Genomic DNA, 71,923 nt, shown 5'->3' on the forward strand with positions numbered 1-71,923 from the left:
AGATTTTAGGAAAACATTGTTTAATGAATAGTATGATCTCAATTTTATCTCTTCACTGATATTTCATGAAACTTCAAATGTGAGTCGAATAGTCAACTAAGTTTGAGGTGTCAATACTGCACGAAACTTCACAAGTGAGTCGAATGACCAACTAAGTTGGATACCATTTTTTTTCAAACTAGTATTTTTTTTTCAATTTACTATTCACATGGATGCGTGTGGAATCATGTTCACCTTTTTATCTTCGCTCAAACCATGTACTTACATCTAGTATACATTCATGTTGTGTTTGTTAAGTACTCCAATGTTTTATAATGTAGTGCGTATAATGTATCTTTTTTGCTCAAAAAATAATAATAATGTAATGTAGTGCATATATTTTTTTAAATAAAACCTTTAAACTTTTTTTTGAAAAACTTTTCCAAATTTGTAGAGAAAAATATTTATATATAAAATACTAACCACATATCATTAGATACACGGCGACATATATATTCATACTGTACATATATTCAATATTATAAATAATTTTTTCTGTAAATTTGGTTATAGTTTGCAAAAAAATCATATGCATTTTTACTTTACGGAATCGAGGGATAAAAACAGGTTCAAGGAGCGTCGTTTTTTTGTACGAATGGAGGAGCGAGTTGTTGGTGAGCTCATGAAGCTGCTCTAAATGCAGGGGGTATATTACGTACAGTATACTGTATAGCAGTTAGTATACAACGATGAAGCTGTATACTGCAAAGAAAATATAGAGAATAGGACAAGGAAGTACTGTACCGGAGGCATTGATCGGCCGCCATTGACTCCGACGACTCCTTGGGTCAGAGTTGCCGGTGAGTTTTCCCATCCGATTTGTTAAATTCGTGCTGAATATGGATGAAATCTGAATCGACGTACGACATACGGCATTTCAAGGATCCAAAGATACACATGTAATTGTGGCCGTTAATGTTGTAGTGTTAACCTCCCTCCACCAAAATGTTCACCGTGGGATTTTTCTTACACACGAATCTACTATATTTGCTAGAGATCGCAAATGCTGAAGGCGTTGTTGGTGTGAACCCACAAAATCTACTTTAATCCTATCCGATTTATCAAATTCTCCTTGAATACGGCCAGCCAGCAGAAATCCAAATTGATGTACGACATACAGCATTCCAAGAATCCAAAGACACATGTAGTTGTGGCCATTAATGTTGTACTAGAAGGGTTGAGCATGTTTTGCCGCGCCGTTAGTGTTCTTGGGATTTCATAATTTTGTTTTGTTATTTGGTTTGACATGTGGGGAAGATGGTGTGTGTATGCTCTTTTTTTATAATGCAGTGTTTTGATGGGCTTTCTTGGCAGTGTGATTATCTTAATTGAGTAAGAGAGCTCCTTAAGAAATTGAATAAGAGAGTTTCTTGAGAAATTGTTGACCCGGTGTTACACTGCCAAGAAAGCCCAATAGAAATTATGCTTTTTTTACATTATCTAAAATTGATTATCTTAATTGAATAAGAGAGCTTCTTGAGAAATTATTGACCCGGACAAAATCATAAATCAAATTCAAATGTAACACCTCAATTTAACGGGAGGGCTCTAAAATTAAGAAGCATCATACTCCCTCCATCCGGTAAAGAGTGTACGTTTGACTTCAAATTTGTTCACAAAAAAGTGCACTTCTGTCTTTCCAATGCACTTTAAAGTAGAAAAAATACTTCTCTCTCATCACACGGTAATCAAGACCAATAACAATCTACACATGGTTTTCTTAATTTCTACATGCACTTAACTCATTGGGGGTTGGCTAATTAAAGAGGAGAGAGATTGTGTCTTGCACTTTTTCCAATGCATTTTTACTTGACTTTATAATTTGTCCTAAAATTTCTAGATGTACACTCTTCACCGGATAGAAGGAGTATATTAAATATTGTTGACCTGGTCAAAATTGAGTGACTTAATTTCAAATAGAAGACCTCAATTGATTTTAATGCCTTAAAAATTGGTAAATGATTGTAGCTGGTCAGTTGGCCGAACTTTCGGCCAGCTCGCTCGCCACGATTCCACCTCCCCCCGGCCCGCAGGCGACGCGAGTACGTTGGTGGGTTCCGCGGGACCGCCCTGTTCTTCCTTCTCCTTTTCCTCGCCTCTCTTTTCCCCTTTCTTTATACCTCCATTTGCGACGGGCTCTACTCCTCCACGAGCTTTTTTTGTTGCAAGTATCGGCGCCGGCCGTCAGTAGTGAGGCAAATGGCGGGGGATGTATGCATGGTGCGTGAAACAGGGGGTGGGGGTGGGGGCGGCCGCCATGGCCTCCAACTTGGGTGGTGGCGAAACCACCAACAAGCTCTCACCGACGATGACGTCCTCGTGCACGAGAAGCCTCCCCGCCATGCTACAAGCTTCAAAGTCGATTAGATGTTGCAACCACCAACATGTCTTGCTGGAACCGGCCTGGCGCGGTGTTGCATCTGCCACAAGAGATGCTAGAACCACCTTCGTGGTGTGCTGGAACCGGCAAACCAGGTGCTACACTGGGGCGAAGGCATGGACCTGTCGACAGGCGATGTGCTGCAACATGTGATCCACGATGCTACGGCTGGCATGCCGTGGTTCTACAATAGCATGAGGTGAGGTGCTAGCGACCCGCTGATTTTGGTGGTGTTACAACCAACACCAGAATATGTTACCACGAATGATCCAAAGTGCAACAACCTGCATGATTTTGCTACGACGATGACCGCGGTGACCGCGTGATGGATGCTACAATTGTTCGGCTAGAATGTTGGAACCACCGTGACCACGTATCGCCGAAGATAGATCGTGGGACGATGGTGACAACGGCAAGCCTCGACGGCGAGGTGGCGCGGCGAGGCATGCAGGAGACCCATGCGAGGGGCGGCGAGCGTCTACCCTGGAAACGGGGGTGAAGCGCATGTTGTAACGGTGCGCCCCGTGCTGGAAGACGACAAAGACACTCGAGCCACGAGGATCTCATCAGAGATACGCGGCGCTGCTCTGTGCGTGGCTGATGAGGATGGAAGGAGATCTTTTCGAAGACGAAGAAGACGCGTGCAACGTCCTACCTAACAGATCGGGCAGCCTACGATGCACGGACCGGACCGCGGCGCGGCGACCAGCCGAAACTTTGGGCCAACACGCGGGCACCTAATACTGCCATTATAAATTAGGAAGAATAGTGTGGGAGTGTAGTGAATTAAAAGAATTAAGTAAAAACTCCTTGAGAAATGGTTGATCCGGTCAAAATCGGGGTAATCAAATTTCAATTGAAGATCTCAATTGTTTGTGAGGTCTTAGAAACTAGGGAGCTTAGTGTATAGTAGTATTGTAAACCTCCTTCCAACCAAAATGTTCATCAGATGATTTTCCACATGCATAAATCTACTATATTGGTTAGAGTTGTAAATGATGAAGACGTTGTTGGGTAAATACATAAATCTATTATATTTTCATCTGATTTATTAAGTTTGAAGAAGGTCAACCAGTTCAAATAACGAAGCAAGGTACGACATTCCAGGAATCCAATGATACGTGCACGTAGTTGTGGCCATTAATGTTGTAATGTTAACCTTCTCCCAACCAAAATGTTCATCAGTTGTTTTTTCTCGTGCAGAAATCTATTGTATTTGTTAGAGTTTGCAAATAATGGAGCCATTGTTGGTGTGAAAGCACAAATCTACTGTACTCCCATCTGATTTATTTGATTCACCTTGAATATGGCAGCCAACCGAAATCCAATTTGACGTATGACATACGACACTTCAATAATTCATGGATACGTGCACATAGGTGTGGCCATTAATGTTGTAGTGTTAACCTCCCACACCGGGGTGATTTCACTTGTCCACAAATTAACTGTATTTTCTAGAGTTTGCAAATAATGAAGGTGTTGTTGTTGCGGACGCACATTTCGGCCAAGGCTAGAACAAGGATTTGTCTAGGCCCATGGGGGCCGCGCGGCCATGGGGGGCGCACGGCCAGCCCTTGGCAGCCCCTCTCTCTCTTCCCTAGTCCCAATAAGGCCCATTACTTCCCCGGTGGTTCCGATAACCCTTCCGACACTCCGATATATATTCGGTGACCCTTGGAACTCATTCGATGTCCGAATATAGTCATCCAATATATCAATCTTTATGTCTCAACCATTTTGAGACTCCTCATCATGTCCGTGATCACATCCGGGACTCTGAACAACCTTAGGTACATCAAAACACATAAACTCATAATACCGATTGTCATCGAACATTAAGCGTGCGGACCCTACGGGTTCGAACTATGTAGACATGACCGAGGCTCATCTCTGGTCAATAAGCAATAGCGGAACCTGGATGCTCATATTGGTTCCTACATATTCTACGAAGATATTTATCGGTCAAACCGCATAACAACATACATTGTTCCCTTTGTCATCGGTATGTTACTTGCCCGAGATTCGATCATCAGTATCTCCATACCTAGTTCAATCTCGTTACCATCAAGTCTCTTTACTTGTTTCGTAATGCATCATCCCGTAACTAACTCATTAGTCACATTGCTTGCAAGGCTTATAGTGATGTGCATTACCGAGAGGGCCCAGAGATACCTCTCCGACAATCGGAGTGACAAATCCTAATCTTGATCTATGCCAACTCAACAAACACCATCGGAGACACCTGTAGAGCATCTCTATAATCACCCAGTTACGTTGTGACGTTTGATAGCACACTAAGTGTTCCTCTGGTATTCGGGAGTTGCATAATCTCATAGTCATAGGAACATGTATAAGTTATGAAGAAAATAATAGCAATAAAAAAACGATCATAGTGCTAAGCTAATGGATGGGTCAAGTCAATCACATCATTCTCTAATGATGTGATCCCGTTCATCAAATGACAACTCTTGTCTATGGCTAGGAAACTTAACCATCTTTGATTAACGAGCTAGTCAAGTAGAGGCATACTAGTGACACTCTGTTTGTCTATGTATTCACACATGTACTAAGTTTCCGGTTAATACAATTCTAGCATGAATAATAAACATTTATCATGATATAAGGAAATATAAATAACAACTTTATTATTGCCTCTAGGGCATATTTCCTTCAGTCTCCCACTTACACTAAAGTCAATAATCTAGATTACATTGTAATAATTTTAACACCCATGGAGTCTTGGTGCTGATCATGTTTTGGTCGTGAGAGAGGCTTAGTCAATGGATCTGCAACATTCAGATCCGCATGTATCTTGCCAATCTCTATGTCTCCCTCCTTGACTTGACCGCGGATGGATTTGAAGTGTCTATTGATGTGCTTGGTTCTCTTGTGAAATCTGGATTTCTTTGCCAAGGCAATTCCACTAGTATTGTCACAAAAGATTTTCATTGGACCCGATGCACTAGGTATGACACCTAGATCGGATATGAACTCCTTCATCCAGACTCCTTCATTTGCTGCTTCCGAAGCAGCTATGTACTCTGCTTCACATGTAGATCCCGCCACGACGCTCTACTTGGAACTGCACCAACTGACAGCTCCACCATTCAATAAAAATACGTATCCGGTTTGTGACTTAGAGTCATCCGTATCAGTGTCAAAGCTTGCATCAACGTAACCGTTTACGACGAGCTCTTTGTCACCTCATAAACGAGAAACATATCCTTAGTCCTTTTTAGGTATTTCAGGATGTTTTTGATTGCTGTCGAGTGATCCACTCCTGCATTACTTTGGTACCTCCCTGCTAATCTAATAGCAAGGCACACATCAGGTCTGGTACACAACATTGCATAAATGATAGAACCTATGGCTGAAGCATAGGGAATGACCTTAATTTTCTATCTATCTTCTGCAGCGGTCGGGCATTGAGTCTGACTCAACTTCAAACCTTATAACATAGGCAAGAACCCTTTCTTTGCTTGATCCATTTTAAAATTCTTCAAAACTTTATCAAGGTATGTACTTTTTGAAAGTCCAATTAAGCGTATTGATCTATCTCTATAGATCTTGACACCTAATATATAAGCAGCTTCACCGAGGTCTTTCATTGAAAAATTCTATTCAAGTATCCTTTTATGTTATTCAGAAATTCAGTATCATTTCCGATCAACAATATGTCATCCACATATAATATCAGAAATGCTACAGAGCTCCCACTCACTTTCTTGTAAATACAGACTTCTCCAAAAGTCTGTATAAAACTATATGCTTTGAACACACTATCAAAGCGTATATTCCAACTCCGAGAGGCTTGCACCAGTCCATAAATGGATCGCTGGAGCTTGCACACTTTGTTAGCACATTTTGGATTGACAAAACCTTCTGGTTGCATCATATACAATTCTTCTTTAAGATATCCATTAAGGAATGCAGTTTTGACATTCATTTGCCAAATTTTATAATCATAAAATGTGGCAATTGCTAACATGATTCGGACGGACTTAAGCATCGCTACCGGTGAGAAGGTCTCATCGTAGTCAACTCCTTGAACTTGTCGAAAACCTTTCGCAACAAGTCGAGCATTGTAGACAGTAATATTACCGTCAATGTCAGTCTTATTCTTGAAGATCCATTTATTCTCTATGGCTTGCCGATCATCGGGTAAGTCAACCAAAGTCCACACTTTGTTCTCATATATGGATCCCATCTCAGATTTCATGGCCTCAAGCCATTTCGCGGAATCTGGGCTACATCTTCGCTTCCTCATAGTTCGTAGGTTCATCATGGTCAAGTAACATGACCTTCAGAATAGGATTACCGTACCACTCTGGTGCGGATCTTACTCTGGTTGACGTACGAGGTTCGGTAGTAACTTGATCAGAAGTTTCATGATCATCATCATTAGCTTCCTCACTTACTGGTGTAGGAATCACTGGAACTGATTTCTGTGATGAACTACTTTCCAATAGGGGAGCAAGTACATTTACCTCATGAAGTTCTACTTTCCTCCCACTCACTTCTTTCAAGAGAAACTCCTTTCTCTAGAAAGGATCCATTCTTAGCAACGAATATCTTGCCCTCGGATGTGTGATGGAAGGTGTACCCAACAGTCTATTTTGGGTATCCTATGAAGACACATTTCTCCGATTTGGGTTCGAACTTCTCAGGTTGAAGCTTTTTCACATAAGCATCGTAGCCCCAAACTTTAGAAAAAGACAACTTGGGTTTCTTGCCAAACCACAGTTCATATGGCGTCGTCTCAACGGATTTAGATGGTGCCCTATTTAACGTGAATGCAGCCGTCTCTAAAGCATAACCCCAAAACGATACCGCTAAATCAGTAAGAGACATCATAGATCGCACCATATCTAAGAAAGTACAATTACGGCGTTCGGACACACCATTATGCTGTGATGTTCCGGGTGGCGTGAGTTGTGAAACTATTCTGCGTTGTTTCAAATGAAGACCAAACTTGTAACTCAAATATTCTCCTCCACGATCAGATCGCAGAAACTTTATTTTCTTGTTACGATGATTTTCCACTTCACTATGAAATTCTTTAAACTTTTTAAATGTTTCAGACTTATGTTTCATCAAGTAGATATACCCATATCTACTCAAATCATCTGTGAATGTAAGAAAATAACGATACCCGCGGCGAGCATCAACACTCATCGGACCGCATACATCAGTATGTATTATTTCCAACAAGTCTGTTGCTCGCTCCATTATTCCAGAGAACGGAGTCTTAGTCATCTTGCCCATGAAGCATAGTTCGCAAGCATCAAGTGATGCATAATCAAGTGATTCCAAAAGCCCATCAGAATGAAGTTTCTTCATGTGCTTTACACCAATATAACCTAAACGGCAGTGCCACAAATAAGTTGCACTATCATTATTAAACTTATATCTTTTTGCTTCAATACTATGAACATGTGTATCACTACTACCAAGATTTAGTAAAAATAGACCACTCATCAAGGGTGCATGACCATAAAAGATATTATTCATATAAATAGAACAACCATTATTCTCTGATTTAAATGAATAACCGTCTCGCATCAAACAAGATCCAGATATAAGGTTCATGCTCAACGCTGGCACCAAATAACAATTATTCAGGTCTAAAACTAATCCGGAAGGTAGATGTAGAGGCAGCGTGCCGACGTCGATCACATCGACTTTGGAACCATTTCCCACGCGCATTGTTACCTTGTTCTTAGCCAATCTTCGCTTAATCTGTAGCCCGTGTTTCGAGTTACAAATATTAGCAACAGAACCAATATCAAATACCCAGGCGCTACTACGAGCATTAGTAAGATACACATCAATAACATGTATATCAAATATACCTTTCACTTTGCCATCCTTCTTCTCCGCCAAATACTTAGGGCAATTCCGCTTCCAGTAACCAGTCCCTTTCCAGTAGAAGCACTCAGTCTCGGGCTTAGGTCCAGACTTGGGCTTCCTCACTTGAGCAACAATTTGTTTGCCGTTCTTCTTGAAGTTCCCCTTTTTCTGTTTACCCTTTTTTTTGAAACTAGTGGTCTTGTTGACCATCAACGCTTGATGCTCCTTCTTGATTTCTACCTCCATAGCCTTTAGCATTGCGAAGAGCTCAGAAATCGTCTTATCCATCCCTTGCATATTATAGTTCATCATGAAGCTCTTGTAGCCTGGTGGCAGTGATTGAAGAACTCTGTCAATGACACAATCAACTGGAAGATTAACTCCCAGCTGAGTCAAGTGATTGTGGTACCCATACATTCTGAGTATATGCTCACTGACAGAACTATTCTCCTCCATTTTGCAGTTGTAGAACTTATTGGAGACTTCATATCTCTCAATCCGGGCATTTGCTTGAAATATTAACTTCAACTCCTAGAACATCTCATATGCTCCATGACGTTCAAAACATCGTTGAAGTCCATGTTCTAAGCCGTAAAGCATGGCACACTGAACTATCGAGTAGTCATCAGCTTTGCTCTGCCAGGTGTTCATAACATCTGGCGTTGCTCCTGCAGCGGGTTTGGCACCTAGCGGTGCTTCTAAGATGTAATTCTTCTGTGTAACAATGAGGATAATCCTCAAGTTATGGACCCAGTCCATGTAATTGCTACCATCATCTTTCAACTTAACTTTCTCTAGGAACGCATTAAAATTCACCGGAACAACGGCACGGGTCATTTATCTACAACAACATAGACATGCAAAATACTATCAGGTACTAAGTTCATGATAAATTAAATTTCAATTAATCATATTACTTAAGAACTCCCACTTAGATAGACATCCCTCTAATCATCTAAGTGATCCATATCAACTAAACTATGTCCGATCATCACGTGACATGGAGTAGTTTTCAATGGTGAACATCACTATGTTGATCATATCTACTATATGATTCACGCCCGACCTTCGGTCTCAGTGTTCCGAGGCCATATCTGCATATGCTAGGCTCATCAAGTTTAACCCGAGTAGTCTGCTTGTGCAAAACTGGCTTGCACCCGTTGTATGTGAATGTAGAGCTTATTGAAGGAAATATGCCCTAGAGGCAATAATAAAGTTGTTATTTATATTTCCTTATATCATGATAAATGTTTATTATTCATGCTAGAATTGTATTAACCGTAAACTTAGTGCATGTGTGAATACATAGACAAATGGAGTGTCACTAGAATGCCTCTACTTGACTAGCTCGTTAATCAAAGATGGTTAAGTTTCCTAGCCATGGACAAAGAGTTGTCATTTGATAAACGGGATCACATCAATAGAGAATGATGTGATTGACTTGATCCATCCGTTAGCTTAGCACTATGATCGTTTAGTTTCTTGCTATTTCTTTCTCCATAACTTATACATGTTCCTATGACTATGAGATTATGCAACTCCCGAATACCGGAGGAACACTTAGTGTGCTATCAAACATCACAACCTAACTGGGTGACTATAAAGATGCTCTACAGGTGTCTCCGATGGTGTTTGTTGAGTTGGCATAGATCGAGATTAGGATTTGTCACTCCGTGTATCGGAGAGGTGTCTCTGGGCCCTCTCGGTAATGCACATCACTATAAGCCTTGCAAGCAATGTGACTAATGAGTTAGTTACAGGATGTAGCATTACAGAACGAGTAAAGAGACTTGCCGGTAACGAGATTGAACTAGGTATTGAGATACCGACGATCGAATCTCGAGCAAGTAACATACCGATGACAAAGGGAACAACGTATGTTGTTATGCGGTTTGACCGATAAAGATCTGTGTAGAATACATAGGAGCCAATATGAACATCCAGGTTCCGCTATTGGTTATTGACCGGAGACGTGTCTCGTTCATGTCTACATAGTTCTCGAACCCGTAGGGTCCGCACGCTTAACTTTCGGTGACGATCGGTATTATGAGTTTATGTATTTTGATATATCAAAGGTAGTTCAAAGTCCCGGATGTGATCATGGACATGACGAGGAGTCTCAAAATGGTCAACACATAAAGATTGATATATTGGACGGCTATATTCAAACACCGAAAGTGTTCCGGGTGGTTTCGGGTAAAACCGGAGTGTCGGAGGTTTACGGAACCCCCGGGGAACTAATGGGCCTATATGGGCCTTAGTGAAGAGAGGGAGGGGCGGCCAGGGCAGGCCGCGCGCCCCCTCCCCCTTGAGTCCGAAAAATCAGGGTGATCAAATTCCAATTGAAGATCTCAATTGTTTGTGAGGCCTTAGAAACTAGGGAGCTAGTATAGTAGTATTGTAAACCTCCTTCCAACCAAAATGTTCACCAGATGATTTTCCACGTGCATAAATCTACTGTATTGGTTAGAGTTTGTAAATGATGAAGACGTTGTTGGGGCAAATACATAAATCTACTATATTTTCATCTGATTTATTAAGTTTGAAGAAGGCCAACCAATTGAAATACAAAGCAAGGTACGACATTCTAGGAATCCAATGATACGTGCACGTAGTTGTGGCCATTAATGTTGTAATGTTAACCTTCTCCCAACCAAAATGTTCATCAGTTGATTTTTCTCGTGCACAAATCTACTGTATTTATTAGAGTTTGCAAATAATGGAGCCGTTGTTGGTGTGAAAGCACAAATCTACTGTACTCCCATCTGATTTATTAGATTCACCTTGAATATGGCAGCCAACCGAAATTCAATTTGACGTATGACATACGACACTTCAATAATTTATGGATACGTGCACGTAGGTGTGGCCATTAATGTTGTAGTGTTAACCTCCCACACTGAGGTGATTTCGCTTGTGCACAAATTAACTGTATTTTCTAGAGTTTGCAAATGATGAAGGTGTTGTTGGTGTGGATGCAAATTTCGGCCAAGGCTACAACAAGGATTTGTTCAGGAGGTACTCAACTTGTCGCCCTGGCCCCAACGGGATGGGCCAGGGAAGATTTCAGGGGTGCGCATCGTGCTATGTCAGTATGGGTGGTATTTTATAATCATTGTTGCTACTTAAAAACACAAGTTTCATGTCTTACTGGATGAAGTTTGATTTTAGGAAAGCAAATAATCTGGATCAAAACTTTCCAATATTTTTTAATCTACAAACATCCAAAATGGCGAATTGGGAAAAGGCTCCATTGCGGCCGCGCGTCCCGCGATTAGCCTCATGCGGTACATGCTTTCGAACATGGACAAAAGGGCCCAACACATGTGTCTTCAACATCAAAAAATCACCCCCACGATTTCAACTGGTGGGGCCGAGTGTGCCCTTCCATATTTAAAATGGAAAGTTTACATCGTAGGCTCTTGTCGGAAATCGTTGGTCGCAACAAGCGTGTGCAGGATAACATCCCTTGATAAAATGTTAGTATATCAATTACTTAACACTGTTACATTCAATTACTTAACAACTGTTACGGTCTAAATTTGATACCCAACTACAATACAAGAGGCTTTTCGTCTATTAAACTGTTGGAAAGATGCATATTTGCCCTTTGCCCTATTGAGAGATGCCTAATGATAAATGATAATATGCGGCGGAGGTGGTGGCTCGATGAGCATGTTTATAAAAAAACAGGGAAAATACGTGATTTTTTTTGTAAATCAAGTAATAAGAAGAATGAATGAGGGAAACCATATATAAAATTAACGACTTTCACAAGAATACATAAATTGTGCCTATGAAATCCGAATCGCCGTACGACATACCGCATTTCAAGGATCTAAGGATACACATGTAGTTGTGGCCGTTAATGCCGCAGTGCTAACCCACCCCAACCAAAATGTTCACCGCAGGATTTTTCTTATGCATGAATCTACTATATTTGCTAGAGTTTGCGAGTGATAGAGGTGTTGTTGGTGCGAACGCACAAGTCTACTTTGTTCCTATACGGTTTAACAATTTCCCCTTGAATACGGCCAACCAGCAGAAATCCAAATCGACGTATGACATACGGCATTCCAAGAATCCAAGGACACATGTAGTTGTGGCCATCAGTGCTGTATTGTAAACCTCCTCCCAACCAAAATGTTTACCAGATGATTTTCCTCGTGCATAAATCTACTGTGTTGGTTAGAGTTTGTAAACGATGAAGACGTTGTTGGGGTGAATACATAAATCTACTTTATTGGTTAGAGTTTGTAAATGATGGAGACGTTGTTGGGGCGAATACATAAATCTACTGTATTGGTTAGAGTTTGTAAACGATGAAAACGTTGTTGGGGCGAATACATAAATCTACTCTATTCCCATATGATTTATTAAGTTTGAAGAAGGCCAACCAGCTGAAATACGAAGCAACGTACGATATTCCAAGAATCCAATGATACGTGCACGTAGTTGTGGCCATCAATGCTGTAAAGTTAACCTCCTCCCAACCAAAATGTTCACCGGTTGATTTTTCTCGTGCACTAATCTACTATATTTGCTAAAGTTTGCAAATAATAGAGGCGTTGTTGGTGTGAACGCACAAATCTACTATATTGCCATCTGATTGGTTAGATTCACCTTGAATATGGCAGCCAACCGAAATCTGATTTGACGTATGACATACGACAGTCCAATAACTCATGGATACGTGCACGTAGTTTTGGCCGTTAATGCTGTAGTTTTAACCTCTCCCAATCAAAATGTTCACTAGGTGATTTCATTCATGCACAAATTAACTGTATTTTTTAGAGTTTGCAATGATGAAGGCGTTGTTGGTGAACGCACATTTCAGCCAAGGCTACAACAAGGATTTCTTCAGGAGGTGCTCAACTTGTCACCTTGGCCCCAACGGGATGGGCTGGGGAAGATTTTGAGGGTGCGCATCGTGGAACGTCAGTTTGGATCATTGTCGTCACTTCAAAAACACAAGTGTCATGCCTTACTGGATGAAGGTTGATTTTAGGAAAGCATATAGCCTGGCTGAAAATTTTCCAATGTTTTTAATCTACAAAACATCCAAAATGGCAAATTGTTGGCATTTCAATTACTTAACAACTGTTATGGTCTAAATTTGGTACCCAACTGCAATGCAAAGAGGCTTTTCGTCCATTAAACTGTTGGAAAGATGCAGATTTGCTTCTTTCCCCTATCGGGAGTTGCGTAATTATAATGTGTGGCGGTTCTCTCGCAGGTGGTGGCTCAACGAGCATGTTTATCAAAAACAGGAAGATAGGTGAAATCTTTTTAGAAATCAAGTAATAAGAAGAGGAATGAGGGAAATCATACATAAAATTAAAATTTAACGACGTTCACAAGAATACATAAATTGTGCCTCAGAAATTATTATTATTTTTAAATAGTCTCAAAAAAAATTACAAGAATTTTAAGAATAGGACTTGATGGATCGGTTTGAAACCCTAAAACTATATACTAGTAGTTTTTGTGAAAAGTTTTGGGAAACTATTGTAACGTTGGGAACAAAATGAGATGTTTACTCTCCTCAGAGGTTCTCGCTGGTTTTTTTCTTTTTTTTTTGAGAATCTCACAAAGCTTTATTCTGTAAATCGAGTCGACACGTTGGGCTCAAAATTCTTACCGGGCTTGCCGCGTTTCAAATACCATCGGAAATGACAGCTCTCGTGTACCACCACCACCACCATTGTCTCAAAAAAAAAAAACCCACCACCACCACCACCACCACCACGGGAGCGCGCACCGCTAGAGACGAATCCTCCAACCAAATCAGCACAGGAAATGAGTATAGATTGTTCTCTACGAGGAAATCACAGCATTATTATAATAAGAAACAGATTGAAAACAAAAGCATTGGTTGGGTCAAAGTGGCCGTGTCTCTGAGCCGCTGCGCCCGAGACCACGTTATAAAACCCGCCCAACCCAATCCCCCAAAATCAGAAGCCCCACACACCACGCCAAACCAAACCCAAAAAAAATCACATTTTTCTACGAGCCCCCTGCGCCCTCGTGTCCAAAGAGCCAGGCGCGACGAGACCACACCCTCCCGTCTCACACTCCCCCTCGCCTTTGTCTCCACTCTCCGGGCCTCGCCGGGAGCGTGAGCCCCCTCCCCCACCTCCCCCGAGAGAGAACGAGGCAAACCAAAACCCCAATGCATCTCCGCCGCCTCCCCCCGCTCCTCCTCCTCGTCCTGCTCGCCGCCGGCGCCGCGGCGGACGGCGACGCGGACGCGCTGCTCGCGGCCAAGGCGGCGCTGTCGGACCCCACGGCCGCGCTCGCCTCCTGGGCCGCCCCGGCGGGCAACGGGACGGGCGGCGGGTACGCGCACTGCGCGTGGGCGGGCGTGTCGTGCGGCGCGCGCGGGGCCGTCGTGGGGCTGGCCCTCGGCGGGCTCAACCTCTCCGGCGCGCTGCCGCCGGCGCTGTCCCGCCTGCGCGGCCTCCTCCGCCTCGACGTCGGCGCCAACGCGCTCTCGGGCCCCGTCCCGGCCGCGCTCGGCCACCTCCGCTTCCTCACCCACCTCAACCTCTCCAACAACGCCTTCAACGGCTCCCTCCCGCCGGCCCTCGCGCGCCTGCGCGGCCTCCGCGTGCTCGACCTCTACAACAACAACCTCACCAGCCCGCTCCCGCTCGAGGTCGCGCAGATGCCGCTGCTCCGCCACCTCCACCTCGGCGGCAACTTCTTCTCCGGCGAGATTCCGCCCGACTACGGCCGCTGGACGCGGCTGCAGTACCTCGCCCTCTCCGGCAACGAGCTCTCCGGCAGGATACCGCCGGAGCTCGGGAACCTCAACAGCCTCAGGGAGCTCTACATTGGCTACTACAACGCCTACTCCGGTGGGGTCCCGCCGGAGCTCGGCAACCTCACCGACCTCGTGCGCCTCGACGCCGCCAACTGCGGCCTCTCCGGGAAGATCCCGCCGGAGCTCGGAAGGCTGCAGAAACTCGACACCCTGTTCCTGCAGGTGAACGGCCTCACCGGCGCCATACCGTACGAGCTGGGCAGCCTTAAGAGCCTCAGCTCCTTGGACCTCTCCAACAATGCGCTCGCCGGCGAGATACCGCCGAGCTTCTCCCACCTCAAGAACATGACGCTGCTCAACCTGTTCCGGAACAAGCTGCGCGGCGACATCCCCGACTTCGTCGGCGACCTGCCAAGCCTCGAGGTGCTGCAGCTCTGGGAGAACAACTTCACCGGCAGCGTGCCCCGCCGCCTCGGCGCCAACAACCGCCTCCAGCTGGTCGACCTCTCCTCCAACAGGCTCACCGGCACGCTGCCGCCGGACCTCTGCGCCGGGGGCAAGCTGCACACGCTCATCGCCCTCGGCAACTCCTTGTTCGGCTCCATCCCCGACTCCCTCGGCCAGTGCAAATCCTTGAGCCGTATCCGTCTGGGAGAGAACTACTTGAACGGCTCCATTCCCAAGGGGCTCTTCGAGTTGCAGAAGCTCACTCAGGTCGAGCTGCAAGACAACCTCCTCACCGGCGACTTCCCTGCCGTGGTCGGCCCCGCGGCGCCTAATCTGGGGGAGATCAACCTGTCCAACAATCAGCTCACCGGTGCATTGCCGGCATCCATTGGAAACTTCTCTGGTGTTCAGAAGCTGCTGCTTGATCGCAACTCGTTCTCCGGCCCGTTGCCTGCCGAGGTTGGGCGGCTGCAGGAGCTCTCGAAGGCTGACCTAAGCGGCAATGCGATCGAGGGGGGTGTGCCGCCGGAGATTGGGAAATGCCGGCTGCTCACTTACTTGGACTTGAGCAGGAACAACCTCTCTGGGAGGATACCTCCGGCCATCTCTGGAATGAGGATACTGAACTACCTCAACTTGTCCAAGAACCACCTTGATGGAGAGATACCTCCATCCATCTCCACAATGCAGAGCTTGACGGCGGTCGACTTCTCATACAACAACTTGTCCGGGCTCGTCCCAGGGACCGGCCAGTTCAGCTACTTCAATGCCACATCTTTCGTTGGCAATCCAAACCTGTGTGGACCATACCTTGGTCCATGCCGCCCTGGCATTGCTGATGCTGGTCACACCAACCATGGCCATGGAGGGCTGTCTAGCACCATCAAGCTGCTCATTGTGTTAGGCTTGCTTCTTTGCTCCATTATATTTGCTACCGCCGCAATTCTGAAGGCGCGGTCGTTGAAGAAAGCCAGTGATGCACGGATGTGGAAACTCACTGCATTCCAGCGCCTTGATTTCACCTGTGATGATGTGCTGGATTCCCTGAAAGAGGAGAACATTATCGGCAAAGGCGGGGCTGGAACTGTGTACAAGGGATCAATGCCCAATGGTGATCATGTGGCCGTGAAGAGGCTCTCTGCAATGGTCCGTGGCTCATCGCATGACCATGGATTCTCCGCTGAGATACAAACACTTGGGAGGATTCGGCATCGCCATATTGTGCGCCTGCTAGGCTTCTGCTCAAACAATGAGACTAACCTACTGGTGTATGAGTATATGCCCAATGGCAGTCTCGGGGAGCTTCTCCATGGCAAGAAGGGCGAACACCTGCACTGGGACACTCGGTACAAGATTGCAATTGAAGCTGCCAAGGGGCTGTGCTACCTGCACCATGATTGTTCACCGCTGATACTTCACCGTGATGTCAAGTCAAACAATATACTTCTTGACTCTGACTTTGAAGCTCATGTGGCCGACTTCGGGCTGGCGAAATTCTTGCAGGACACCGGCGCATCAGAATGCATGTCCGCCATTGCTGGTTCATATGGCTACATTGCTCCAGGTATTAAAACACGTCTTCTTTTAATTAGGTTCAGTCTGACTATTCTCGAAATGCATATATAATGCTGATTTGATGAGTACTTTAATGCTTCTTGCATAGTAAGCTTGTTAGAAAACTGTACTATGCCCTAAGCAACTGTTTACTGTACTACTGTGACTTTCACTTCAGACTTGGTAGTTGTTTCGATGAGGACTTTAATGCTTCTTGCATAGGCTTGTTAGAAAACTGTACCATGCCGTAAACAACTGTTTACTGTACTGTTATGACTTTCACTTCAGACTTGGTAGCTGTTTTGATGAGTATTTCAATGCTTACTGACACTGGTCAAGTTATGAGAGTTTACTCCCAAGCCCAACCATGCAAATTGCTATCAAGATGTAGTTATTAAAACTTGAAACATCGAGGCTTTCTTTGATTTGTTCTGAATGAAATCTGTAAACCTAACGTCCCTTTTTAGAACCACCTCATTACAGTCAGTCCATAAGAGGCTTTTGATTCATGAAAGCTGGCATTCCTTGTGTATGTATATTTAGGTTCAGTTACTTCAATTCTATGTTTGCACTCTTCACTTGATGTTCCTCTAGCTGCCAAAAAACATAAATGTATTACTTTCTAACTAATCAATCTCGCATTGCTCTGTTATCTGTGGCTTTCCAGAATATGCATACACCCTCAAGGTCGACGAGAAGAGCGATGTCTACAGCTTCGGTGTGGTGCTCCTGGAGCTCGTCACCGGGCGGAAACCCGTGGGGGAGTTTGGCGACGGCGTCGACATTGTCCAGTGGGTCAAGATGATGATGGGCCCAAACAAGGAGCAGGTGATGAAGATCCTGGACCCGAGGCTGTCGACCGTGCCGGTGCACGAGGTGATGCACGTCTTCTACGTCGCTTTGCTGTGCACCGAGGAGCACAGCGTGCAGCGCCCGACGATGCGTGAGGTCGTGCAGATCCTGAGCGAGCTCCCAAAGCCAGCTGCCAACCAAGGTGATGGAGAGGAAGAGCTTCCTCTCTCCGGCGAAGGACCTGAATCCAACACTCCTGCTCCAACCAGTTCCACTGACGCTCCGACTGGCGACGCGAAAGATCATCATCATCAGCAGCAGCAGCACACAAGCTCGGAGTCGTCGCCGCCTCCTGATCTCATCAGCATCTGATCATCCAAGTCCATCCGTTGCGAAAACATGCGGACTTCTTCGATCGTGCAAGCCTAGGCCTGAATCTAGGGTTCGTTGAGTGAAAGACTTGTTGGTGTGCTGTACATATCCAAGCTGCTTTGGTGGTGGGGCGTCCAAGAGCTTCCAGTTTGGTGTGTGTGTGTGTGTGTGTTTGGTACTTTGCTTTGCTGCTTGTAGCCGTAGGGATTATGTGGTAGTGGAGCCTTTGATGATCTTTCCTTGTGCAATGTAGTAGCAGTAGTAGTATCAGTAGTAGCCATCTATCAATGTCAAGCTCCTTTCCAGTGTCCATCCGGTCCGGTCCAGCATGAGAATCTAAATCTTTGTTGTGGAACCATGATCCTCTTTAAAGTGCCTCGTGTTGATCTTCAAATATTTGCATTGTTGTAGTGGGCTCGTCTCATGTCCAGTTCTCATAGCAAGAGTAGTACCACCATTGCTGCTAACAGAGAAAGATGATAATTGCGAAGCGCTTTTGTGCTGCCAAAGCGTTCGATTGATTGATGCTGCTCCCTTTTTGACTTTGCCTGACGTTCAGAGACAACCAAAGAAAGAATTCTTGTTGATCGAAGCCGGTTCGCGAATGTCAAACGATGCTTTGCCCTTGGCGTGAAGCCAAGCGGCAGCGTCTGATCTGATCTGTGACTAATGTCAGATAATGCGCTGCTTTGAGGCCCCATCTAATCCAATGATGATCGATGATGCGCCTCGGCGACCCCCTGGCCCTGTGGGGAATGGGTGTTAATCATGCCGCACCGGCGCACGGCCGCTGCGACGTCGTCAGGCCGGATGATGGTTGATGGGGGCACGCACCGGCACCGCGAACGGCCGGCGTGCCTTTCCACGGCCCCTCTCCCTCGTTTCCTCGTTCCCCTGATCTGATCTGATCTGATCTACACTGGTTTTGCTCCGGCGCTTTTCGAACGGAAAATCAATCCAGGGGTGTCGATCGAGTTTCTTCACGTAGCGTGAACTGCCCTCGTCCTCGGCCTCCGTCGCTACGCCGGCGAGATCTCTACGCGACTACGCCGCCGTTCTCCAGATTGGACTGTTACCGATCGATGGTGCGTTTGTACCGTGCCACTGTTGCCGTTTTCTTCGGTCCCGTCCCGTCCCGTCCCGTTGTATGCATGCATGCATGCGTCCAAAGAGAATGGTCACATCCACAACCAGACGAGACGCCACGACCGCACTCCAATCTGGATCGCACCCTGTGTTTGCTTTCTTGCCCATTCGTCCAATTATTGGCGTGGCCTCAGCCTCACATAAGGACATCTCCAACAGTTGTAAGATAGGTGTTGATAAATTTGCTATCTAGGACATAGTGATGATATGGCATGTAATAAATGTAGAAAGAGAGCAAAGTTGTATGTAGTTTAGGGCCTGTTTGGTTCCAAATAAGTCACCAACTTATAAGTCGAAAAGTGAAAAAAGTGACTTATTTTGCCAAACAGATCCGACTTATAAGTCACCCCAACTTATAAGTCATAAGTTGCTCCACCCCAACTTAAAACTTACTAGTAGACTGCCCGTGCGTTGCCACGGGCTCTTGAAATAGTTTGTAAGAGTTACATGTTAACTTTCTAAGGTCTCGCCCCGCCGTAGATCTGGACCCCCATCACTGATTCCACCCCGCCTAGGTCGCCGCCTGCCGCCGTGCTGCCCCATCGCGTTCGCCTTCACTCCGGCCAACCCGACCCCGCCCGCCTCCTCTCCGGCCGCCTCCGCCTCCGGTCCATCCTCCGCCCGGCCCCGCTCCGTCCGCCTCCTCTCCGGCTCTGCTTCGTCCGCCTCCTCTCCGGTCCGTCCGCCGTCCCTCTACGTCCGCTTCCGCCCTGCGCCGCACGCCACCGCCCCGCTCCGTCCGCCTCCGCCCCGCGCAGCACGTCGCCGCCCTGCTCCCCGCTCGGCCGCCGCCCGCTCCCCAATGGCGCCGAAGAAGACGCCGAAGGGAAAGTCCGTTTTCTTCGGCATGAGGGCGAAGCCCTCCGGGAACTTTGGACTGGAGTTCTTCGATGCCGGGCAGCGTTGGTGGCTCAGCACGTATCCCACCGCCGATGAGGCCGCTCGTGCCTACGACGTGGCGGTGTGGCGTGCCGGACGGCCGAAGACGGACCTAAACTTCCTGGAGGTCGAGTCCCAGGCGGTGGTGAAGTGGCTCGTGCCGCAGGGCATCCGGATGGAGGAGATGCCGGCTAAGAAGGCGAAGAAGAAACCGGCAGTTGTTGTCGCTCCCGGCGAGAGCGACGAGGCGATGATGGCTTGGTTTGCGTGATTTGCAATTTGCTGGAAAGCCATCTCTAATGAAATGCTATTTGCTACATTTTTAAATAGGAAAATTATTCCGATCAGCCAGCCATAACTCAACGGACAATCTCTAATGAAATGCTATTTGCTACATTTTTTAAATAGAAAAATTATTCCGATCAACCAGCCATAACTCAACAGACCAATCCGAACCCACATTTTCTAAAGTAAAAAATATATTTTCCTTGATAGATCAAGATGCCAAAGTGTCGTTTGCCCGACTGCTATGTACAGCTTCACACGAGCAAATTATTTTTCAAATCAAGGAATTAAGGAAAGGAAGAATATCATGATGTTCGTGGCACTTGCCGGGTCTGCCATGCTACCATGGCATCGTCTTTTTAATCTCTACCCACATGCCGAGTTGAGAAATAATCTTCAGATATACCCACTGCTAACACACTCTTTCTCATATGTTTGAACGTGTCCGGACATCAAATGGACTCCCAGCAGGCTCCCAAAATTCAACCATCTAGACATTTTGGGCTCCCCTGAATCTAGACCATATGTGCGAGAGAAACGTGGTTGTCCAGCTTATGTGTCATGTTATCTTCAACACGCATGCCAACACAAAAAACCACCCCGCGATGCACCCTTCCCATTTCCTGTCGAAATCTGCCCTTCACGCTCGGTTTCCCTCTGTAGCAAGGCATTTCTAGCTGGAGTCCTCTTCTTTAAAACCAGATAATGCCCACCTCACCTTCGCTATGGTGCCCTCTCTCCTTCACACCGTACTTCCCCACGGACCGCCGAGAAGTCCCCTACAAACCACTCAACTCTCTGCCTTGATCCCCTCCCGTAGTAGTGCTAACGTGTTACACCTCATCGGCTCGCCCTACCATAGCCGCCTCCTTTGTTGGCTCAGTGCCCCCTCCCCCCTCGTCTTCTCCGACACCGTCGTTCTTTGACAAATCACCAAATCATGTGAAGTTACAACTTACAAGTGGCATCGAAATTGTGCCATATAAGTTGCATGTATTTAGAGAACATTTGAACAAAGAGAAATGTGAAGCTGTGGATTCTAGTTGATAGCTATACCCAAAAAATGGCTAACTGTTGGTATTCCGGCAAAGTGGTGGCCATGCATCCCTCTATCCACAGTCTGGCAACTGAGCTAGGTCACATTTTAATCAAAACACACAGAACAAATTATGAATTTCTTGAAGTCTTGAACCGACCATTGAGCATTCATTCAACTTCATAACCATATACTACGTATATTTGTTTTACTAAAGCAATGACCAGAACACTACTTTGTCGCTTTTATATAATATATAATGCAATGAAAATGTTAACAAAAGATGCATGTTCCATGCATGACAAGTCACAAACTTTTAATCAAAACTCCCTCGAAGTGAATGTCGTTCAAGCGACCAACCCTGGGTTGATGACAGGTTGGCCGGCGACAAATACCTCAGGAAATAGTCCTTTTGGAATTTTAGGCTAGCCCTTGGCTTACCCTTTTTACTTACTCTCTTTCTCAGCTGTAATAGGAAATACGTTTTACAACCAGACACCAGCACAATTTTGTCAGAAGAAAGCTCTAACCATAGAAATGTCTGAATGGAGAACTGCAGAGGAACATAGTTCCAATCTCTTGGAGAAATCCTCTTGGCATCAAGCAACAAGGATGTTTGGAAAGGTGTAGTTCCAAGCATTAAGCAAGGTCCAAGACTTTTCCATCATTTTCTAACCATGGAGTTCAAAAGTCAAGCAACAGAAAAAGAACCGGTAGGCAGCCAAAGAAAATCCCTTGTTAGAAGGTTCACCTTTTCATTTCAGGCATGCACATCCAAAACGAATATATGTCCACCAACTCGTTAAAATTGCCAGTGAAGAGTTCGGGTGCCATAAACTCTGATTTGCCTGCATTTTTGTAGAATGGTTGTTAGTACATAAATTCCTAAAAAGGCGATTTCTTGAAGCAAAGTTATTGCGTGTGTGTGTGTCTTATCCTTACGAGTATATCCACAGTAAACACAATAGGTATATTTTGGCTCAACACAACAAAGATCATCACCATCAACTATAAGCATAACCGTCCATTGCAATGGGAGTCAAAAAAATTGCCACAACAGTACAAGGTCCAATCCAACCATGAAGTCCCAAAAAAAGAGGAAATAAAACAAGGAATCTGGAATGTTATGGCCAATGACAGATTGAAATAACTCAAAAGAAAGTCCCGATCTTTCCAAATCAAACAGAGACTGGACCACTTAAAAAACAGTAAATTATTGTATTGTCACAACAAACCGGATAGAACAATCAAGCGATTGGAGCAAGATTCACGTGAGGAAACATAGGAGAGTTCATCACCTGTCTCGATGCATCTGCTTGAGGTTATCGTTGGTGCTCCATGCGAACTCCGGCTTTATTTAGTAACCTACTGACTGAATGATAATGCTGACTCGTTTGAGAAATTGTCGGTATTATCTGCGTAGTAAAATGCCACTACTATTTAAGGAACGAATTTCCCTTTCTTAGTTCGCCCATTGGCTCAGAAAAAGGAAGCTTAAAATATTTGATGTCTAGATCAACCGGGGAACAATATAAGCTTCAGTATAGACCAAAGTTTTAAATAGCGCGCTAAGCATCTTAGCGGCGGACCTCTTTCAAATGCTATAGCGTGCTATAGCGGAGCTATAGCGTGCTATTTAAATTGTTTTTGTTCATTTGTTTGAACCATAGTCTCTTAGCGCAAGACCTTTTGTAAACGCTATAGCGTGCTATAGCGGAGCTACAGCGGGCTATTTAAAACAGTGGTATAGACTGAAACAATAAAGCTTCTTTAAACATGGACGTACGTTTTCATTATAAGCAATGCTCAACATGTAGTTCTCATTTTCATTATTTAAACCTTGATGTACCAAGAACTACAATAATTCGCAAAGAACTTACAGGTAAGCACATAGCTAATCAATATAGGTACTACCGAGAGTTTATCAGTTCTGTTTTCTAAACGGTGTAGCAAATAGCCCTATCTCACAATTGCTCGTGTTCTACCCAAGGCTTTGAGATGATAGGTTCAGATAAAAAATCCAAGTGCTGAGTACCAAATTCTTTGAGAACACATATAAGAGAAACTTAGATACCTGTGAACTCCAAATGCACGAAATGCCCGAACAACAAATCAATTCTTTAGAATCTGCAGAAGCAAGAGCACAAAAAATTGTATTATTAGGTTTAATTATGAGAGGAAGATGCAAGGAACCATCTAAATCAAATTTTATTTGTCATCAGTCCTAAGTCGAGCTAGATCTTGTTGTCTTGGCTGCTGCATTCCACGATCATTATCTCGAATTGGTGCAAACAGAACAGACTCTAATTAGAACAGAGAAGAAGAAATCAGAGATATATCATGGCAAGTGAAGACCTGAAGAACACAAACCACAAGCGAAGACATTGAGTATTCCAGGCGCGATCACCATGATGTCTTTGCGAAACGAAGACTATTTCAAAAAACCACCAGAGCAAATCATGGTTAAATCAAGATTATTTTGAAAAACCACCAAAGGAAATCAAACAACCCAGAAAGTACAACAAGACTCGGCACGCAATTGATAATCTCTCCTACTTAAATTCAGTCAAGTAGAAGCATGCTACCTAGCCCTTGAATCCCTCATATTTAAATTTGCATGCAAGGCATATGCAACAACAATATATCCACTGAATCACACTTCTGGGCTTCCTTCGCATTGTCTAGTAAGCTGGCATTGATAAGTCACAAGATTTAAAAAAGCTGAGACTAAAAAAGTACTTGACATAACTATCATATGTATATGTACTCCCTCCATTCCTAAATATAAGTCTTTTTTAGAGATTCCAATATAGACTACATTCATAGCAAAATAAGTGAATCTACACTCTAAACTATGTCTACATACATTCGTATGTAGTTCATATTGAAATATCTAAAAAGACATACATTTAGGAATGGACGGGGTAGTATATAGAGATTCAGGAGGGCCAAATTAGGTACAGTACAATAAATGCACAATTGGCTTTTCAGGATCAAAAGAACCTTCTATACAATATAATGCACCGTCAGTTCCTCGCTAACTGCTTGCAAATAGTATTCCTTAACACCTGGCATAAAACAGTACAATCACAGTACCATTGCTCTCTTTCCGACAGTTGGTATTCAAGGAGGAGCTAGTAATGTCGGTGGATGCAGATCTAGTTGATAATAATTCAACATTCAATCGAAAATCGAACATACAGACTATTGACGCCATCCATATCTCAATTCAGATTAGATGTGTCTTACCTACACCCAATACTTATCAAAAAGGTAGATACTGCATCTGCAACTCACTTTACATACTACACAAGCCTTGGTTCAGATAGTCGTCTGCACCTTCTACCAATTTATTTGCTCGTGTTCACTGCACTGTCCCTGCTCAAACAAAAATTATAGGTCAGTGCAAAGAGGGATAACGTAGAGAGTTCAGAAAAAATATCTAATAGATGATACAAGCAAAAGCTTCAAGACCCATAGAAGCCTTTGTAATATGAATGCTCAAGAAGCAATCGGGACGTACGATGTCGGCCTGGCACGTGCCGGCGATGCGCAGGAGGCTGGAGGACGACCGCGGGCGCCCGACCCGGCAGCGGCGTTCCCGCCAAGAGACAGCAGGACGAGGTCGCAGGTGCCGGCGGTGAAGGGGAACTCGTGCTTGTTGTGGAGCACGTGGGTGACGACCATGGCCGTGGGGTTGGCCACGCCGGCGCCGGTCCTGCCAGCCGCCGCGGCGGCGCGCAGCCTGGTGTGCCCGTCGAGGGACGCCACCTCGGCCGGCCCCACCCCGCACGCGGTCACGCAGACCTGCCAGAGCGGGAAGTCGAACGCCTCGGCCTCGACGACATCGGCGCGGGAGAAGACGAACGCCCCGCACGCGGCCGCGCAGACCTGCCAGAGCGGGAAGTGGAACGACTCGGCCTCGACGGCGCCGGCGCGGGAGAAGACGAACGACGGCGCCGGCGCGGGAGAAGACGAACGGAGGCGATGGTGACGTCTTGAGGAGGAGGATGGAGAGGGCATGAGGGGGGGGGGGGTCAGATCGGGGATTGGGGTCCGGCGGCGGGTGCGGCTGGAGGCAGGGAGACGAGGGGAAGCTAGGGTTCGAGGGAGGGAGGGAGACCGGTGGGGTGGGGAGGGGGTGGGAGGGGACGAAAAAACCGGCGAAAAAAAACCAACGAAAAAAATCAGACGAAAATGGTGAGACGAAAATAAAACCCGGAACGCGACCTACCAACTGAGACATTAGGAGTAGAGATAAGTCACCCCCTTTTGCATGGGTCCCACCACCTGCATGATGTTGATTGGTATGGAAAGGTGTGTCAGGTGACTTATAAGTCAGGTGACAACCAAACAGGCGTAACTTATAAGTCACTAGTTTTAAGTCACCTGACTTATAAGTCGGGTGACTTATTAAAACCAAACAGGCTCTTAACCAACAACCTTTGCACAAGCTCCTAGGTGAAATAGAGAGCAATCACATTTATTTTCTTACCATCTATTGGATAGCTTACATACAATCCATTGGAGTAGTTGTATGATAACTTGTTGGTTGATGACATGGACATTCTACCAACAAGACTAACATACAACCTGTTGAAGATGCCCTAAGGGCATCTCCAACAGTTGTGAGATAGGCGTTGATAAATTTGCCACCTAGGACATAGTGTTGATGTGGCATGTATTAAATGTGGAGATAGAGCAAAGTTGTATGTAGATTAACCAACAACCTTTGCACAAGCTCCAAGGTGAAATAGAGAGCAATCACATTTATTGTCTCACCATCTATTGGATAGTTTACATACAACCCATTGGAGTAGTTGTATGATAGCTTGTTGGTTGATGACATGGACAATTTACCAACAAGGCTAACATACAACCTGTTTGAAGATGCCCTAAACTAAGGTCACGTAACCCCATTTCCGCCCCGTGTCTAGTGTAAAACCCGAGAGATCGGGCGGTGATCAAGGTTTGTCCATTAGAGCAATTCCAATGGGACGACACGGCGCATTTATCCGCTTTTTATCCGTTTGGGTCGGCCGTCCGCCCGGCATCCGCCCAGTTTTACATTTGGGTCGACAATGCGTTCAACGCGCCGACCCATTTCATGTCCTCATTCAACTTAAATAAAAAAGGCCCGCGGCCGATCATGCCAGCGGCCATGTCTCATGCTGGCACCATGCCAGCGCCGGCATACAATGCCGGCTTCAGAAAATATCACAGTTCATGCTGACGCACTCACTAGTCGGACGGCACATATGCCAACACACAAAAATGGTGGGACTTGAGTTCGACCACGCCATCGCGGCTCCCGTGGTCATGCCGGCACACCTGCGGGCATACAAAAAAGATGGCCCTCGACGCCATAGATCACTCATCGTCGAACTTGAACATGTCGGCCTGCATGTTCTCGAATCACAGCCTCTTCCTTGACGACAAGGCGTTGAGATCCACCTTCATGATCTCCACCCCGGTCATCATGCTTACAAGAGCCACTTCTTTCGTCTTTGTCTTGGCGTTGGCGGCCTCAATCTCTAGCATCTTGGCTTACTTCTCCGCCTCGAGCTCGAACATCTTGGCTTGCTTCTTGGCGTCAAGATCAAGCCTCCTCCTTTGGATCTCCATGAAAGCATTCATTTGCTCCGCCTTGAAACACCGGTGCTCCTCCTCCCTTGAGTCCTTCTTATTCATCATACCGTCCACGTTTGCGATCAAGGCATTGGTGGCCGCATCTCGCTTGTCCTCCTTCTTGGAGTTGGTCTTCCCCCACGGCCGTGCCGGCTCGCCCTCCCCAACATCCTCCACGGCGCCCTTCCCCCCACGTGCCTTGAGTGCGGCGTATTGTGCCTTGAACTTCTCTTTGTCCTTGATGACCCGATAGCAATAGGAGAGGTTGAAGCACTTGCCATTGTGTTGAACCTTGAATGCCTCCAAAGCTTGAAATGCCTACAAAATGTTTCCATGCAAGCATATGGGCAAGTGATAGCAAATGAAGACGTAAAAGGATGATCTTGATGGCACAAAAGAGGGCGGCTTGCTTGCTATCATACCATGTCTTGCACGCCGATGTCGCTCACGGGGCGGGCCTTGACGCTCTCAAGGGTGGCGCAAAACTTGTTGCACTCTTGTTGGATCACCCTCCACCGCTTGGAAATGGAGACCCACCCGCGCGTGCTCACAAATTGGTAAGGTGGAAACTTCTTGCGTCATGAAATTCGCGGTGCACACGAGTCCAAAAGGTCGAATGCTTTTGCTCGGCGCCCGTCTTTGGGTCTTGTCCAATGTCTCGTCAACACTCGCAAAGAAGCTTGTCCTCGGCAGCTGTGTACGCCTTCGTGCGCTTGCTCTTGCGCTTTGGCTTAGGACCGGCGGCTTGGTTGACGAGCTCGTCCTCGAACAAAGGCTTCACTTCGATGTCGCACTCGTCCTCTTCCTCTAGCCCATAGTCGTCCGGGAACTCGTGGTTGAAGGGAAGCCGTCCAGGTCGATGCCGACCTGATCACACATGAAGGCCGCCTGATCGGGATCATAGCCAGCGGCCGGCGTAAACGCCCCGCGACCGTCCTGGCTTTGTGTCTTCTCGGGATCGTAGCCAGCGCCCGGTGCACCACCCTCGAAGATGAGGTTTTGCATGTAGTCCTCGTCGACGGCGGACGACATTTCCTCGAACAGGTTACGGGCGTCCGGGAGCCCGCCGGCTGGCGTCTGTCGCGCGCGTTTCCTCGTGCCGCCGGAGGACGAGCCACCGACCACTGGGGTGGCATTTGAGGTCGATGGGCGCGGGCATGGAAGGCGCGACCACGCTCACGTCGGGTGAGCACTCCACGGAGAGGCGGGAGGCCTGCAGGTAGACGTGGAAGCCGGGGACCGGGTTGCAAGCCGACGCGCGGGGTGAGTCGGGCATCACCATCCGAGGAAACGTTGACGAGCCGGTGCTGGCCGTGGCGACGGCGGCTTGGAAGACGCTGTGCTGGCTAGGGTTTACCCCTAGCATGTAGAGCGCCTTCCTCATTGCCGCGGCGACGGCGGCGGCCTGCGCGGCGGCCTCATCCCTCGCGTGCACGGCGTGCCTCCGGCCCTTCCTCTTGGCCGACTCCCTTGCCCGCTGATCGGGCGTTAGCGCCTTCTTTGGCTTGGTCGTGGCGGCGTTCTTGCGCGGGGCACGAGTCTTGCCTTTCCCAGAGGGGGCGACGGCGTCGGACGAGGCGAGAGAGGCGAGGCCGGCGGCGGCGTCGAGGTCGAGGTCGATGGCGTCCTCCATGGCTGGTTGGAGGGCCGGGGCGCGCGGGCGGGAGCGTTTTTGGGGAAAATGGGAGGAAATGGTGGTGGCTGCCATCGACCGGCGGGCCCGGGGAGAGGAGTAGGCGCGCGCGCGTTCGTCTCGTGTCCGCGCCGACGCAAATCCGGCTCAAAATTGGGCATGGAATGGGTCGCCCGTGGACGAAAGACGGACGCGGGCGGACGAAATGGGTCGCCCCATTGGAGTTGTTCTTAGCATCTACAGCCGGACTTTACAAATCCGGCCCCCCGAATAACCGCGGACGTGATCAGACGTGTCCGTGGATAGTGACCGGTCACTTCTCAAATTAACTGCTTTGCATCCATCACTCTCATGTTTCATCGAGGATGGCCTGTTGCTCCGCCCGGATCTGCTCAAGGAGCTCGAGCCGGTGCTCCAGCGTCAGAAATGGCTCGCTCCTCACCCGACGGCATGGGGGCATGGCTACTAGGCTGACGGATGGAGTGGAAAATGATGGCGGCGGCGGACAGGAGGAGGAAAATGTGGATGGATGGTAGGGTTTCGGCGTTGCCGGTTGACTTAAATAGCCGCGTAAGACACTACGCGGTCCAACGGAGCTGCGCCACGCGGCGCCATCTGTCCGACGACGAAGAAGACGAGCTTCGGACCGTCGGGTTTGAGGGCGTTTTCGGCTAAGATCCCTTCATTGGTCCGACATGACAAGCGTGGCCGACGCTTTCGGACGTCTCAATATCGGCCCTGTATTTAAGCTGAATATAAGGAGTGCCGGTTAGTCCAGACATTCGAGACCCGTTTAAGACGTCTGTCTGAATCGGAAAAATATGACCGGTCAGTGACCGGATGGTCCGTTCAGGCATGTGAGAAGGGTTTCGTGTCAAGCGAGCGAGCAAGCAAGCAGGGCACCGCCATTATTGAGGCGCAACAATACCCCGACCACAGCTTTTATCTCTATCTCTCTTGTTGGTGGCTGGCCAGAGATGATGACGCGGGCTCTGCCTTTCCCACTGTTCACCCCAAGCCTCTTTACTCAACTTCCACGGTTTACACTCGCCTGCGGCTGTGCCTAGCTAGAATAGGAAAAAAATAACGCTCACCAGAGTCACGGTTTCTTCCTCTGTTGCTCACTCTGGTTCATGGCCGGAGACAGCGGCCAGTGCACAGCCAAGCTGTGCGCGCACGAGATGAGACCTACCGTAGCTATAGGCAGGCAGACAGTGGAGTCCATGTGCCAACGATCTACTCTTGCAGACAGACAGACAGACGACAAAGTACACGGGTTAGATTCTGAATTAACAGGTTGAGTCCAAAACAGCGTGATGCGGTCGGCGCTAATGTGCCAACTTGTGCGCACGACGCCGGAGTTGGTGAATCACAAGAAGATAAAGCGACGAATTGATGTGGAAATCAGCGTGCACCCGCCAGCGTCTGGGCGTCTCGGGTGCGTAGTATGGTCCGGCGACCAGCGGAGACGGGGCCCAGGACGTGTTTGTCTTTACAAGTCGGTCAGCGTTTGCCAAAAAGGAGAAAAAGAAAACAGTCAGCGGGTACGTGGTAGCTGGCGTATGGTACATGGTGTGGTGGTGGTGCAGGTAAACCTGGGAATCGTTTGTGATCCAAGCTAAACCCAGGCCAACCCATACATGTATAGGTCCAGTCATCAAACCAAACCAGACCAAATTGCAAATGCTACAATCCAAACCAATCCAAACTGAATGTATTCTCAAGCCAAATCCATCCAGACCTTTTTCGACGTACAGTTTGAACCCAAAGTTTCAAACCATAGGTCAGTCAGCAGCAACTTGGAACGATCCAAACTTAACCTGTACATACAGAACTACCAAAGGTACCAGGCACGTACCAATGGCGGCTAGCTTAGTGTGTGCTTGGTGTGAGGAGCTTCAGTGTACACAGTCCATGTGTGCACCGGAAGAGCAGACGGCGGCGCCCGCACGGTGGCCCGTGGCCGGCTACAGAACCTTGCCGGACGTGTGCAGAACCCTTTGGCAGACCGTTGGGCCGATGATCCTGACCGGGGTCTTACAGTTCCTGATCGGCTTCGTTCGCCAGCCACATCGGCAAGGTCGAGCTCATAGCCATCTTCATCGTCAGAGCAAGTATAATAGAGATGAGTCAGCATGCTATATGGAATAAACTAGTATATTTTTGCTTAGTTGGAGGAAAGAGAAGAGGAGAGAAGGTAAGCGGGCTCTTCGTGAAGAGCCAGCTCTAGCACGTGCTCCTAGGCACTTTGTGAGAATGAAAGGTGGGCCACATAATGAAAAAGTAGTACACTCTTTTGATCTACTATTATACATGTTGGCTATAAGATGGGTTGTAGATGACATGGCACTGGCTTATAGCCAGCAGCTGGCTATACTATTAACCATGCTCTCAACAACGTCCTCGAAGGCATCGTCTTTGGGTTCCTCGTGTTCCACATGGAGTTGACTATTGTCACTGGAGATCTCGGTGGTGGCAGGGCGATACGTGTGTCACTCATCTCCGACGGCGGCTGCACCTAAACCAAGCGTTGGTCTCACATAACACTGACGGTGGTTAAACTGGTTTTTATCGATGGGCTAAACCCCTTAAAAGTGGTCAAACCCTTATAGGTTTTGGGTTTTAAGGTTTTGGGTGAAAAAATTGTCTAGAACAGAAATCGTAAGAGTGATCCAACCTGTATTTTTTTTAAAGGCGCCGAAAATCCACACCCAAGACCCTTATATTTGAAGGTTGGAAGGCCAAACCGAGGGTGCCCCGTATACCGGTCAAACCTCCTCCGAGCAAACACGTCGTCGTATAATTAGTTGGACGCCGAAATCGTTCGCCGGTTCAAATTGGACGAGCTCGACCTCGTCGTGGCCTCCCGTGACCTCATCCTGGCCGCTGGAATCCCTCCCTTCACGGCCGGCAAAGGGGCACGGCTCGGTCGGCGTGACCGGCAACAGAGCAGGGCGCGGCCAGCGGGCGAGGGGGTGTGGTCGGCGGGGACGAGGCGTGGCCGACGGGGCTAGGCGCGACCGGTGTGGCCGGCGCGGCCGGCTAGGGGAAGGGGCGGCGCCGGCTGGGTTGGAGGAAGGAGCTCTTATCCCAGTTTTACAATTTGCTTTTACGGTATTTGTTCGGCCGTAGTTGAAATGGACCCTTAAAATGTTTTTTTCTACCCTTATTCCAGTTTTACAGTTTATAGTTTTAAGGGTCTGCTAGAGATGCTCTAAAACGGTCCGAGACCAATTTGTCTGTGTCCAGACCAAACCAATCCAATCTATTAATTACAAAAGTCCACACCAAACCAAATTACGATATAGGCTGGACCCATTTCAACCGAACCAAAGCAGGCCAACAGGAAAATCAAATTGAAACTATGGTTTCAGACCAATATATTCTCAGGTTTGGGTGCAGGCTTGTTTCCTCTTTTCTCTGAAGAGGACGTCCGTCCACAATTACTCTGATCCGGGGTGTACCAACAGCGGTGTAGCACAGTTCAACAACAGGGGAAGGAGAACCACTGCGAGGCACCGCCGCTCTCGCTCGCATCACGCCACGCTCTCGACTGAATTCTGATAAAATGGTGTACATTTCAATGTTTCACGTGCACAAAAACTCGTTTTGCGAAAAACGACAACTTTTATAAAAGACAAAAAAGGAAACAAACTGTAAAACTGGGATAATTTCAACGTAGAACATGCACAGATAATTTTGCAAAACGAGTTTCTGTGCACGTACAACGTTGAAATGTAGCCGGGAGTTATTTTATCAGAATTTTGTGCCATGTACATATCGGAAACTGCACAGAAACTCGTTTTGCGAAAAACAACAACTTTTGTGCCACATGTATAAAAGACAAAAAATAGTGTTAAAAAGCCTTTTCATGAGACATTATTTTAGTCTTTTTTACACAAGGCGTATAAAATATCGGTTTTTCACGGAACTGGGCGTGCGCACATACAATGTTCAGATGTACGTGTTGAATTTGTGGTTGGAATTTTTTTTATACTAGTAATAATGTGCGTGCATTGCACGTTTATATTAGGTAGGATATTAGTTGCTCGTTATATTAGGTAAGATATATCTGTTGCATGTTGGTATTTGGTAAGATATCAATTACTTTTTTCACGGGAATGGTAGGATATTAATTACATGAAAGATTTTATGGGATAGCGTTGAATCAAAACGTGTTTATAACCAATGGTAGTGGTGGGTAATTAGAGCGTTAAACGTGTTTGGTGCTCAACATTGGAGCGATTTAAACCGCTAGATAACATGATTTGACGGTCGAAATGGTTTGGATCTACCCCTTTGGATCTTTTTATATTGGTATAGATATAAATTATGATATATATTTTTCAATGGCAGGAGCATATGCTCCCATGTGCCAAAGTGAATTTCTACTAGACTATAGGCAATACTATTTTGATGACCCTCAATTTTCTGCGGAATAAACCGTGAGATCCCAAAAGCTTCTTAATTTCCAACATTAGGCTAGCTATAGTGGGGTAACTTAGGTAGTAACTTAACACATTCGAAGACAAATTTGCTTATATGACACGTGTTTAATGAGGAAATAGGTGCTTGTGGTAACATAATACTATCCATGACACTAGCACTATGTTACTTTCCACTATGAAAGTAGTAACTTAGACTAGTGTCATATGCATGACACTAGTATAAGTTACTCCCCATTATGACTGGCCTTAGGGGTTCATAAGCCTACTTGTCCAATGAGTCACTCATCAATGCAGCTACCAGTACTGAACAGTCTGATTGAATTAAATGGGAAGGTCTGACTGTTGAGGCTAGCCATAGTGGGGTAATTTAGGTAGTAACTTAAGACATCCCAAAACAATTTTGCTTATGTGGTAAGTATTTAATAAGGAAAGAGGTGCTTGTGGTAACATAATATGTTACTGTAACATAGCGCTTCCCGAGACGAGGTAATATCACTGGTAGTCACTAAACTTGCGTTGGATGTGCAGTTTAGTGCTACAACTTTAAAAATACGGATTTCCGATTAGTTAACTTGCGTTTAGGTTCATATACGGTCACTCTCGTTGACTGTCCGCGTATTTGCCGATGACATGGCATGCCACACAAGCAGAGGCCCACTGTCAGTGACACATGCCGTTTCAAGGAGTCGCATGCGTGGTGTTTTTGCACAGACCTCCCTGCACTTATTTTCTTTTGCACAAAAATGTCCTTGCTGACAGTGGCCCCACCAAAACCCGATCACCAGCGTGTTTATATAGCGTGCGTCGAGGGCGGGAAATAACACTGTGGCGAGCGGGCTAATGGCGGGAAATGACTTTGGAAGAAGTACTGGATGGCGGGAATGAGCTTGCGAAAGCGGGAGTAGTCACGGGTGTCGCCGGCGCGTATCTCTTACATCTGTCAGACGTACGGGCGGCGGAGCAAAGGAAAGAGATGGTACAAATAGTTGGTACAAAAGACTTGAGTACACATAACTAAACAAATTAGTCTCACTGCCTGAGTGGCTAGATGGTGTGGGTTGTTGCTAGCACGGTCTGGGTTCGAATCCCAGGCCACTCATTTTTTTGGTTTATGACTATGAACATATCTGCAGAATGTATTTGAGCATAAAAATGTCAGTAAAACAATGAAAAAAGCAGGCCACTTTTTTGGGCATATGACAGTAAGCATATGTGCAGACTCAGTTTAGCTTATGGCTATGAACATATTTGCAGAATGTATTTGAGCATAAAAATCTCAGTAAAACAATTCAAAAAGCAGGCCACGGGCCACTTTTTTGGGCATATGACAGTAAGCATATGTGCAGACTCAGTTTAGCTTATGGCTATGAACATATCTGCAGAATGTATTTGAGCATAAAAATCTCAGTAAAACAATTCAAAAAGCAGGCCACTCTTTTTGGGCATATAACAGAAAACATATGTGCAGACTCAATTTAGCTTATGGCTGTGAACATATCTGCAGAATGTATTTGAGCATAAAAATCTCAGTAAAACAATTCAAAAAGTAGGCCACTCTTTTTGGGCATATGACAGAAAACATATGTGCAGAATGATTTTGGGCATATGACAGTAAACATATGTGCAAACTGATTTTGGGCATATGACAGTAAACATATGTCATAGCTCCAAACTAGGAGAAGTAGCGAACAAAATCCATACTAAACAGGGAAATTAGTACTGACAAAAGCATGGTTCATTTGTCATGTAAACCTAAGCAGAACAAGGTCTTTTTTCCTGATTTACCCCAACAAAAGGAGCAGTTCATGAGCAGTTCATTCATGAACTATTCTACACAAAAGTTCATTCATGAACTTCATCACTTGGTCATCCAACTACAGAGATAGGAAATCATGCATGTCCTGAGGCCAGCCATCTCCAAACAGGCCATCTTGGGGTGCATTTTGGCTCACAAGTACCTCTTCTTCTCCCTGCATAAAAAGTGGTGGTTGCTGGCTGCTTTGTCCATCATTTCCAAAAAGCAAGTTGTAGAATCCTGGAGCAGCAGCCCTTGCTCCTCTGGGAGGATTACTTCCACTTGGGTAATTGCCACCTCTAGTTGCACTTGAAGCAGTTCCTCCCCTTGTTGCATTGCTTACTATTCTGCCTCCCCTTGTTGCATTGCTTGCACTTCTTCCTCCCCTTCTTGCATTGGTACCACTTCTACCACCCCTTGTTGCATTTCTTGCACTTCTTCCTCCTCTTGTTGCATTGCTTCCACTTGTTCCTTCTCTCACCCTGCCCCTGGACATGGCTGTTGTCACCCTGCCTATAGGGATTGTGTCCCTAGCATTAGCAATAAAGCTAGACTCAGGCAGGGGACCAAAGTCCATAGGTGCAGGGTATGTAAATTTTTCCTGCCAATATAGTTAACATATAACATATCATATGAGCAATTTTTAATTCAGAAAAAAAATTCCAAAAAGAACCAACACTGCATATTTTACCCTTTCCAGCATCTTGTAAACCATAGAATCTGGAGTTTGTGTTGGATCAAACTGTGGGTAAACTCTGTGTGGCATAATGTTCTACAGAAGTACAAGTAATATATCAATGCACAGAAGTACAAGTAATATATCAATGTACAAGAAAAGATGTATGAAACTTACAGCAATTATGCTTGGATCATCATATTCTTCTTCTGATTCCCCAGGTGCTTCCTCGGTAGGTGGTTGATTCACGTGTTTGTAATGCCCTTTCTTGTTATGATCAGCGCCCCCACAAACAGAGCAATGCATGCTAACACCATGCTTGGTCAACTTCCTAACTCCTTTCTTATCCTTCTTCTCCTCTGGATCTTTTTTCCTACTTTTCTTGGGCATGCCCATTACTTTGGTGTATATGGGTGGAAAAACAGGATTGCCATGCATCTTTTCCCATTCCTCTGGATCCCTCATTGGCCTCATATTGAATCCATAACACTTCTTGTACTCCTCAACAGTGTAGCATGAATGGACCATGCTCTCAGGCTCAATTCTCTCATGCCTAAAACAAGCAATTGCATGATGACAAGGTATACCAGACAATTCCCACCTTTTGCAGTTACAGCTCAACATGTTCAGATCAACAATGTAAGTGTTGTTTAATGAGATAACCTGGAATACACCTCTTCCATACTCCCTCACCCTGCAATTTTTTGCCCACTCAACATACTTGTCCAGCTTCTTCTGTATCTTGGGGCAAAGCCTGCCTGTCCACTTTTCTGCCTCCCTTTGCTTACCAACCATCCTATTTGAAATCTTCCAGAAGATGTAATCCAGCATTGATTTAATTGGCAACTCTCTACCATCCAAAATGTAGCTGCAAATTTGCACAAATATGTGTTCACACAATCAATGAAAGCAAATGCAACAGAAATCAAGCAATACATCATACTTGCAAACAATGAAACTAACCTGTTAAACACCTCACACATGTTATTCAGCAATATATCACACTTGCAGAAAGGGTCAAAGAAAGCTTTGATCCAAGTTCTTGGGGACAAGTTCTCAACCCAATTGAATGCTGCAAAGCTGTGATCTCTCATCTTATCCATGTTTCTGGTGTAGGCAGCTTCATTAGTGGATCTTGCTATGGCCCAGAGGTCATTCTTCAGTTGTTCACCCTGGTGTACTTTGTGGAAATTTTGGTAAATGTGCCTAACACAGTTCCTATGTTCTGAATCAGGGAAAACTTTCTTCACAACATTCGTCAAACCCTACAACAACATAAACATCACTTAACATATAATGATATTCTGTCGAGCTATCGAGCTAAAATCGAGCGAGCCAACATTGGCTCAAGATCGGCTTGTTTCTTGGTCGAGCTACATAAAGTGTTCAAACTCTGCTCGTTTCTTTTCGAGTCGATCTTGAGCGGTTCATGAGCCTCGAGCTTTTCTTGCATCCTAGTTCCAGAACTTTGGAATAGAACATTTTACAAATAAAAGAACAAAAGAACTATGACTCACCTTCTGTCTGTCACTCATAATGGTGAATGTTGATGTATTGATTATATTCAGGTCATCCTTCAAAGAGGCTAGAAACCACTCCCAACTGTGTGTTGACTCCACTTCACATATGCCAAATGCTATAGGGAAGATACAATCATTTGGATCAATCCCAACTGCTGTCAATATATTCCCCTTATATCTTGTTTTGATGTGACAACCATCAAGGAAAATTATTGGTCTGCACCCTTCAAAACCCCCCTCTTACATGCATCATAAGACCAGTACAATGTTGAGAAGTGGTCCTTTGTGACCTTGGCCTTGTCATCAAACACTTCCTTTGTGCACAAGAAAAATAGGCTCCCTGGATTGCTCCTTCTCAACTCCTGCCCATAGTCCCATAAAGTGTTGTATTGATCATCATCTTCTCCCCTGATTTCTTTAACGGCTGCTCTTCTTGCCCTTCCCAACTTACTCCTGTGAGCAACTAAGTTAAATTCTTGTTCCACCTTCTCTGAAAATTTCAGTAAGGGCATTTTCTCATTGCCTCTGAACTCTTCTCTGAACTGTTTAGTAAGAAAGGGAGCAGTAAGCACTTTCAGATCCCAAGCTTTGGTGCAAGTATGTTTGTCAGTATACTTCTTGATCTGAATGCCGCTGGATCTGTTGTTCTTGCCTGCCTTCAAGTACCAAGTACAATCATCCTTGCATACTGCCTCTAATGACCTGTTAGTATTCCCGAGCTTCCTCACCTTCACTCTATTTCTGACACTGTATGCATTGAGAGCATGTCTCAGCTCTATCATGTCTGCAAATACCATACCTAGCTTAAACACTGGTGCATTCAGGTCTGTGGTAGGGTTGAAAACACTGAATTTATGCTTCAACTCCTCTTTCTCTTCTCTTGACATATTCAAATGACTGTCCTCCAGTGCATCTTCTGGGAGTTCTGCTTCATAGTCAGAAAATTCAGTCTTCTCTCTGTGGTCATCTACATTTTTGTCAACATGTGCATCAAACAGGTCATCGTCACCATCTTGCACATCAAAGTCACTCTCATAAAAATCCTCATATGTTAACTCATCCTGAACATCACCCTCTTCTTCACTGCTCTGACCATGCTCCTCTCCTTGCTCTTCCTCCACTGCAGCTGTAAACCCAGAACTAGATCCTTCGCCATATGACATCCTCCTCTTTGTTTTCCTTGATACATTCTGTCTTGGACTCTTTCCTTTCGCTGAGCATCTAACATTTTCTTTTCCATTGGGTTTTGTGGGAGTAATGACCTTAGGCAGTTCTGTCACTCCAGTAATCAAAACATCATCATCTGATGACTGCAAAGTTTCACCATGATCTACTACAAGCAGTAGGTTCTTGTGCTCTATTGTTGCAATAATCATAAGAACAATATCTGCATCACATTGCATAAGCTTAAGCCCATCAGCAACGGTCTTCCCTGGTTGGCACCAATACACATGTAATTTGGAGGCTTCCATGTCATGTCCCAGTTGTGAAAGAAAATCCTTGATCCATAACATTGACCATGTGTCACTCTCACACATGTCAAACCAGTCAGCCTCATAATCCATGTAAGTCTTGTTGCTCTCACTCCCACAGAAGAAACCCTTGTGGTGTATCTAAACACTAAACAAGCCATCAAAATCACCTGCATTGTGAAAATAAAAAAATTCAGTAAGTAGGGTACGTCGAATTTACTGAAGAAAAATTCAGTTAACAAGTAAATAAGTACAACACAAGTTCAACAACTAATTATCCATTACAGTACACATTTCGAGTACATTTTCAGTACACGCATTCAGCAGCTAATTATCCATTACAGTACCAATAGAGCACACAATCTTAAAAAACAGAGTACACGCATTCAGTGTCAAAAAAATTTAGTTAACTGCATGCAGTTTCTGAAATTCAGAGTACACACATTTAGTGTCAAAAAATTCAGTTAACTGCATGCAGTTTCTGAAATTCAGAGTAAACACATTTAGTGTCAAAAATTTTAGTAACTGCATGCACTTTCTGAAATTCAGAAGTTCAGTTAACTTCTTGCCCTTCCCAGTACAAACATCAGACATTTGTCAACTATATAATCTAACCAAACAGGGGACCTAGACCTTCCCGAACCCTAGTTTGATTTGCAAACAGCGGGCCTGGACCTTCAAAATCCAATCCGTCCTTTCAAGATCGGTTAAGAACAGCGCGTCCATACGAGAAACTATCAAAGATAATGGCCATAACACATGAACCCTAGATACGCGAAACGGGGCAGGAAGAAGACGACCAGGAGCAGATGAGAGAAACTAGACGGAGGAGAGCAGGGAGGGGTGGGGGTGGGGGGGTGGCAGACGTACCATACGATGGCGCAGCTTCGCCCGGACGTCGACGACGCGGTTCATTCATCGCCTCTGACGACGGCCGCCGTCAAGCACCGCCTCCTCCGCCTCCGCCTCTGTTTGATCGGGAAACGAAGCGGTGGGGAGTTAGAATGAATGGCCTGAGATATTGGGGTACCGCTCCGCAAATATGCACGGTTGGCTTGCCCCCGCCCTTGCAGGGACATTTTTGCGCAAAAGAAAATAAGTGCAGGGGGTCTGTACAAAAACACCACGCACGCGACTCCTTGAAACGGCATGTGTCACTGACAGTGGGCCTTTGCTTGCGTGGCATGCCATGTCATCGGCGAATACGCGGGCAGTCAACGAGAGTGACCGTATATGAACCTAAACGCAAGTTAACTGACCGAAAATCCGTATTTTTAAAGTTGTAGCACTAAACTGCACGTCCAACGCAAGTTTAGTGACTACCAGTGATATTACCTCTCCCGAGACAAAATGAGTTTATGAGCTAATAAATGAAGTAATCTATGACACTAATATATGAAGGAGTATGCTACTTTGCAGTATGAAGATAGTAACTTAGACTAGTGTTATATACATGGCATTGGTATAAGTTACTCACCACTATGACCAGTCTGAATGCTAAATGATAGTCATTCCATAATAACAATGATTTTAGCTTCAAGAGCGTCTTTGCAGTGGAAGAGATATCTGTACGCCGGGACTATTCCTTCGGAATTTCACAACACCATTCCAGTACCTGCTAATCCGTTATCCAGTGTCCTTCATATAGGAACCGTCAATGGAGAGAGCCACCCAACCATCTGGTGGTTTAGGCCATGGTCTTCGTGCCTGTAATACAGGAGTATAGACAGTTGGTGTCTCCACAATTGGCATTTTATCTCTAATAATCTCTTCCACACTATACTTCCGGGCTTGGTTAAATGAAGATAAGTAGCTGCACAGAAATGTCCTGGTTATGTCTGGAGGTGGAACTGTTTCGTCATGGAGCAAATCGGTTCTTAGAGTATCTACAGTCGGACCTCTCAAAGTTGCCTCATATGATCGAGCGGGCTTCCCGGTCACTACCCGGTCACGTTTTTTCGACCCTGATGGACGTCTCAAACGAGCTTCAAACACCTGGACTGACCGGCACCCCCTGAAGGAAATATGCCATAGGGGCAATAATAAAGTTGTTATTTATATTTCTTTATATCATGATAAATGTTTCTTATTGATGCTAGAATTGTATTAACCGGGAACTTGGTACATGTGTGAATACATAGACAAACAGAGTGTCACTAGTATGCCTCTACTTGACTAGCTCGTTGAATCAAGATGATTAAGTTTCCTAGCCATAGACATGAGTTGTCATTTGATTAACGAGATCACATCATTAGAGAATGATGTGATTGACTTGACCCATCCGTTAGCCTAGCACGATGATCTTTTAGTTTGTTGCTATTGCTTTCTTCATGACTTATACATGTTCCTATGATTATGAGATTATGCAACTCCCGAATATCGGAAGAACACTTTGTGTGCTATCAAACGTCACAACGTAACTGGGTGATTATAAAGATGCTCTACAGGTGTCTCCGATGATACTTGTTGAGTTGGCATAGATCAAGATTAGGATTTGTCACTCCGATTGTCGGAGAGGTATCTCTGGACCCTCTCGGTAATGCACATCACTTTAAAGCCTTGCAAGCAATGCAACTAATGAGTTAGTTACGGGATGATGTATTACAGAACGAGTAAAGAGACTTGTCAGTAATGAGATTGAACAAGCTATTGAGATACCGACGATCGAATCTCGGGCAAGTAACATACCGATGACAAAGGGAACAACGTATGCTGTTATGCGGTTTGACCGATAAAGATCTTCGTAGAATATAAAGGAGCCAATATGACCATCCATGTTACGCTATTGGTTATTGACCGGAGACGAGTCTCGGTCATGTCTACATAGTTCTCGAACCCGTAGGGTCCGCACGCTTAATGTTCGGTGACGATCGGTAATATGAGTTTATGTGTTTTGATGTACCGAAGGTAGTTCCGAGTCCCGGATGAGATCGGGAACATGACGAGGAGTCTCGAAATGGTCGAGATGTAAAGATCGATATATTGGACGACTATATTCGGACATCAGAAAGGTTTCGAGTGATTCGGGTATTTTTCGGAGTACCGGAGAGTTACGGGAATTCGTCGGGGAGTATATGGGCCTTATTGGGCTTTAGGGGAAAGAGAGAGGGGAGGCTGCGCGCCCCCCAAGGCTTAGTCCGAATTGGACTAGGGGGAGGGGCCGCGCCCCCTCCTTCATTCTCTTCTCTTTTCCCTTTCCTTCCCTCCTACTCCTACTACATGGAAGGAGGGGGATTCCTACTCCCGGTGGGAGTAGAACTCCCCAGGGCGCGCCATAGTAGAGGGCCGGCCCTCCCCCTCCTTCACTCCTTTATATACGGGGAGGGGGGCACCCCATGAAGACACATAAGTTGATCAGTTGATCTTTTAGCCGTGTGCGGTGCCCCTCCATCACAATCCACCTCGGTCATATCGTAGCGGTGCTTAGGCGAAGCCCTGCGTCGATAGCATCATCATCACCATCATCACGCCATCGTGCTGACGGAACTCTTCCTTGAAGCTCTGCTGGATCGGAGTTCGTGGGACGTCACCGAGTTGAACGTGTGCTGAACTCGGAGGTGCCGTACGTTTGGTACTTGGATCGGTCAGATCGTGAATACGTACGACTACATCAACCACGTTCTCATAACGCTTTCGCTTACAGTCTACAAGGGTACATGGACAACACTCTCCCCTCTCGTTGCTATGCATCACCATGATCTTGCGTGTGCGTAGGGATTTTTTTGAAATTACTACGTTCCCCAGCGCCCCCCATATCCAGCCCAAATATGGGGCTGATATAGGGTGGCCCGGGCACGCCCGGCCCACCACCGAGCCCACAGATGTCCCACAAAAAACCCCATCGGCCTCGTCGGTCTGAAACCCTAACTCACTCACTCTCCTCTCTTGCTCCGTCCTCTCCTCTTCCCTCACCGATTTGGATCGAATCTGGCGCAATGCGGAGCTCCGGCAGCCGCTCCAACGACGAGGTGGATCCGGAGTGTGAGCTTGCCCTCCGCATCGCCTTGGAGCGGTCCAAGGTGGAGACGGGGAGGGGGGAGCTCCGTATCTGCAGCATCGCCGCAATCGCAACTTCCTCGTCGGTGCATCTCAGACATCGGCGCTGGCCCGTCCCGGCCCATGGGCAGCTCTGACACGCGGCCAGCGCAATCGGCGCCTTCCCTACGCTGTCCCCTCGCCCCGTCGGCTGCTGCTTCCCCACGCCGTCCTCTCGCCCCGTCGGCTGCTGCTTCCCCATGCCGTCCTCTCGCCCCGCCGGCTGCTGCTCCCCCTCGTGGGCAGCAGTGGTTGCTTGTGCCCGTCCCACCAGCCCGGACGCGCATGCCTGAGTCGGAGGCACGCGCTGCCCGCCGTGAGAGGCGGCGAGAAAGGGAGAGGCAGGCTGTGGAGAGCTCTGTCTTCCGTCGGCGTGGGTTACCGGCCGAGCCCGACGAGGACCAGCGGCTCCTCGCGTGGGTCTACCGCCGGTCGCTTATGACGGCGGAGACGGACACTCGGCGGCTCCGCCGGAAGAACGTCAAGGCCTCTTCGGCTTGCCATCGAGCAGTCCGATCGAGCGGGAGGCGTTGGAGAAGGCGAAGGAGGCGGCTCGGTTAGCCAAACTCAGGCGCCATCAGGACCTAGTCGTCCACCGCCTCAAGGGCCTTTTCATCGTCGACTCCTCCTCCTCCTTCGATGACCACGGCTCCTCCATCGAATCGGATGATCGTCCACCAGCCGTCGATGGGTACAACTACGCCGGCGACCAGAAGGAGAAAGGGCCGGCCCGTAAGTGGTGAAGTTGATTTTAATTTCAAGTTTTAGACGTAGTATAAAGTTGTCCATTGTTTATGTGAACTTTGGTGGATCTTTTGGTGAACTATTGTGCTATTTCTATGTCCAAAGCTGATCTATGTAGTTTCATCGACGTTGCATGATATGGTATGGACATAGGGGTCCGGATATGAGAGACATGGATGTAGACGACGCGATTTAAGAAGTGCTCGATCACTGTCCGCGGACGCGTCCGGGTGCATATGGGGCCCCGGATATCAAGTCCGGCTGTAGGTGCTCTTACATTCCAAATTCTCCATAACAACATAATTATCGTTGCCCTCACGTCCGCAAAAAAAAAATCATGCTTGTCCTGACAATCGAAGGTCCTACCATGGCTTCCTGACTTTTTCAATCCTTTTCTTTCTTGTGTGTTCTTTCAAGTGCTCCAAGAATCATAATCATGTCTCGTATGTATCTTCAGCTCCAAGTCTACGACCATGAACTGCAGTTCATTAAACTACTACCGCCGTCCTGATTTATTGGTTTCCTTCGTATTTAGAATTAAATTTTGATCATAGATTTAACTAACAAAGTGTTAGTGCATTTCATCAAAATTTATACCATTGAGAAACTATGTTCGAATATGATCCAACGATATAATTTTTTGTGACATGCATTAATATTTTGTTAGTTAAATATATGGTCAAAATTTAACCAATTCCACCGAAGCACCGACCGGCGAGACGAAAGATCAGCAGCCACAGCTGCAGCACACAAGCTCGGAGTCGTCGCCTCCTCCTGATCTCATCAGCATCTGATCATCCAAATCCCTAGAAGCATCGCCGTCCATCCCGAAAACATGCGGGCTTCTTCGATCGTGCAAGCAAGCATAGGTCTGAATCTAGGGTTTGTTGGGTGAGAGACTTTGTTGCTGTTGTGCTGTACATATCCAAGCTGCTTTGGTGGTGGGGTGTCCAAGAGCTTCCAGTTTGGTGCGTGTGTGTGTTTGGTTCTTTGCTTTGCTGCTTGTAGCCGTAGGGATTATGTGGTAGTGGAGCTTTTGATGATCTTTCCTTGTGCAATGTAGTAGTAGTAGTAGTAGTATCAGTAGTAGCCATCTACCCTAAATGTCAACTCCTTTCCTGTCCATCCGGTCCGGTCCGGTCCAGCATGAGAATCTAAATCTTTGTTGTGGAACCATGGTCCTCTTTAAACTTTGAGAAGTGACATCTGTTGATCTGCATGCAAATGTTTGCAGTTGGCTGGTCTCATATCCAGATATCATAGAGTACCGCCATTGCTGCTAACAGAGAAAGAAAAGCACTTTCTTTCTGGCCTCTGAGGAAGATGATAATTGCAAAGCGCTTTTGTGCTGCCAAAGCGTTCGACTGATGCTGCTCGGTTTTTGACTTTGCTTGACGTTCAGACTTGAGAGACAACCAAAGTATTCCTGCTGATCCGAGGCCAAGCCGGTTCACGAATGTCAAACGATGCTCTGCCCTTGGCGTGAAGCCAAGCGGCAGCATCTGATCAGATCAGTGACTAATGTCAGATAATGCGCTGCTTGAGGCCCCATCTAATCCAATGATGATCGATGATGATGATGATGCGCCTCGGCGACCGCCTGACCCTGTGGCTGTGGGGATGGGGGGTTAATCATGCCGCACCGGCGCACGGCCGCTGCGACGTCGCCAGGCCGGATGATGAAGGTTGATGGGGGCACGCACCGCCGTGGAACGTATTTCGATCGGGTTTCTTCTTCTACCCGGCTTTTGGTCCGGCCCGGTGCCCTTGGAACGTATTTCTATCGGGTTTCTTCACGTAGCGTGAGCTACCCTCGTCCTCGGCCCGATCGGCCGGCCCCTGCCCGCCGCCGTTTCCAGATCCGACTATTTGCTCCTGACGAAAATACATATACTACTGCTCCTTGAAACAAAAAATGCCACGGCCAATTTCTTGCAAAAAATACCCTCAAGGCCGGCAAGTTTGTGATTGGTTAGTAGATGAAAAAAATTCTAATCAGCGTGTAACTCTTTATATGTTTAGCATTATTGCCTAACTTATGTTAAGAGAAAGAATAGTTGCGTGATGGTGATAAAAGGAGCGTGAGATTAGGTGGACAGTGCGATCGATCGATGGTGCCACTGTTGCCGTTTTCTTCGGTCCCGTCGCGTCCCGTTGGATGCATGCATGTGTCCAAAGAGAATGGTCACATCCATCCACAACAAGACAAGACGCGTCGACGGCACTCCAATGAATCTGGATCGCACGCTGTGTTTGTGTTGTGCCCATTCGTCCAATTATTGGCGTGGCCTCAGCCTCACATAAACTAAGGTCACGTAACCCCATTTCCGCCCCGTGTCCAGCGTAAAACCCGAGAGATCGGGCGGTGCCGGTGATCAAGCCAAGGTAAGGTTCCTTCTTCTAGATCCTGCCTGGTTCTTGTAGCAGGAGTAGTAGCCTGTTGATCGCTTGGTGGTTATGTTTCCTGTCGAGCGAGCAAGCAAGCAGGGGCATCGCCATTATTGAGACGCAACGCTACTCCGACCACAGCTTTTATCTCTCTACCTCTCTTGCTGGTCAGGTCAAGGATCAGATCAGATGATGACGCGGGCTCTGCCTTTCCACACTCTTCAGTGTTCACCCCAAGGCTATTTTTGCGGCTGTGCCTAGCTAAACTAGGAAAAATTAACTCTCACCAGAGTCACGGTTCCTCCCTCTGTCGCTGGCTCTGGTTCATGGCCGGAGACAGCGGCCAGTGCGAGCTTAATCTGCGTCGCCTCAACTCTGAACTGAAGCCAAGCAAGCTGTGCACGCATGAGACATTGAGACCTCAGTAGCTACGAGGAGGTATAGGCAGGCAGATAGTGGAGTCCATGTGCCAACGATCTACAGTACTCTTGCAGACAGGCAGACAGGCAGACAAAGTACACGGGTTAGATTCTGAACTAACAGGTTGAGTCCAAAACACAACACAACACAACGCCGGAGTTGGTGAATCAGATAAAGCGAAACTGAAGCGGAAGTCAGCGTGCTCCTTGGGTGGGGTGGGGTGGGGTGTGGGTGCATATGGTCTGGTCCAGCGACCAGCGGAGACGGGGCCGAGGGAGTCGTCGTCGTCGTCTTTATCTGGCTGGTACAGTACCAGCCAGTGTTTGTCAAAAAAAAAGAAAGAGTCAGGCCAACTTCACTGTGCAACCTCAAACGGACGTCCAGTTTGGCCGAATTTTGTTTTTTTGGGGCGGCGATGCGGTCGCCCATGTCCGCGTTTGTCCGGTGAATCGTAGGTGCGTCCAGCGCGCGGCCGCACCCCAAATCATGTCCGAGGTGAACGTGATTAAAAAAACAAAAAACTTAAATAAAATGTCTAAAAAAGTAAATAAACGCGCTTAAAAAAACTCAAACATATATAAAGGCCACGGCCACAAAACGGCCCAGTTTCACGCCGCACTTAAACGGCCCGGTTTCATAATTAACATAAAAACAAAATAAAAAAAAGCCGCCCGCGCGCTGCTGCCGCGCCCGTCCAATACACATCATTCGCGGAGAGGTGCCAGTTGTTGGGGAGGTGCACGTCGCTCCACGGGACCGGCGTCCTTGTCTCCCAGTATCGCCAGCACACATGGACGGGCAGGTACCGCCGGTCGCGCTCGCCGGCGGCCCTAGACGCGATAGTGAAGGGGGCAGGCGCGGGGGCTCGAATGGAGGAGCGCGGCGGTGATGCGGGCTCCTCCTTCTTGACGGAGCCGCGGCGGCGTCCCGAGGAGGAGCCGGCCTCGCGGTCGTGCTTCCCCTTGCGGTCGTGCTTCCAAAAGCCCATGGCTGCGGCCGGCCGGCGAGGTCGACGACGGGGAGCGGCTAGGGTTTCGAGGGTGTAGGATTTCGAGGAGGCAGAGAGGGGCCGGAGTGGGAACTGTGGACGACGACCGGTCCACAACTTCCCATTTAAGAAGGACGGCGACCCTTTGAAGTGCGGATGACAGGTGGGGCCACCTGCCCGTGCGCATTTATGTTGGCAGGTGGGAGGTAGGTGACCGCCTGCCACGCGCACTCGAAATGGGTCGGCCCGGACACAAAACGGACCAGATGGGTCCGAGCCATTGCGCACTGGGTCGTCTTGTTTGTCCGTTTTATCCCAAACGGACGGGACCGAACAAAATGGGGCCGCGTGGTGGAGTTGACCTTAGTGGGCTCACGTGGTATAGCTATCATAGGGGCTCCGTTGTGGTGGTGGTGCAGGCCGCTTCCTTCTTCTTTACCCTGTAGGCCGAAGCGAGGGCCTACATGAGCACAACACACGGAACACACACCTGCAGGTCTCAACTGGAGGCTGCATCAACATACAGCGGTGTAGCACAGTTCAGTCAGGGGAACCACTGCGAGGGACCGCCGCTCTAGCTGGGATGAGGCCACGCTCTCGGCCGCGCAGGCGTGCGCGCGGTAGCAGACTTGTGCATGCAGCGACCAAGGCTCGCTCTCCGTGCTCCTGTTCATGCCCCCGTGGTTGCGTCCCGTGGGCACGGGCCCGTCTACCCGACGCCGCTGTCTCGGCGGCCGCAGGCTCTGCAGCCGCGTGCGCCCCCCTGCTCGATGATTAGGCTGGCCCGTAGTAAAGACGGTCGCCGGCACAGCGCAGGGCGAGCACCACTGAAGACTGAACTGAACTGAATCGGATCATCATTGGTTGCCGCCGGAGAGCGGAGGCCGGACGGAGGCACAGAGATGGAGGCATTGCTACACCTACACGCCGCCAGGGAAACGAAAGCCGGCCTAGCTAAGCTAAGCGTACTCAGCTGGGACAGGCACGTCCAAGCACTAGTAGAAAACAGGGCTTTGGTCCAGGCCGGGTCAGCCCATTAGTCCCAGTTCAGTTCAGAACCGGGACCAATGTGGGCATTGGTCCCGGTTCGTGAGCCCAGGGGGCCGGCCGGGCCACGTGGGCCATTGGTCCCGATTCATCTGGACCTTTTGGTCCCAGTTGGTGGGATGAACCGGGACCAATGGGCCTTGCTCCTGGCACACCACCATTGGTCCCGGTTGGTGGCTTGAACCAGGACCAAAGGCTCCCCGTTAGTCCCGGCTCATGTCACCAACCGGGACCAATGAGGTGCCTATATATACCCCTCGCTCGCGAGCAGAGCACCCCAGTGCTCTGTTTTTCTCTGGCCGAGGGGGAGAGGGCTTGGTGGTGCTCTAGCTCACCTCCTATGCACACAAGGTGTTCGATGGAATGCCCGAGCCACACTACTTAAGCTTTCTCCTCTCCAAGCTCGACCTCCAAGCTCGACCTCCAAGCTCCATTTTCCATAATATTTGTCTAGGTTTAGCGGTCCGTCACGTCCCGTCCCTGTCTTCACCGCCGTCGATCACCCGCGCCGAGCTCATCGCCGGCACCACCGTGGTGAGCCTCTTGTTCTTATCTTCTTTCTGAAAGGAAAAATATTCTTACTTGTATGTTTACATAGATACTTGTATTATTTTCTTACTTTTATTATTGCATCTTATATAGTGCGATGGTTTTGGTATCCGCCCCCGTCGGCCCTCGTCCTGTCTATGATTCGGATGTGGTATATATATTATCTTTATAACTATTGGTTCATTTATTGTTTATGAAAATTATGCCGACCAACGTGACATAGATTTTATTTATGTAGGATGTATGTGAATCAGAAATGCCAACCAACCCTATCGTCGAGAGGTTAAATTTAGTTGAAGAAGAAAACAATTTGTTGAAGGAAAAAATAAAAAAAATTGAGGAGGAGAAGATGATATTGGAGTTGCATGTTGCGGATGTCGTCGATGATCACAAGATCAAGATGGATGCAATGCGCTTGAAGATTAGAAAGATTAGAAAATATGCCATTCATACCGAGGCTTGGTATCATTATGCCGTTGGATCAATTGTTACCTTGGTTGCGATTATGATCGCATTTGTTTTCGCATTGAAATGTTTTACATAGTTTCAATGTATGGTTTAATTAATTAGATGCTCTGGAGAGCTATATGTTGTTAGATGAGAACTATGTATGCACTTTAGTTTTAATGTGATGATGAACTTCTATTAATTTGGACACTTAATTATATATAATGCACGCAGATGAACCGACAATGGATGTACGGTGACAGACACACCCGCGAGTACATTAAGGGCGTGCATGAGTTTCTCGATGCGGCTGAGGCAAACAAGCAGAATGGTTTTATGTGTTGTCCATGCACTGAATGTGGGAACACGAGGTCTTACTCTAACCAGAAAATCCTTCACTCCCACCTGCTTTACAAGGGTTTCATGCCACACTATAATGTTTGGACGGGGCACGGAGAAATAGGGGTTATGATGGAAGACGGCGAAGAAGAAGAGTACGATGACAACTATGTGCCCCCTGAATACGGTGATGCTGCAACAGGGGGAGCTGGTGAAGATCAAGAGGAACCAGACGATGTGCCCAATGATGCTGCAACGGGTGAAGCTGCTGAAGATCAAGAGGAACCAGACGATGTGCCCGATGATGATGATCTCCGCCGGGTCATTATCGATGCAAGGACGCAATGCGAAAGTCAAAAGGAGAAGCTGAAGTTCGATCACATGTTAGAGGATCACAAAAAAGGGTTCGACCCCAATTGCGAAGATGGCAACACAAAGCTCGGTACCGTACTGGAATTACTGCAGTGGAAGGCAGAGAATGCTGTGGCTGACAAAGGATTTGAGAAGCTACTGAAAATATTGAAGAAGAAGCTTCCAAAGGATAACGAATTGCCCGACAGTACATACGCAGCAAAGGAGGTCGTATGCCCTCTAGGATTGGAGGTGGAGAAGATACATGCATGCCCTAATGACTGCATCCTCTACCGCGGTGCATACTGTTGGGGAACGTAGCAGAAATTCAAAATTTTCTACGCATCACCAAGATCAATCTATGGAGAAGTCTACCAACGAGGGAAGGAGAGTGCATCTACATACCCTTGTAGATTGCTACGCGGAAGCGTTCAAGTGAACGGGGTTGATGGAGTCGTACTCGTCGTGATCCAAATCACCGATGATCCTAGTGCCGAACGGACGGCACCTCCGTGTTCAACACACGTACAGCCCGGTGACGTCTCCTACGCCTTGATTCAGCAAGGGGAGAAGGAGAGGTTGGGGAAGACTCCATCCAGCAGCAGCACAACGGCGTGGTGGTGGTGGAGAAGCGCGGAACTCCGGCAGGGCTTCGCCAAGCACTACGAGAAACGAGGAGGGAGAGGGGTAGGGCTGCGCCAAGAGGAGAGGAACTCATCTGTTGGCAGCCCCAAGTCCTCAAGTATATATAGGGGAGAGGGAGGGGTGCGCCCCACCTAGGGTTCCACCCTAGGGGCGGCGGCTAGCCCCAATCCCATCTAGGGTGGCGTCCAAGTGGAGGGGGAGAGGGAGGCGCACCAGGCATGTGCCTTAAGGCCCATCTGCCCTTAGGGTTTGCCCCCTCTTCCCCTTAGGCGCATGGGCCTTGGTGGGGAGGCGCCCCAGCCCACTTAGGGGCTGGTCCCTTCCCACTATTGGCCCATGTAGGCCTCCGGGGCTGGTGGCCCCACCTGGTGGACCACCGGACCCCTCCGGTGGTCCCGGTACACTACCAGTGATGTCTGGAACACTTCCGGTGGCCAAAATCATACTTCCTATATATTAATCTTTACCTCCGGACCATTCCGGAACTCCTCGTGACGTCCGGGATCTCATCCGGGACTCCGAACAACATTCGGTAACCACGTATATCTGTTCCCTATAACCCTAGCGTCATCGAACCTTAAGTGTGTAGACCCTACGGGTTCGGGAGTCATGCAGACATGGCCGAGATAACTCTCCGGCCAATAACCAACAGCGGGATCTGGATACCCATGTTGGCTCCCACATGTTCCACGATGATCTCATCGGATGAACCACGATGTCGAGGATTCAATCAATCCCGTATACAATTTCCTTTGTCTAGCGGTACGATACTTGCCCGAGATTCGATCGTCGGTATCCCGATACCTTGTTCAATCTCATTACCGGCAAGTCTCTTTACTCGTTCCGTAACACATCATCCCGTGATCAACTCCTTGATCACATTGTGCACATTATGATGATGTCCTACCGAGTGGGCCCAGAGACACCTCTCCGTTTACACGGAGTGACAAATCCCAGTCTCGATTCGTGCCAACCCAACAGACACTTTCGGAGATACTTGTAGTGTACCTTTATAGCCACCCAGTTACGTTGTGACGTTTAGCACACCCAAAGCACTCCTACGGTATCCGGGAGTTGCACAATCTCATGGTCTAAGGAAATGATACTTGACATTAGAAAAGCTTTAGCATACGAACTACATGATCTTGTGCTAGGCTTAGGATTGGGTCTTGTCCATCACATCATTCTCCTAATGATGTGATCCCGTTATCAACGACATCCAATGTCCATGGTCAGGAAACCATAACCATCTATTGATCAACGAGCTAGTCAACTAGAGGCTTACTAGGGACATGGTGTTGTCTATGTATCCACACATGTATCTGAGTTTTCTATCAATACAATTCTAGCATGGATAATAAACGATTATCTTGAACAAGGAAATATAATAATAACCAATTTATTATTGCCTCTAGGGCATATTTCCAACACTCTCCCACTTGCACTAGAGTCAATAATCCAATTCACATCGATATGTGATTAACACTCAAGGTCACATCCCCATGTGACTAACACCCAAAGAGTTCTGGGTTTGATCATGTTATGCTTATGAGAGAGGTTTCAGTCAATGGGTCTGCAACATTCAGATCCGAATGTACTTCGCAAATTTCTATGTCATCTTGTAGATGCAACTACTACGCTACATTTGGAGCCATTTCAAATAACTGTTCTACTTGGAGCTATTCTAAATTGTTGCTCCATTATACATATCCGGTATCTCTACTCAGAGCTATCCGGATAGGTGTTAAGCTTGCATCGACGTAACTCTTTACGTCGAACTCTTATCACCTCCATAACCGAGAAACATATCCTTATTCCTCTAAGGATAATTTAGACCGCTATCTGGTGATCTACTCCTAGATTACCTTTGTACCCTCTTGCCAGATATGTGGCAAGGCACACATCAGGTGCGGTACTCAGCATGGCACACCGTATAGAGCCTATGACAAAAGCATAGGGGACGACCTTCGTCCTTCCTCTTTCTTCTGCCGTGGTCAAGCTTTAAGTCTTAACTTCATACCGTACAACTCAGGCAAGAACTCCTTCTTTGACCGATCCATCTTGAACACCTTCAAGATCATGTCAAGGTATGTGCTCATTTGAAAGTACCATTAAGCGTTTTGATCTATCCTTATAGATCTTGATGCTCAATGTTCAAGTAGCTTAATCCAGGCTTTCCATTGAAAAACACTTTCCAAATAACCCTATATGCTTTCCAGAAATTCTACGTCATTTCTGATCAACAATATGTCAACAACATATTTTCATCAGAAATTCTATAGTGCTCCCACTCACTTCTTTGGAAATACAAGTTTCTCATAAACTTTGTATACACCCAAAATCTTTGATCATCTCATCAAAGCATACATTCCAACTCCGAGATGCTTACTCCGGTCCTTAGAAGGATTGCTGGAGCTTTGCATACTTGTTAGCATCTTTCAGAATTGACAAAACCTTCCGGTTGTATCACATACAGCCTTTCCTCAAGAAAAACGTCGAGGAAACAATGTTTTGATATCCTATCTGCAAGATTTCATAAATAATGCAGTAATGGCTAATATAATTCCAACAGACTCTTAGCATCGCTACGAGTGAGAAAGTCTCATCGTAGTCAACTCCTTGAACTTGTCAGAAAACATCTTAACGACAAGTCAAGCTTTCTTAATGGTGATACTTACCATCATTGTCCGTCTTCCTTTTAAAATCCATATGTACCTAACAGCCTTACGACCATCAAGTAGTTCTTCCAAAGTCTACACTTTGTTTTCATATATGGATCCTCTCTCGGATTACATGGCCTCAAGCCATTTTGGAATCCAGGCCCACCATCGCTTCTCCATAGCTCGTAGGTTCATTGTTGTCTAGCAACATGACTTCCAAGACAGGATTACGTACCACTCTGAAGTAGTACGCATCCTTGTCATCCCACGAGGTTTGGTAGTGACTTGATCTGAAGTTTCATGATCACTATCATAAGCTTCCACTTCAATTGGTGTAGGTGCCACAGGAACAATTCCATGTGCCCTGCCACACACTAGTTGAAGAGACGGTTTAATAACCTCATCAAGTATCCACCATCCTCCCACTCAATTCTTTCGAGAGAAACTTTTTCCTCGAGAAAGGACCCGATTCTAGAAACAATCCCTTATTGCTTTCGGATCTGAGACAGGAGGTATACCCAACTGTTTTGGATGTCCTATGAAGATGCATTTATCTGCTTTGGGTTCGAGCTTATCAGCCTGAAACTTTTTCACATAAGCGTCGCAGCCCCAAACTTTTAAGAAATGACAGCTTAGGTTTCTCTAAACCATAGTTCATACGGTGTAATCTCATCGGAATTACGTGGTGCCCTATTTAAAGTGAATGTGGTTGTCTCTAATGCCTAACCCATAAACTATCGTGGTAATTTGATAAGAGACATCATGGTATGCATCATATCCAATAGGGTGCAGTTATGATGTTCGGACACACCATCACACTATGGTGTTCCAGGCTGTATTAGTTGTGAAACAATTTCCACAATGTCTTAATTCTATGCCAAACTCGTAATTCAAATATTAATCTCTATGATCATATCATAGATATTTTATCCTCTTGTCACGACGATCTTTCAACTTCACCCTGAAATTACTTGAACCTTTCGATAATTCAGACTCGTGATTCATCAAGTAAATGTACTCAACATCTACTCAAATCATCTGTGAAGTAAGAACATAACGATATCCACTACACGCCCCAGCACTCATTGGACTGCACACATCAAAATGTATTACTTCCAACAAGTTGCTTTCTAGTTCCATTTTACTGAAAACGAGGCTTTCAGTCATCTTGCCCATGTGGTATGATTTGCATGTCTCAAGTGATTCAAAATCAAGTGAGTCCAAATGGTCCACTTGCATGGAGTCTCTTCATGCATATACACCAATAGACATGGTTCACATGTCTCAAACTTTTCAAAAACGAGTGAGCCCAAAGATCCATCAACATGGAGCTTCTTCATGCGTTTTATACCGATATGACTTACGTGGCAGTGCCACAAGTAGGTGGCACTATCATACTATTTTATATCTTTTGGCATGAACATGTGTATCACTACGATCGAGATTCAATAAACCATTCATTTTAGGTGCAAGACCATTGAAGGTATTATTCAAATAAACAGAGTAACCATTATTCTCCTTAAATGAATAACCGTATTGCGATAGACATAATCCAATCATCTCTATGCTCAACGCAAACACCAATCTCGATGGTAGAGGGAGCGTGCGATGCTTGATCACATTAAGCTTGGAAAAACTTCCAACACATATTGCCAGCTCACCTTTAGCTAGTCTCCGTTTACTCCGCAGCCTTTTATTTCGAGTTTACTAACATTTAGCGACCGAACCGGTATCTAATACCATGGTGCTACTAGGAGTACTAGTAAAGTACACATTAACACAATGTATATCCAATATACTTCTATCGACCTTGCCAGCCTTCTCATCTACCAAGTATCTAGGGTAATTCTGCTCTAGTGGCTGTTCCCCTTATTACAGAAGCACTTAGTCTCGGGTTTGGGTTCAACCTTGGGTTTCTTCACTAGAGCAGCAACTGATTTGCCGTTTCATGAAGTATCCTTTTTTGCCCTTGCCCTTCTTGAAACTAGTGGTTTCACCAACCATCAACAATTGATGCTCCTTCTTGATTTCTACTTTTGTGGTGTCAAACATCGCGAATATCTCAAGGATCATCATATATGTCCCTGATATATTATAGTTCATCACGAAGCTCTAGCAGCTTGGTGGCAGTGACTTTGGAGAACCATCACTATTTCATATGGAAGATCAACTCCCACTCGATTCAAGCGATTGTTGTACTCAGACAATCTGAGCACGAGCTCGAGATTGAGCCTTTCTCCCTTATTATGCAGGCTAAGAAAATCGTCGGAGGTCTTATACCTCTTGACGTGGGCACGAGCCTAAAATCCCAATTCCAGTCCTTGGAACATCTCATATGTTCTGCGATGTTTCAAAACGTCTTTGGTGCCTCAATTCTAAACCATTTAGCATTACGCACTGAACTATCATGTAGTCATCAAAACGTGTATGTCGGATGTTCGCAACATCCACAGACGACATTCGAGGTTCAGCACACCGAGCGGTGCATTAAGGAAATAAGCCTTCTACTGTCTGTATAATTGCTACTATCAACTTTCAACAATTTTTTTCTCTAGGAACATATCTAAACAGTAGAACTGAAGCGCGAGCTACGACATAATTTGCGAAGACCTTTTGACTATGTTCAGGATAATTAAGTTCATCTTATGAACTCCCACTCAGATAGACATCCCTCTAGTCATCTAAGTGATACATGATCCGAATCAACTAGGCCGTGTCCGATCATCACGTGAGACGGACTAGTCATCATCGATGAACATCTCATGTTGATCGCATCTTCTATACGACCCATGTTCGACTTTTCGGTCCTCCGTGTTCCGAGGCCATGTCTGTACATGCTAGGCTCGTCAAGTTAACCTAAGTGTTTTGCATGTGTTCCGAGGCCATGTCTGTACATGCTAGGCTCGTCAACACCCGTTTTATTCAAACGTAAGAATCTATCACACCCGATCATCACGTGGTGCTTCGAAACGATGAACTTTCGCAACGGTGCACAGTTAGGGAGAACACTTCTCTTGAAATTTTAGTGAGGGATCATCTTATTTAACCTACTGTCGTTCTAAGCAAATAAGATGTATAAACATGATAAACATCACATGCAATCAAATAGTGACATGATATGGCCAATATCATATTGCTCCTTTTGATCTCCATCTTCGGGGCTCCATGATCATCATCGTCACCGGCATGACACCATGATCTCCATCATCGTGTCTCCATGAAGTTGCTCGCCAACTATTACTTCTACTACTACGGCTAACACATTTAGCAATAAAGTAAAGTAATTTACATGGCGTTTCTCAATGACACGCAGGTCATACAAAAAATAAAGACAACTCCACTGGCTCCTGCCGGTTGTCATACTCATCGACATGCAAGTCGTGATTCCTATTACAAGAACATGATCAATCTCATACATCACATATCATTCATCACATTCTTATTGGCCATATCACATCACATAGCATACCCTGCAAAAACAAGTTAGACGCCCTCTAATTGTTGTTTGCATCTTTTACGTGGCTGCTATGGGTTTCTAGCAAGAACGTTTCTTACCTACGCAAAAACCACAACGTGATATGCCAATTGCTATTTACCCTTCATAAGGACCCTTTTCATCGAATCCGATCCGACTAAAGTGGGAGAGACAGACACCAGCTAGCCACCTTATGCAACTAGTGCATGTCAGTCGGTGGAACCAGTCTCACGTAAGAGTACGTGTAAGGTCGGTCCGGGCCGTTTCATCCCACAATGCTGCCGAATCAAGATTGGACTAGTAACGGTAAGCATATTGAACAAAATCAACGCCCACAACTACTTTGTGTTCTACTCATGCATAGAAACTATGCATATACCTAGCTCTGATACCACTGTTGGGGAACGTAGCATAAATTCAAAATTTTCTACGCATCATCAAGATCAATCTATGGAGAAGTCTACCAACAAGGGAAGGAGAGTGCATCTACGTACCCTTGTAGATCGCTACGCGGAAGCGTTCAAGTGAACAGGGTTAATGGAGTCGTACTCATCGTGATCCAAATCACCGATGATCCTAGTGCTGAACGGACGGCACCTCCGTGTTCAACACACGTACAGCCCGGTGACGTCTCCTACGCCTTAATCCAGCAAGGGGAGAAGGAGAGGTTGGGGAAGACCCCATCCAGCAGCAGCACGATGACGTGGTGGTGGTGGAGGAGCGCGGAACTCCAGCAGGGCTTCGCCAAGCACTACGAGAGACGAGGAGAGAGAGGGGTAGGGCTGCGCCAAGAAGGAGAGGAACTCATCTGTTGGCAGCCCCAAGTCCTCAAGTATATATAGGGGAGAGGGAGGGGTGCGCCCCACCTAGGGTTCCACCCTAGGGGCGGCGGCCAGCCCCAATCCCATCTAGGGTGGCGGCCAAGTGGAGGGGGAGAGGGAGGCGCACCAGGCATGGGCCTTAAGGCCCATCTGCCCTTAGGGCTTGCCCCCTCTTCCCCTTAGGCGCATGGGCCTTGGTGGGGAGGCGCCCCAGCCCACTTAGGGGCTGGTCCCTTCCCACTATTGGCCCATGTAGGCCTCCGGGGCTGGTGGCCCCACCTGGTGGACCTCCGGACCCCTCCGGTGGTCCCGGTACACTACCGGTGATGCCCGGAACACTTCTGGTGGCCAAAACCATACTTCCTATATATTAATCTTTACCTACGGACCATTCCGGAACTCCTCGTGACGTCCGGGATCTCATCCGGGACTCCGAACAACATTCGGTAACCACGTATATCTGTTCCCTATAACCCTAGCGTCATCCAACGTTAAGTGTGTAGACCCTACGTGTTTGGGAGTCATGCAGACATGGCCGAGATAACTCTCCGGCCAATAACCAACAGCAGGATCTGGATACCCATGTTGGCTCCCACATGTTCCACGATGATCTCATCGGATGAACCACGATGTCGAGGATTCAATCAATCCCGTATACAATTCCCTTTGTCTAGTGGTACGATACTTGCCCAAGATTCGATCGTCGGTATCCCGATACCTTGTTCAATCTCGTTACCGGCAAGTCTCTTTACTCATTCCATAACACATCATCCCGTGATCAACTCCTTGATCACATTGTGCACATTATGATGATGTCCTACCGAGTGGGCCCAGAGATACCTCTCCGTTTACACAGAGTGACAAGTCCCAGTCTCGATTCGTGCCAACCCAACAGACACTTTCGGAGATACCTGTAGTGTACCTTTATAGCCACCCAGTTACGTTGTGACGTTTGGCACACCCAAAGCACTCCTACAGTATCCGGGAGTTGCACAATCTCATGGTCTAAGGAAATGATACTTGACATTAGAAAAGCTTTAGCATACGAACTACATGATCTTGTGCTAGGCTTAGGATTGGGTCTTGTCCATCACATCATTCTCCTAATGATGTGATCCCGTTATCAACGACATCCAATGTCCATGGTCAGGAAACCGTAACCATCTATTGATCAACGAGCTAGTCAACTAGAGGCTTACTAGGGACATGGTGTTGTCTATGTATCCACACATGTATCTGAGTTTCCTATCAATACAATTCTAGCATGGATAATAAATGATTATCATGAATAAGGAAATATAATAATAACCAATTTATTATTGCCTCTAGGGCATATTTCCAACACATACAAGGATCTGAACGCATGCCCGGTATGCGGTGCATTGCGGTATAAGATCAGACAAGATGGCCCTGGTGATGTTGACGGCGACCCCCTCAGGAAGAGGGTTCCTGCGAAGGTGATGTGTTATGCTCCTATAATACCACGGTTGAAACGTCTGTTCAGAAATGAAGAGCATGCCAAGTTGATGCGATGGCACAGTGAGAACCGAAAGAAAGATGGGAAGTTGAGAGCACCCGCTGACGGGTCGCAGTGGAGAAAAATTGAGAGAAAGTAATGGGATGAGTTTGCAAAGGACCCAAGGAATGTATGGTTTGCTTTAAGCGCGGATGGCATTAATCCTTTCGGGGAGCAGAGCAGCAATCACAGCACCTGGCCCGTGACTCTATGTATGTATAACCTTCCTCCTTGGATGTGCATGAAGCGGAAGTTCATTATGATGCCAGTTCTCATCCAAGGCCCTAAGCAACCCGGCAACGAAATTGATGTGTACCTAAGGCCATTAGTTGAAGAACTTTTACAGCTGTGGAATGGAAATGGTGTATGTACGTGGGATGAGCACAGACAGGAGGAATTTAACCTTAAGGCGTTGCTGTTCGTGACTATCAACGATTGGCCCGCTCTCAGTAACCTTTCAGGACAGACAAACAAAGGATACCACGCATGCACGCACTATTTAGATGACACTGAAAGTATATACCTGGACAAATGCAGGAAGAATGTGTACCTGGACCATCGTCGATTTCTTCCGACCAACCATCAATGTCGAAAGAAAGGCAAGCATTTCAAAGGCGAGGCAGATCACCGGAAGAAGCCCGCCATGCGCACCGGTGATCACGTGCTTGGTATGGTGAATGATTTACACTACGTAATCTTTGTAAAGGGTCCCGCCGGACTAGCTATTCCGAATGATGCTGAGGGACACGCACCCATGTGGAAGAAGAAATCTATATTTTAGGACCTACCCTACTGGAAAGACCTAGAGGTCCGCTCCTCAATCGACGTGATGCACGTGACGAAGAACCTTTGCGTGAACCTGCTAGGCTTATTGGGCGTGTATGGGAAGACAAAAGATACACCTGAGGCACGGGAGGACATGCAACATTTGCACAAAAAAGACGGCATGCCTCCGAAGCAGTATAAAGGTCCTGCCAGCTACGCTCTTATGAAAGAAGAGAAAGAAATTTTCTTTAAATGCCTGCTCAGTATGAAGGTCACGACTGGCTTCTCGTCGAATATAAAGGGAATAATAAATATGCCAGAGAAAAAATTTCAGAACCTGAAGTCTCATGACTGCCACGTGATTATGACACAACTGCTTCCGGTTGCATTGAGGGGGCTTCTACCGGAAAACGTCCGATTAGCCATTGTGAAGCTATGTGCATTCCTCAATGCAATCTCTCAGAAGGTGATCGATCCAGAAATCGTACCAAGGCTAAGGAGTGATGTGGCGCAATGTCTTGTCAGTTTCGAGCTGGTGTTCCCACCATCCTTCTTCAATATCATGACGCACGTCCTAGTTCATCTAATCGACGAGATTGTCATCCTGGGGCCCGTATTTCTACACAATATGTTCCCCTTTGAGAGGTTCATGGGAGTCCTAAAGAAATATGTCCGTAACCGCGCTAGGCCAGAAGGAAGCATCTCCATGGGCCATCAAACAGAGGATGTTATCGGGTTTTGTGTTGACTTCATTCCTCGCCTTAAGAAGATAGGTCTCCCTAAATCGCGGTATGAGGGGAGACTGACTAGAAAAGACACTCTTGGAAGAGACTCAATAATATGCAGGGACGGATATTCTTGGTCTCAAGCAAACTGCACAGTTCTACAGAACTCTACCTTGGTGACCCCGTATGTCGATGAACACAAGAACAATCTGTGCTCCAAACACCCGGAGCAGTGCGACGACTGGATTACATGTGAACACATCAGGACTTTCAGCAGTTGGTTGGAAACACGTCTCAGAAGTGACAATACTATTTGTGATGAGTTGTACTTGTTGTCCAGGGGACCATCTTTGACTGTATTGACTTACAAAGGATACGATATAAATGGGAATACATTTTACACGATCGCCCAAGATCAAAATAGCACCAACCAAAACAGCGGTGTCCACTTTGATGCAGCAACCGAGAGCAGAAAGGACACATATTATGGTTACATAGTGGACATATGGGAACTTGACTATGGACCTGATTTTAAGGTCCCTTTGTTTAAGTGCAAATGGGTCAATCTGTTAGGCGGCGGGGTACAGGTAGACCCACAGTACGAAATGACAACAGTGGAACTGAAAAATCTTGGGTACGCTGACGAACCGTTCGTCCTAGCCAATGATGTGGAACATGTTATCTATGTGAAGGACATGTCTACCAAACCGAGAAAAAGAAAAGATAAGGAAGAGAATACATCATACGATGAGCCAAAGTGCCACATAGTTCTTTCAGGAAAAAGGGACATCCTGGGAGTGGACGGTAAGACAGACATGTCTGAAGATTATGAAAAGTTTCATGAAATTCCTCCCTTCAATGTCAAGGCTGACCCAAGCATCCTGATAAACAATGAAGATTATCCATGGTTACGGCGCAATAAGCAAATGACACAAGCGAAGAAAAAGTGAAGACTTTCTCCCGCAACTATTATGATGATACCATGCCAACTTTGTAACACACGAACATGCTACCATTGTCCGTTTTGTACATGCACATGCTATGTGGGTGAAATTATGATACCATCCCAACTTTCAACTTTTTCAGAGTTCATTTGAAATGCTTTCATGTCTTATGGTTCGGCCCTCGTAATACCATGACCATTAGTCCCTGGCCCATGCCAACTTTCAACTTTCTAAAACTAATGGCACTAACAGAAAGTTTATAATTTTGCTCCTCGCCCCTGGCCCATGACCATTAGTCCCGGTTTGTGCCACAAACCGGGACTAAAGGGTTGGTCCTCGTTGCGGGCAGAGTTTAGTCCCACCTCGCCAACCGAAGGGGGCTCACACCGGTTTATAAGCCCTTCCCTCTCTGCCTTGTTGAGCTCCTCTCGAAGTGAAAATAGATGCCCTAATAGAGAAAAGTTTAACCTAAATTCATAGTGAATTTCTCTGAAATTCATAGAAATTTACTAGGAATTTAGGTTGAATTTTCCCTATAAGCGCATCTATTCTCATTTTTTAGTAAGTTAATCACAAACTTGTGATTCAAACAATTTTCAAAGAATTCAAATTTTAACTATTCAAATTTGAAAACTAATGGCACTAACAGAAAGTTTATAATTTTTCTAAAACTAATGGCACTAACAGAAAGTTTATAATTTTGCTAACCTAAAAGCAAACAGAATTAAAAATTAAAGCAAAAAACAAAAGAAAATAAATAATGCAAAAAACAAGTCAAAAAAACAGGAAAAAACTATTTTTATAGTAAAGTTAATCACAAAATAAAATAAATAAAGCAACAAAGAAAACAAAAAAAACTAAAAAAGTGTTTTCAAATTTGAAAACTAATGGCACTAACAGAAAGTTTATAATTTTTCTAAAACTAAAAGCAAAAATAATAAAAAAATAAAGCAAAAAACAAAAGAAAATAAATAATGCAGAAAACAAAACAAAAAATTGGAAAAAAATAGCAACAATAAGTATTTTGTTGTAAGTGGAAACAAAATAAAATAAATAAAGCAACAGAAAGTTTATAATTTTGCTGACCTAAAAGCAAAAAGAATTAAAAAATAAAGCAAAAAACAAAAGAAAATAAATAATACAGAAAACAAAACAAAAAAACTAGAAAAAAAATAAAAATAGCAACAGTAAGTATTTTGTTGTAAGTAGAAACAAAACAAAATAAATAAAGCAACAAAGAAAACAAAAAAAACAAAAAAAAACAAAAAAAGTGCCACCTACTGGGCACCCATGGCCTGAATACGACTAGAAACCCTACCATGGGCCAGGATTCAGGCCCGCGGGAGGCCCAGTAGGCCCACAGGCACACATTGCGCGGTTAGGCCCGAAAGCCTGCTTTAGAGAGGAGATCGAGAGGGAAGGCGCACCGCACCTTATAAACAGGTGCGGCTCCCTCTCAACTTGCGAGGTGGGATTAAACATTTGGGCGCGGGGCAGCACAAGGCCTTTGGTCCCGGTTGGCACCAACCGGGACCAAAGGCCGCCGCTTCCCGCCCTTTGGGCTGCTGAAAAGAGGCCTTTGGTCCCGGTTGCTGGCACCAACCGGGACTAAAGGGGGAATTAGTCCCGGTTTACGCCACCAACAGGGACTAAAGCTTGGACTATATAACAAACACTTGTGAAAATTTTCAGTTTGCATCGCCAGTTCCCCCCTCCCCCACCGACGATGCCGTCAGGCTGCTCCGCCTCGCCGTCTACGCCGCCGCCGCCAATGTCGTCGCCTCCACGAGCCCGCACCGTCCTCCTCGCCGGCATCCCCGAGCCCACCATCCTCGTCGTCCCTGTCGTTGCGTGCCTCCCCGAGCCCACCCCTCCTCGTCCCTGTTGTCGGCCGCGCGCCGCCCCGAGCCCGCCGTCCTCGTCGCCGGACTCCTGCCATCGCCGCTCCCCTCGAAGTGAGCCCCCCCTTTCCCATGGTCCCGATCGAGTGTGGCCCTTGCTCTCTGCCCCTGCTCCATGGTCGCCGTCGGCCCCGACGCATTGAAGAGCAGAAGGAGAGGAGAAGGAGAGGAGAGGAGAAGGAGTGGAGCAGCAGCAAACTTTTCTGAAATTTCTGATTTTTTTACAGATATGAACAGTGCATATAGAGGGTGTTTGATCAAATGCTAGATGGCTTTGGGCATTTTTAGGATTTATGATATTTTTTGTGGTGAGGTACTGATGCAAGACAAAGGTGATGGCAAAATTTCAGAATTTTTTGATTGGTTTAGAATAGGTTTTCAGCAAGGAATTTGAATCTTGTTCAAATTTCATTTGAATGAAATTTAAAAAATTTAAACTATGGATCAGAAGGTTTTTGGTGAAATGGAGTGTGGGTACTATCATGAAGTTGGAGTAATTTTTGTGGTTGTAAAAGAGTTAGGAAAATTTAGAATGTGCTAAATATGTCAAAAATGTTTTTTTGTTCATACAAAGTTTTTTGTTCATAGAAAGTTTTTGTTCATAGGCAGAAAGTTTTTATATATGACTATGGATATATGAGCAATGATGATCCATGGATGTATGCATTGATATATATGAGAAACGATGTTGCATAGAATATTTACCAAGTATATATGTATTTTTGTTCATAGCATTTTTTCCATTTATATATGTATGTGGCTATAGATGGATATATATGAGAGGTTTCCTAGTGTCAAAGTATTGAAGAAATCCATGGCTTCATCATTAGCCGGAAGTAACCAGGGCATGACGAAGTCCTCCAAAGTTATTTTGGAATGGTGTCCCGGATAGGATAATTTGCCTTTTTGTATGAATTTCAGCAAAGGCCTTCCAAATAATGATATTTGGAAGGTTCTTGCTAAACTTTGTATCAAAAAGCGAATTATCCTATCTAGGACTCCGTTCCAAAATAACTTTGGAGAGCTTCGTACCATCATGCACCTGTTACTTTCGCCTAATGATGAAGAAATGGTTTTGTTGAATCCTTTGACACTAGGAAACCTCCCGACCCCTCGGCGATCCTCTCGAACATGAGAGGAAGAAGAGGATCGCCGAGGGGTCGAGGGTTCCAGGGTTGTCGAGGGTTCGAGGGGTCGAGGATCGCCGAGGGGTCGAGAGAGGTTTCCTAGTGTCAAAGTATTGAATAAATCCATGGCTTCATCATTAGCCGGAAGTAACCAGGGCATGACGAAGCCCTCCAAAATTATTTTGGAATGGTGTCCCGGATAGGATAATTTTCCTTTTTGTATGAATTTCAGCAAAGGCCTTCCAAATAACGATATTTGGAAGGTTCTTGCTGAACTTTGTACCAAAAAGCGAATTATCCTATCTAGGACTCCGTTCCAAAATAACTTTGGAGAGCTTCGTACCATCATGCACCTGTTACTTTCACCTAATGATGAAGACATGGTTTTGTTGAATCCTTTGACACTAGGCAACCTCCCGACCCCTCGGCGATCCTCTCGAACATGAGAGGAAGAAGAGGATAAAAAAAGAAGAGGAAGAAGAAAAAAAGAGGAGAAGAAAGAATAGAGGAGTTCTTCTCCTCTATTCTTTCTTCTCCTCTTTTTTTCTTCTTCTTCCTCTTTTTTTTATCGGGAACGAGGGTCGTCGAGGGACATAGATGTAGTGTCGCCATTGTCGATATACCCCCTCCCGATAGCTTCAACACGTGGGGGGGGGGGTCGATATTACCCCCTCCTTGAAGCGTTGTTGAGGCCACCCCAAACCCTTGAAGCATTATCGAGGCCACCCCAAACCCTATAGAAGCAGCGTCGAGACCACTAATTAATATATATGATTCCTTACTATGATTAGGTAGCTAGTTCTATGTTTGCCACTAATATATCCATCTGTCATGTTTGAATAATAATTGCCATGTTGTAAATATTTGTAGAAACTATGGACACCGCCTGAGACGAAGCAAAAGAAGCATTGTTGAGGGACATAATCGCAGAAGGAAGTGATGCCGTCTCGTTGTTTCTCAACGACACCGATGGTCTGGAAGGAGAGGGTGAAGAAGCTGGCTACGGTGACCTAATGTCGGTGCAAGAAGAAGAACATGAGGACGGCTCTGGTGACCCAATGTCGGTGCAAGAAGGAGACCGTGATGACGGCTCCGGTGACCGAACCGAGTCTGGCCAGGTATATATATTAGTTAAGCATGTGCTGACTAGCTAATTGATGCATTCATTGTTTTGGTATGTACACATATTAATTAAGTCTTTGTTCTTTTTTCTAGCCCTCCGGATCGAGCACAACTTCGGTAAAGAGACGAGGCCCGAAGAAAAAGTTGAGCTCAGATGAAAGGTTCGAGATCATAGCAATCGCGCCCGACGGTCAACCGATTGAACCCATCTGAACAAAGAACACATTTGTTGCTTAGTGCGGGGTTCTGGTTAGGGACAAGATCCCGATCAGCATCCAGCAATGGTTTAAGCCGGCTACAAAAGACCCTGAGGTGTCTTATGTCAATGATATGCAGAAAAATGATCTTTGGACTGAGCTGAAGTCAAATTTCACCCTACCGCCAGAGGATAATCCAGAGAACCCAGTTAAAGAGCAATTAATCAAGTCTTTTGCTCTTAAGAGGATGGCAGAACTATTCAGGAGGTGGAAAAAAGAGCAGAATAAGTTTGTCGAAAATAATGAGACACCAGAATTCAAGGGCAGATATGAGAAGATCAGAGATCACTGGCCCGCATTTGTGGCCCACAAGACATCGGAAAAGAGTAAGAAGATGTCGGCGACAAACAAGCAAAATGCTGCGAAGAAGAAGCATCACCATCGCACGGGGTCACGTGGCTACCTCGTAGCCCGGCCTAAGTGAGCCAAGACTAAGAATGATCTGATTGATAAAGGGATCGAACCAGAGACAATTAACTGGCCAGACCATTGCCGGACTTGGTTCTTCGGGGCTGGCGGAACCTTGGACCCTGTAACAGGGAAGTGCATTTGGACGAACGATCAACTGACATACCAGTCAGGAAGCTTCAGCAGTATATCGAAGCAGCGCAGCAAGGGACGTTCTTTCCAGACATAGAGAACGACGAGCTCACAATGGCCCTCGGTAATCCTGAGCACCCCGGACGGACACGAGGCACGTCAGGCTCCATTCCATGGAAGGTTGGGTTTCCGAACGCTGGCGGTTACAAATCCCATGAGAGGAGGAAAAAAGTGCAGCAGACCCAAATGCAGGCGCTGCAAGCAAAGGTACAAGCGATAGAGGAACGAGAAGCAAATCGCAGCAAACGTACTGCTGAAGCTTCCCCTGAAGCTACCCCGCCATCTCAGCGGAGAAGCAGCATGGCTTCCATCGAGCTGCTTTAGCCGGACCATGCCTTGACGGCTCCTGCCAGCTATCCCGTGGATCCTATCACGGAGTCTCAAAATTGCCACCTTATGACGCAATGGATGAACTTGAAGGTCAAGGCGGCTGTTGGCTCTGTTTATCCTACTGAACCCGGTGCAACTTTTCACTGCCTGCTAGGGTGATGGTGGATGAAATAACGGAGGGATTTGAGGACCTCCAGCTTGACCACCCTACCGGTGAAGGGGAGACTAGGCTAGGGTCTGCTCTGAAGACTCCATGTCTATGGCGGAAGGAGCTCATCAACCTTCCGAACTGGACGCCTCCGCCTCCTCCTCCTCCTCCAGCAAGTCAGGGCACTCCGCCTCCTCCACCGCCTCCTCCTCCAGCGAGTCAGGGCACTCCGCCTCCTCCACTGCCTCCTCCTCCGGCGAGTGACGATCAGGGCACTCGATCGGCTCCTTCTCCAGCGCGTGGCGGCACTCCGCCTCCTTCTCCGCCTGCGCCAACGCGCCCGAGCAGCCAGCCTCCTCCTTCTCCGCCTCGTCAGCAAGGGCGGAAGAGACTTGCCGCCGCTCCGGCTGCTCCGGCGCGTCATAGTCCTTCTCCTCTGCCTCGTAAGCAAGTAAAGAAGACAACCGCTCTGTTTGCTCGGCCGGCGTCTAGCATTACAGCCAGAGGCGGGAGGACATACAGATTCGGTCCTTCTCTAAAGACTCCAGAGAAGTTACCATACAAGAGGACCCCGGAGGAGAACGCCGAGATCGCACGAACCGAAGTGGATGACTGGTTTCAAGGGTTGAAAGCAAAGAGACATCCACTTCCAGAGGAGAAGGTAGATCCGGTGAAAGCGAAGCGCACTCTAGCTACCCTGACAAAACCACCCAAGTCTCCGCCGAAAGGAAACTATGAGTGCATTATTGGAAAGGAATTTGCCGAAGCGGAGCGGTCGGGAAGTACTGTTAGTGATCAAAGGCTGAAAGAACGACGAGCTGGGAAACAAATTGCCCAGCTCGGCGAACAAGCGAAGCAATCGTGCCCCCCGCTCAAGGTGCCTAGCCACAACGTCGCTAATGATCCGAGGATGGTGCCCGGTTATAGCAATCTTGCAGATTACCTGCCCGACGATGTACATTATGAACCCATGGAGGTGCAGATACAAAGATACGAGTACGGGAAGCCTCTCGTCAAAGATGAAAGATCTCTATCAACGATGATGCGAAGATTGCATGATTGGTACTTGAAAATCTGCAGAGACTCTGGGGGGAGGAGTACTTTGTATGTGAAAGTTAAAAAGGAGCATGACCTCGTTGGAATTGAACTGTTGCCTGTTCCATTTGAGGAGTTCTATCAGTTTTTCAATCAATTATCCCTCGATAAAACAACGATCGCCTGCTACTGTCTGTAAGTAGTACTACTTCTGTCATTAAGTCTCTCTATATAGCTCAGCTCTTTCATTGCATGTATTTATAATCATCCTCACTATATTATGCAGATTGAAGATCGCCGAATTGAAGAAAAGACAAGTCGGTGATATTGGGTTCATTAACATATATCTCATAGATGCAACTCAGGTTAAATTTCATGCCGCAGCTACCGAGGCCAACTTGCTATGATCGTTGTTAATAAATGAAAACAAAGATATAATACACTTTCCTTACAACTTCAGGTGAGTGTTACTGTCTTGTGCGTATTCGGTTTCCCTTATATATTAGTCAAGGTTATAGTAATGTAATTGATGAGTTATGCATGTGTGTGCAGTTTCCACTATATTCTCCTAGAGATTAAGCTTGAGTAGGGACTAGTAACCGTCTTAGACTCAAGACGAAAAGATCCCCAGGACTATGCAGACATGACTCAAATACTCGAGAAGTAAGTTAAATAGATCATTATCCACCATATCAGCAACTTGTTCATTTCCTGATATATCAAGTAATTGTTTTCTTTGTCCGGCAGGGTTTGGAGAAAATTCACCAGAAAAGCTCCGGGACTGCCGAAGGAGCTGCAATTTAGACACCCGAAAGTAAGTACTATAGTAGCATGTTCTGCACATCTACTAGTCATTCAAGCGCTAGTTTCATCAATACCATTTGGCATTCTTGCTTATCAGTTTGATTGAGCCCTATTTCTTGTAAAGTGGTTGTGGCAGGAATAAGGGAATGATTTCTGTGGATACTATGTTTGCGAGTCCATCCGCCACACGACCTGTGAGCGGGGCTACACTGACGAACAATATGAAGTACGTAAATAACAACATTCATAATCTTATTTTATTACCATCATTTGTGTTGAGTTTCATTCATTCATATATATATGTATTGACCCCCTTCTTTAAATTAGATGTTTCGGAAGCGGGATGAACTCCTAGCACCAGCTCGCATGCGAGCAATTCAAGAGGAATTGGCGGCATTCTTTCTTGACCACGTGATCCCTGAAGACGGAGAATTCTATGTGGACCCTGAGTCCGTATGATTATATTTGTAAGAGATAATTATTGTATATATGTAGCCGGTAGTGTCGGATAGATATACGAGAACTTGTTGTTCGACCAATCTCTCGGAGAAGGAGAGGTGGTCGATATCACTTCTCTCTGTATGCATATATGTTCATGACGATCTTCTGTTTCCTTCGTTTGCTTACTAGCTAGCTAGCGTGTCTAGTCCTCTCTATATGTATGTATAGTATGTAGCGTCGACCAAGCACGGACATAAGAGAGGACACTTCTCTCTATTAATTATAGCTAGCTAACACAATATATGAAACACCTAAATTAACCCCCCCAAAACCACCCCCCCCCCCCTTCAAAAAAAACAAAAACCCCAGCCACAGAAATGCTGACGCGTGGATGCCTATTGGTCCCGGTTGGTGCCACCAACCGGGACCAAAGGGTCTCCTACCTGGGCTCCGCGCACAGGCCACGTGGAGGCCCATCTGTCCCGGTTCTGGATTGAACCGGGACTAAAGGGACAGGGCATTACTACCTACCCTTTAGTCCCGGTTCCAGAACCGGGACAAAAGGCCCTTACGAACCGGGACAACAGGTCCTTTTTCTACCAGTGAAGTCCAAGCTATGATCAGCCAAAGTCAGCACGGCCAGCCCTAAAATCTTGTGGATATATTGATTCAGGAGCGTAGAGTGCAAGGCCACGGAACGCTACAAACTGGTGTTTGGTTCAAGGTACAAATTACATTTCAGCACCTTAATAGGAGTAGCACCTGGACTTATTACCAGTTTAATCAGGCCCCGTTTGTTGGGGAGAGTTCCTTTACTTTGTGGTGTTCTGTGTTTTGGGTGCGTGAACTTGTCTGTGTGCGAGGAGATGATCGTGAACTGTGTGCTACCTGGTTTTAGCTTCCTTTTAATAAAATGGGAGCTCGGGAGATCCCCCCTTCCATCTAAACAAATTTCAGCACCTTAACTCGGACCAATTGCTCATACTAATGTCGTAATCAAGACATTGTGGAGATTATTCATATTAAGAGGAAGGAGATGACGGAGCGCTTGTCTCCCTACATCTAGCCTCGATCCAGTTGGTGAAGAGGAAGAAGGGGTTGCAACGGTGATCAGGGACATGGTGGCAAGGCGAGACACGACCGCTGGCTACGCGGTGCGGTAACTGTTGCGCTCTGTTAGCTTTGGGAGGAAGAGAAGCAAAAGGAGGCGACATTATCCAAAGCTGACCCTCAAATCTCACGCAAGCGTCCGAACCAAAATTTTCAGACATAGTTTGCCATCCTACGCCAACCCGCATTGGTCCGCTGATCAGTTCAAATATCCGTTTTCTCGCAAACTAGAACCAAATTCGAGGGGAGCTTTACGGGAGTCCGGAGCGTCCATACGACGAACCAAAAGTCATCACTTGTTTTTCTCTTCTCTCCGTCGGCGGCGGGATGTGACGGACGTGCGGGACGGAATGAACCAGAGACACGACATGCGCGGTCAATAGGAGGGTGGGGTCGGCGGATTGGGTGTATAAGCGGTGCGTACACTTCGTACATATGTATACGAAGGTGGATACCTTTATCTTTTGGTGAACCTGCACCCGTCCCACCCTTAAAATTGATACGGGATTTCCTGCCACACTAAAATAGATATCGAGGTCGCCTGCCACGCTAAGATAGATCCAGAAGGCTTTTCCAGCGAGCTGGCGGCTGCTCCTTCCTTCATGCCACAAATTCTAAATCAGGTGACCTACGAGTACAAGACCTAAACTCGTAAAAATCTGCCTTGCTGGAGACGACAAAACCCGAGAGATGGGTCGGGGATGAAGGTAAGATCAACGTTTGGCTCATGGCAACGCTTGCTTACTAACAGACCCTGGTTCTAGTAGTAGTCTATCAGTTGGTGGTTGTGTCTCCTAGAGTATGGAGCAAGCGAGCAAGCAGTGACGCCCAGAGCCATTAGGCCAACTCCACCGCGTGACCCTATCCTATCCGCCCCCGTCCATTTGGGGTAAAACGAACGAATAGCGCAGCCCAGCGCACGGCCTCAAACGGACAAATGTCCGGATTCCGTCCGTTTTTGATCCATTCCCGGCCCAAACTTGCGCTCGGTTTGGCGTGAAACGGACGTGTGCAGACGGCTTGGACGCATGCCCTTGTCCCCCCGTGGCCAGCCTGTCGGGGACACTAGCTAGCAGTCTCTCCGCTCCCAACGCTTCCACCCTCTCTCTCTCGCCCCGCCCAGCCGCCGGCGCCGCCGCTATTCTCCGGCCGCCTCCTCACCGCGCAGCCTCCGGCCGTCCCTACCAAACCACTTCTCGACATGGCCGCCACCATGCCCGTGCTGTGCCCATAGTTTTGGCCGTCGATCGGAGGTTTGGCCGTCAACGTCTTTGCTGGCCGCAGAGGGGACAGGACCGCTGGCGACGCAACACAATGTCCTCGGCAGCTCCCGACGAGAGCTCCACAGCGGCCAGTAGCCGGCCGACAACCACCCTTGCTGTGTCGAGGTGATCATCACGGCCTCTTCGCCACCACGCCCGCAAGGTGTTCGGCATTTTGCCCACAAAGGTATGGAAAGTGGAGACGAGTT

The 71,923-nt window shown here is 46.6% G+C and overlaps 3 protein-coding genes across 11 annotated transcripts; 1 reads left to right on the forward strand and 2 right to left on the reverse strand.

The window, feature by feature from the left end:
* Positions 1-14,235: 14,235 nt before the first annotated feature.
* Positions 14,236-18,558, forward strand: LOC123105179 (leucine-rich repeat receptor-like serine/threonine-protein kinase BAM1). The gene is made up of 2 exons (XM_044527186.1): positions 14,236-17,046; positions 17,704-18,558. The coding sequence occupies exons 1-2, from the start codon at positions 14,442-14,444 to the stop codon at positions 18,198-18,200; spliced, it is 3,102 nt and encodes a 1,033-aa protein (XP_044383121.1). The 5' UTR covers positions 14,236-14,441; the 3' UTR covers positions 18,201-18,558.
* Positions 18,559-21,845: 3,287 nt separating this feature from the next.
* Positions 21,846-25,725, reverse strand: LOC123105180 (patatin-like protein 3). Of its 8 annotated transcripts, XR_006450727.1 has the most exons (7): positions 25,070-25,724; positions 24,132-24,924; positions 23,902-23,977; positions 23,621-23,673; positions 22,845-22,961; positions 22,298-22,394; positions 21,846-22,217 (listed from the first exon to the last, which is right to left on the reverse strand). XR_006450727.1 is itself a non-coding variant. In XM_044527192.1 (6 exons), exons 1-2 carry the CDS (start codon positions 25,567-25,569, stop codon positions 24,897-24,899), a joined length of 528 nt encoding a protein of 175 aa, XP_044383127.1. In that variant the 5' UTR covers positions 25,570-25,713; the 3' UTR covers positions 21,846-22,217; positions 22,298-22,394; positions 22,845-22,961; positions 23,621-23,673; positions 24,844-24,896. The 8 variants fall into 8 exon arrangements, 5 of the variants coding, with proteins under 5 accessions (XP_044383127.1, XP_044383125.1, XP_044383123.1 ...); XR_006450726.1 differs by having other exon boundaries at positions 23,621-23,977; positions 25,070-25,725; XR_006450725.1 differs by having other exon boundaries at positions 23,902-24,924.
* A 9,023-nt stretch (positions 25,726-34,748) lies between these two features.
* On the reverse strand, positions 34,749-39,732 carry LOC123105181 (uncharacterized). 2 transcript variants are annotated; one of them, XM_044527193.1, is made up of 6 exons: positions 39,589-39,732; positions 37,244-38,888; positions 36,690-36,991; positions 35,904-36,594; positions 35,742-35,822; positions 34,760-35,651 (listed from the first exon to the last, which is right to left on the reverse strand). In XM_044527193.1, the coding sequence occupies exons 2-6, from the start codon at positions 37,259-37,261 to the stop codon at positions 35,130-35,132; spliced, it is 1,614 nt and encodes a 537-aa protein (XP_044383128.1). In that variant the 5' UTR covers positions 37,262-38,888; positions 39,589-39,732; the 3' UTR covers positions 34,760-35,129. The 2 variants fall into 2 exon arrangements, with proteins under 2 accessions (XP_044383129.1, XP_044383128.1); XM_044527194.1 differs by lacking the exon at positions 39,589-39,732 and having other exon boundaries at positions 34,749-35,651; positions 37,244-37,276.
* Positions 39,733-71,923: the final 32,191 nt, after the last annotated feature.

This window comes from Triticum aestivum, chromosome 5A (genome assembly GCF_018294505.1).
Source record: "Triticum aestivum cultivar Chinese Spring chromosome 5A, IWGSC CS RefSeq v2.1, whole genome shotgun sequence".
Taxonomy (NCBI): domain Eukaryota; kingdom Viridiplantae; phylum Streptophyta; class Magnoliopsida; order Poales; family Poaceae; genus Triticum; species Triticum aestivum.

Coding starts and splice junctions, on each gene's coding strand:
- LOC123105179 (XM_044527186.1), top strand. CDS start 14,442: ATGCATCTCCGCCGCCTCCCCCCGCTCCTCCTCCTCGTCCTGCTCGCC. Junction 17,047..17,703: donor ATATGGCTACATTGCTCCAG/GTATTAAAACAC, acceptor GTGGCTTTCCAG/AATATGCATACACCCTCAAG.
- LOC123105181 (XM_044527194.1), bottom strand. Junction 36,595..36,689: donor ATGTGTGAGGTGTTTAACAG/GTTAGTTTCATT, acceptor GCAAATTTGCAG/CTACATTTTGGATGGTAGAG. Junction 35,652..35,741: donor TTTACAAGATGCTGGAAAGG/GTAAAATATGCA, acceptor CTATATTGGCAG/GAAAAATTTACATACCCTGC.
- LOC123105180 (XM_044527192.1), bottom strand. CDS start 25,569: ATGCCCTCTCCATCCTCCTCCTCAAGACGTCACCATCGCCTCCGTTCG. Junction 24,925..25,069: donor GCACGTGCCAGGCCGACATC/GTACGTCCCGAT, acceptor TTGTTTGAGCAG/GGACAGTGCAGTGAACACGA.